The following is a 71884-nucleotide window of genomic DNA, read 5'->3' on the forward strand; positions in this document are numbered from 1 at the left end:
AGCAAAAGGAAATTTTACGAAGGAATGGCACAAGAAGTATATTTCAAGATGATGATTCATCTCAAGACAATCACCCAAGTCCATCACCAAGTCAAGATGGTGGATATCATTATTAAGTTTATGTAGTCTATGAGTTTTCGATTGTATTAAGTTTATATGGTTTATTAGTTGTCTTTTTTATTTTTTAAGTTTATGTGGTTTATTAAATGTCGTTGGTATTAAGTTTATGTGGTTTATCTTGATTTTCATATATTGATTTAGTGATTTTTCAAAATTTATCGGAATTTAAATATTTTTAGGTTAAAATGTTCATAAAATTAATTTAGGATAGTCTACATAATTTTTTTTTTTTTTTTTTTTTTTTGAAAAATAGCCCTAATTCATTATTTGATAATCTGGGGCTAAAATTTTAGGCTAGAAGATTGGAGTAGAAAAGCTGTTTCTGGGCTAAAACCTAAATTTTCTAGGCTAAATATTTTTAGGTTCTAGGTTACTATTAGAGATGGTCTTATAAATACGAGGTAGAGCAGAAGAATTTGGAAAGGAAAAAGAGAGAGAGAGTCAAGAGAAAAATAGTGGCTGAAGTGTTCATCTGTTCAAAAGGTTAAAGTTTGATTTGTTTGATTTTTCCATTTTCATACAATTTCATATTTGATGTTTTTTAGTTGAATTTTTACTTTTGCATCAAAATTAAAAATTGTTTGATTTCCATTGAAACTAAGAGATCAAGTGGGAAGTAAGAAACAAACCAATTTTTCAAATCTGAGTTGTTTAATTTTTAGTTTTAATCTGGGCTTTGTAATTCTTAGTCAATGATATGATGTTAAGGTATGATTTTGAGCCTTAACGAAGAGATGGAGATGTCACTTTTCTTTTTCTGGAAACACGTTTTGACAAAATACTACAACTTTGCTTTTTCTGGAAATTTATGTCCATGAGCCTTACTTTGGCTTTTGTTTTCTCTTAATTCATTTCACATTTTTAAGGGTTTTTTATGTCCTTGAAACTAGACACGACAAGGAACAAAACCCATTTGACTCCATCAAATTCGGTCAAGATTTGCTATGAAAAAAAAGGTATTGAAACTGTGAAAAAATTCTGAATGTCTGCAGATTTTCGGCAAAAAACAGTCTATGAACCCAACTTTTGAGCTCGATTATGTTTTCCTCTTAAATCTGTTTTAAGTCATTTTTGTTGGGAACCAGGTACGACAAACTTTAAAATTAAGGTAATTTCATCTATTTTCATGGAGTTTTGAGGGGTGAAAACAAGGTCACAAAATGGGGTCTCGAACTTGGATTATTAAGAGTTGGTGACATAGAAGTTGGTTAAAGTTTGGTAAATTTTCGTTGAGCGGGAATTGAGTTTGTATATGTTCTAGGCTTGGGAATGGATCCAGACAGTTTGGAGGTTTATGTTGATATTTTAGCTAAGCGAACATGAGGTAGGGATCTTAATTCCCGATGATAGGTCTATATCATGTTTAATCTTTGTGATACAGTAGTATTATTCCAAATATAGTAGTAATGAATTCTTTGTGCTGAATGTTGAATCATTCTTCTGATGATGGTTATATTATGGATTGATATATTTCCTCCTAACGTATTACTATAGGTTGCTTGATGTTTAAGTTAAAATTATAGTTGTGGTGCATTGATGAATGATTGATTTTGTGAACATTTAGGCTTAGATATGTTAAGTTTGTGCAGCTGATACCTTGAATTTTCATGTAGCATTAAATATGGTGTGTATAGATTTGAAAAAAGCATATGATAGGGTCCCAAGAGATATTCTTTGGAGGATTTTAGAGAAGGAAAAAGTATGAGTAGCATATATCCAAGCTATAAAGGATATGTATGATGGAGTAAGGACTGTCGTAAAAATTCATGAAAGACAAACCGAAAATTTTCCCATAACTGTAGGGTTACATCAAGGCTCATCTTCAAGTCCTTACCTTTTTGCATTGGTAATAGATGAGTTAACGAGACATATCCAAGATGATATTCCTTGGTGTATACTTTTTGCATACAATATAGTGTTGATAGATGAAACTCATGAGGGAATAAATGCAAAGTTTAACATTTGGCCGGAAGTGTTGGAATCTGTTGATGCACAAAATCGGCGAGGACTTTGGTACAACAGAAAGTGAGAGGTTTATGACCTTCGCTAGGTTGCTCTGGTCATTAGTGTGGATAAGTATGTAAATGAATAGAGATAGGGAAACAAACAACACAAGATGTACGTGGTTCACCCAGATTGGCTACGTCAACGGAGTAGAGAAGTTCTACGTCAACGGAGTAGAGAAGTTCTCATTAGTTGTGAAGGGTTTACACAAATACATAGGTTCAAGCTCTCTTTTAGTGAGTTTTAGTGAATAGTTTAGTACAAATGACATTAGAGATTATTGTGGGAGAATGATCCCCTTTTATAGAAGAGAGTTTCTAGCTTTGTTCTGACATTGACACGTGTCGTGTTGTGATTGGCCTCTGATATCGACACGTGTCGCGCTGTGATTGGCTTCTAATACCGACATGTGTCGTGTTGTGATTGGCCTCCTGGTTGGAGGAAAAGTCTTGTGGGTCCTTGACAGTATGTTGTTGACCGGTGCTTAGTAGTTTTGGAATTGGTCAAGTATGGTACAAACAGAATCTAAAAATTTTCGCCAAAGTAGGTCAAAGACAAAGTATATGGAGTGCAAGTACAATGGGAACAGAGGTTCAAATGAGTTAGGAGTGAGGATTGAGGATCAAGAAGTACCAAAGAACGATCGCTTTCACTATCTTGGATCTATTTTGCAAAAGAACGGAGAATTGGATGGAGACCTCAATCATAGAATACAAACTGGATGGATGAAATGGAAGAGTGCATTGGAAAACTTTTAAGGAAAACTAACAAAAAGTTCAAAAAAACTTTGGTTTTAATGAAAAATGACAAATAAAGGTGTAGTGAATAGTACCAGGAAAAGGTAAAAATGTGGCTTTTCGTTAAAAGTAAATAGTACCGGGAGTGTTTCGTTAAAACTCCCTAAATTTTATAGGACGGCAATAAAGCCAATAATGTTTTATGGTACGAATGTTGGGTGATGAAGTATCAACATGTACACACAATGAGTGTAGCAAAGATGAGAATGTTTCGTTGGATGTGTAGGCACACGAGAAAGGACAAAATTAGGAACGAGGATATTTGAGGTAAATTAAGAGTAGCCGAAATTGAAGATAAAATGAGAGAAAAAGATCTAAAAATGGTTTTGGACAATCGAAAGTGTATTTCATTTCGCACTTCCTTGAGTTTAGCAGCTCTTGTATCGACATCGGTAGCATTCACAGCTGATTCGTTTGAACCAAACCGTAAAAGTGATTATGAGCTGTAGAAGTGCATTATGAACTAGGTAGCTTTTAGGATATGACATTGGGTTACAAGACTAGTCTTCATGAAAGGTAACATAGAAGAGGGCTAATTCAGATGGAGCAAACTTTTCTTTGCTTGGTTCATGGATGGCCCTGTTTCTAATTTTTGTTGGAAGGAAGTTCACTCATCCGATTAAGGTAATTTTCCAATTGATTTAGTTGTATAAAAGTGGGAAAAAAAAAATCCCTTTTCATCTCTGTAATCGTTCGAGAGTAGTGCTCATGGCATTTTGTAATGAATTGTCCTTCAATTTAAAGGATGATTGACGACAAGTTTATGTTCACGTTCAACTCTCTGCCTGAAGATGACCTTGATTTAGAAGCTTGAGCAACAGAAGTTAACTAAAGAAAGAATCTTATGGTAGATAATACTATAAAAACCTCTATAAGTGTTGCAAACCATGCATATAATTTCAATTGAAAGGAACAACCTCTTTGATGAACAATTGTGTGGATTTTTTCAAGGATTTGACGAAGAACGAAGAGAGCTTTCTTAGTCCTTCAGGATTCTTGGGAATTTGGGAGGTTGGATGCTTGAAAGCTTTAAAGTTCATAGCTTCAAGGATTTTGGGCAATTCTCTTTCAATTTGGGAATAGAGAAATGTATATGTGAATTGGTGAAATGAAATGAATGAAATTGGCTTCTACTTATAAAAATTTTAAAGGCCTAATTTTGAATATAATATTAAGATGAAATAAATCATTTCTACCAAGTGTTGACAAGTGTCCTTTTGATGACTCATACGATTTTTTTTCAATTTTTCATTGAGTCACACGCTACGTGTAAAATTTATGTGACACGTGAACGTTGAAATTTTAATGCATTAGTTAATATTTGTTTCATCGAAATTTTGATGTCTACAAATGCCTCCACTTCAATGCGCGTCGTATACATGTGTTTGTCATGTGTAGAAGAAGGGTTTTGAAGTCCCTTAATGTAGATTCTGATCCAAGAATCGTCGAGGCTTGATCTTGAATTGGGCTGAAAGTTTCTTCAAGGGTCGTCGGGGCTTGATCTTGAATTCGGTTGGAAGATTTTTTGGTTTCCTCCAATTGTTGATCTTTCACAGGCTTAATCTTGAACTAGGCTGGAAGGTTTTCTGGTTTCCTCTAAAGGTCTAAACTTACTCCTTTTAACTGGAGTTGAATTTGATTCAAGGGTGGTGGACACTTGATCATGAATTGGACTTATGATTTCTTCAAAGGTTATCAAGGCTTGATCTTGAATTTAAATGGGACCACGAGCGGTTTCACCTGGCAAGTGAGATTCAACTTTGTTGAGGATGAATCAACATATGCAGCTATTGTGTTTGTTGATTATCCACAAACTTGATGTTTCATTGTCACTCGTCTTATCTGTTCTCCAGGTAGATGTGGTATCTTCTCTAGAAGTACATCAGCAGTTGAAGGTGAGTACTCGAGAACGATGCTAGGTAAGCAATCAGGGAAGGGGTTCCAGATGGTCGATTCCTGACTAGAAGCTTGATTCCAAGTGCCAATTGATTGTTCTCCTTCTCATTGTCATGTAGGTAAGAACAAGGACAAAGAAAATGACAGGGAGAAAGCATGATATGAGATACTTTTACTTTTGAAGAAGCAATGGTGATTTGATGGAGTTGCACAGTGAGGCTTTGCTCTTTGGCAACAGTGCCAGCGAAAGGTTGTTGAGGCTTCTCGAGCTCTTTGATTAGAACAACGATGTCGAGCTTGGATTTGACTTAAACTCATATGTCTGGATTATGAGGTTATGCAGGGAAGGGCGTCGTGTTATAGTGACGTATTCCAGCTCATCATTGATCCTTCTACATCAATCTCTTGCATAGTAGAAATGGTGCACAACCTTTGCATTTGAATGGTCCTTCAAAGCATCATTTCTCAGTGACTCATCCATGTTTGGCAGTTAAGAGAAACAGAAGGTAAGCAACCAGGCAAAGGTTTCGGGCAATCAATTCCAGATAGGAAGTTTGATTTCAAGTTATGACTGATTGCTTTCTTTCTCCTTGTCCTGCAGGCAAAAGCAAGGGCAGAGGAAAGGACAAGGAAAAAGCATGATATAAGATACCTTTGCTTGATGATATGAGATACGTTTGCTCTTGAAAAAGTAGCGAATGAATCAGCACATGTATTTGTTACACTTATCTCCATGTGTTTCGATGTATCATTTTCACTTACCTCATCTATTATCCAGATAGATGTGGTATCTTATTTGGAAGTACATCAACAGTTAAAGATGAGTACTTGAGAGCAATGTTGGGTAAACAATCAGGGAAGGGGGTTTTAGGTAGTCAATTCTAAATTGAAAGGTTGATTCCAAGTGTCGGCTGATTACTCTCTTTCTCCTTGTCCTGTAGGGAAGAACAAGAACAAAGAAAATGACAGGGAGAAAGCATGTTATAAGATATTCTTGCTTTCAACCGTGATGATATGAAATACTTTTGCTCTGGTGTGACTTAGTTGAATAGGTGTTTTCAGGGACAAAGAAAACTAAGTATGTTGAGAGGTTTGGTTGCAGATGTATTCTTGGCAAGGAAAAAGAGTCAAGCATTTTGGATGTTTGCCTTGCCATGGAGGATGAAGATCGACCTATATAGGGATTTCTCAATGGCTGGTAGTGGTGCGGATGCAGCCTTGTCACCCACGCTTGTCGGCAAAAGTGTGGTAATTGGAATAGTGAACTTCACAGGTTTTCAACTCTGTTAGAGATCTTTGACAAAGTTGCACGTGATATCCGACAACCTGAGATAGCGTCTGAAAAGTGTTGACGAACTTTATGTAGGAAAATCTGGCTTTTGAAATTCGAAGAATGGTGTCTCTTTAATTTTTTGAACAGGTGAATATGTTTCCTCTCCTTTTAAAGATGTGCCGACCATATTCAAAATGCACACTTTGAAGATTGCCCACTCATGAAAATTGTCTCTGCTATATTTCTGAGATTTTACTCAATCCCACCCTTTTCTTTTATCATTTCTGAAAATGGCTTACCCATCTCACATTAGCTTAGATTTAAGTCTCAGGAGTGATACAGACGAGCCGCGTTAGGATAATATATGGCACCCGTCATTCTTATGGTTGGAGACTCTGTGATGAGGGATGAAATAACGACTTCAGTAGTAGCTAGGAACCTCCTCATTCTTAGAGATAATAGGCTTCTTTCAAGATGGTCTGATGAGTTGGCCGTTCGAGACTCCTTGGCTCTCAGTGTTCAGTGTGCAGGCTCTATGTCCAATATGGGCAAACGCCTACTTACTCGAACTTGCCAAGTTGAATCATTGACGGCTGAGGTGGCAAACCTTAAATGAGAGATCAAATGTCTTAAGTGCGAGAATAGAGAGTTGCACATGCTTGCAAATAATTATTCAACGAGCATGAAAAGAAAGCTTGATCAGATGTAAGAATCTAAAGGTCGGATTCAAAGTGACCATCAGAGGTTTGTGGCTTTCTTCCAGAGGCACCTTTTGCCTTCGCCATCTGGAGTTCGACCAAGTATTGAGACTCCGAATAATCTATCTTCAATGCCTCCCCCTTCTGGGGTTCCGCGCAATAGTTGGAGATATCAATAACATGCTTTATTTCATTTAGTGTATTGTGCTAAATACAAATAAAGCATATGTCTCACTAAGATGTGTTACTTCCCTTTTTTTTTTTTTTTTTTTTTTTGTTTTCTAAATCATATTTTCAAAATGGTGTTGTGCACTATCTCATCACCTTTTTTTTTTTTAGACGGTGCCTGATGCACTATCTTCCCCCTACTTTCTACTCTTCAATTATTCTGTCTCTACCATCCCTTTGTTTTTCCCTTTTGACTTCCTAATAGTAGCATGCATCTGTGAGTAGTGAGTTGAAAATTGCACAGTTGGGTTCCTCAATGGGCTTCCTCGCTGTACTGCATTCTCTGCATGTAGACCATTTTCATTTGCTTCTCTGGAGACCATTATTTGCACAATCACTGCACCAATAATTTTTTTTATGATTTATATATGTGTGTGTGTGTGTGTTGCATGGGATGAAATGTGGCCACCTGCAGCGGGAGAGGAGAAGCTTGCAGAGGGGCATGACAGTTAGGGCAAGGAGGAGTGCCACAGTAGCTTGAGGTAGTGCAGAGCAACAAAGGCAAATAGATGTGACTTAACAAACTTTGGTTTTGTTAATCACATTCGAAGGCAGTAGCCATAGCAGAAGCCGCTGGAACTTAAGGCAAAATGTAAGGCGTGAAGCTTCACGATCAGCTAGTCGTTTAACAAAGGTCACTGAAGCTCTTCATTGATTTTGATCTGGTGGCCAGAATGACGAGCTCGAGGTGCTGCAAGGCGTTGAGCTGCACGACCAGCTAGTCATTTGACAGCGGTCACTAAAGTTCTTCGTTGATTTTGATTATAATGGCCAGAGTGAAGAGCCTGAGGTTATTGACAGCTGTTATTGATAAAGAGCAAGACCTTTTGGATCGAGTGCAGGACCTAAAAAATGTTGTTGTTGCTACCATTTTAGAGGAAAAGATGACGATATGTCGTTGTGCCATGCAGATGAGAAGGCGAAGCAGTTGCAGTTTAAGAATAAGCGGAAGCACGAAGAGTAAACGTCGCTGTCCACTTGCAGAGCCATCAATATCTCAGCCCTCATCGAGTCATCATCCAACCGACGATGGCAAAAGATCAATCTGTACCAGTCCTTGTTGTCTGTATCACAAGACACAGCCAAAAGCTCGAATGAGGGACTCGAAGGGTCTAAGCAAAGTACGGTAAATGTCGTGGACTTTCCGATATGGTGGACGTCTTTGTTAATTGAAATCTGATGAAGGATAACGGATTTGAAATCGTTGAGGAACAGGATTCAAGAACAAGAAGCTTCCGAAGATTTGTGAGTGTGTAAGCAGCCGATGACGGAAACGTTGAATGAGAAATAGATGGTGTGCAGATGGAAGATTTCGATGAGCTTGATCGAGTCGCGTAGGGAGATGAAAGCAGACAAGAGAAAATGAGAACAGATTTACCATTTTCTCTGAAGACTTTGCAGAACACTGACTAAGAGAAGATCCTCAGCAAATCCCTGTCACCCTTGGCTGGCTGTACAGCCTCATTCACATCCATCGCATATGTCACCTCACCCGTTAACTACCTTGGCAACCTCACTGCTCCATTGAGCATCCTTGAAGCCATGTCCACGTTCCTTGTCAGCGGCAATTTCTCGATGATGAGGTGGAGAAGTCGACATCATAACAAGTCTTCTTGAAGGAGATGCGGACGATGAACCTGATTAAATTGTAGGGAAGGAAGAGGTTCTGGGGGAAGAACCTAATCTTAGAGAAGTTTTGATCGAAAAAGAGAGATGGCGACGACTACTCTCAACGACTGCTCGCCTGTCGCTGGCTGCGCAGCCCAAAGGATTGCTGAGAGTAAGTTTCTTTATTCGATGCTATCTGGAAGTCTTCTTTTCGATGAAGATGTTGATGAGGAACGTGGGCTGGAAGAATAGGCTATGACCTATGTTTTAGAGGGCAGGCCCGAAGTGTGTGGTGCGCTGCAAATCCAAGGCGCGAATGGAGGAGAAAACAAGGATTGGGCTTTGAGAGCCGGGCCTAGGCCTGGAGGAGAAGAAGCAGAGCTCCTTACACAACAAGCTCAAAACAATTCTATGTTTGAGAAGGGATGAGCCTGGCATTTGGGCTCCTCTTTTTTAGGATCTCAACTTCTGTTTTCTTTGATTTGGCATGAGTCTTAAGTGTAGAAAGACCCCCTCCAACATGTATACATTTTTTTTTTTTGACAAAGAATATATATATATATACACACACTTTAATGCATAATAACATATGTACTTTTTTTTTTTTTTTTGTAATGAAATTGACATTCATTAGTCGAGCCTTTAATAAAACCTTATTTTTTATTTTGATGTGACTGAACTCGAAGTTGAATGTTCGAGCTGCCTACATACTCTTCCAAAGAAAAGATCAAGTCATAACGTAGTTTAAATGAGTGATGGGTTGCTTTTGACAGTTTTAATGGTGATTTTGATGATGATTTTGCCGTGCACATTTTATGCTCTTGCAGGCCAGGAGCGGGGTGTGTTTGTTTTAGGGGTAGTAGTGTTTCAAGAATATGCCATTGATGGGGCCGATTTTCAAACCGTCTTCCACCGTGATTAAGTAGGCGTCATTGGTGTAGACTTCTTGTATTACGTAAGGTTCATCCCACTTTGATGTGAACTGGCCTTTTGTTTTGTGAGTTGTGATGATAGGCCTACGCAATGCAAAGACGAGATCTCTCACTTGAAAAGAACGAGGGCGAACTTTCTTGTTGAAAGCCTTGGAGAGTCGTGCTTGATAACACTCCAAGTGCTACTGAACTTCAAGCCTTCTCTCATCTAGCGCTTCTAGCTCTTGAAGGCGCAACTTTGCATTCTCTTCATCAGTCAAGCCTTCTTGTATAGCTATCCTTAGGGAGGGGATTTGACCTTTGAGCGGTAGAACAGCTTCCACGCCATATACGAGAGAATAAGGCATAGCTTGGGTGGGAGTCCTATGTGTAGTCCTATATGCCCAAAGTGCTTCACTTATTCTTTCATACCAGTCTCTCTTTGTTTGGCCAATTACCTTTTTTAGGAAGTTGCACAATATTTTGTTGAATGCTTCTGCGAGACCGTTAGCCGGAGCGTGATACATGGAAGACTTGTGCTACTTAGACTTGTATTTCTCACAGAGCCCATCCACGAGTCAGCTGGAGAACTATTTTTCGTTGTCAGTGATAATGTAGCGAGGCATACCATATTGGTGGATGATATGCTCCTTGATGAAACAAACGACAGTTTCCTTCTTGACTTCCCTTAGAGGTATGGCTTTAGCCCACTTGGAAAAGTAATCTGTTGCAGCTAGGATGTAAGCTTCTCATGCTAATGACTTTGGCATAATTGGTCCTATAACGTCCAATCCCCATGTGTTGAACGGCCATGAAGCAGTTGTAAGGTGTAAAGGCTCAAGCGGTTGATGTATGAAGTTGGCGTAGAATTGGCAGGCTTAGCACCTTTTGGCGTGTTCCATGCAGTCTTTTACCATGCTTGGCCAGTAGTAACCCATTCTTTTGAGCTAGAAATGTAACTCTGGTTCAGACTGATGCGCCCCGCACACACTTGAGTGTGCTTCTTCTATGGCTTGATTAACTTCTTCCTCACCTAGGCATCTCAAAAGCACTCCTTAAAAAAAAGCGTCGATAAAGTGTTCCTTTGTAATAAAGGAAGCGAGGTGCTCGTCGACGTATTTCAGAATGGTGTCTAGGATCATCTGGAAGCTTTCCATGCTTCAAGTAGTCGCTCATCAATTGTTTCCACTCTTCAGCGTCGATTGGAAGTAATGAGATGACATTTGTATCATCCAGTAGCATTTCAGTAATGAGCAGGATCACCCATCTTTGGCAAACTGGCACATCTGCATCTTCATCTTTTCCTAGTGTCATACTCGATGCTAGATTGGCGAGAGCGTCTGCCATTTGATTTTCTTTTCTTGCCATATGTTCTAATGTTCTGGGATTTTCCAATTAGCTGGGATTGGGTGATTAGCAAGGAAGTTTGCTAGCGTTTGTCCCTTGACAACTTTAGCTGGGACGTAGATGATCTCATACTGATTAAGAAGCAACATCCATTTAGCGAGTCGCCATGTCAAGACTGGTTTGGACATGACGTATTTGACTGGGTCAGCTTTAGCAACCATGTGGATGGTGTAAGCATGCATATAATGTTTGAGTTTCTGAATGGCGAACACCAAGGCAAGGCACATCTTTTCTATTAGGGAGTAGTTCAACTCAGCGCCGGTAAGAGTTCGACTAAGGTAGTAAAACGCTCATTCTTTCTGGGATTCATTTTCTTGTGCCATGAGTGCTCTAACCGAACCTTCATAAGCGGCGATGTACAATATGAGCGACTTCTCGGGCACAGGCGCCCCCAGGACAGGTGGACTTGATAAATACTTTTTTATGCTTTCAAAAGCATTGTGGCATGCTTCGTCCCATACGAACGAAACATCCTTCTTTTTAAGTCGATTGAACGATTAACAACGCCCTGCAAGGTTAGAGATGAAAGGTTAAATGAAGGCTAGTTGTCCTTGGAGACCTTTTAGCTCGTGCAGGTTTTTTGGCTTAAGCATGCTTTAAATGGCCTTGATCTTTGATTGGTCCACTTCAATGACACGATGCTTGACAATGAAGCCGAGGAGCTTTCCAGAGGTGACACCAAATGCACACTTTAACAGGTTCATCTTGAGGTTGTATTTTCGCAACCTTTCAAACACTATTCGTAAATCCTTCAAGTGATCTGATCTTTTCTTTTGTCTTGACCACCACATCGTCTACATAACACTCTACGTTTTTGTGTAGCATGTCATTGAAGATTTTCTGCATTGCGCGTTGATATGTAGCTCCAGCGTTCTTCAGACCAAAGGGTATCACCTTGTAGTAGTAGATACCTTTTGGCGTGTAGAAGGCTGTTAGTTCATCGTCTTTGAAAGCCATGCGAATTTGATTGTATCCAAAAGAGGCGTCCATGAATGACAGTGCATCATGGCTAGTGGTTGCGTCCACTCTGATTTCAATGATTGGCAAGGGGAAGTCCTCCTTCAAGCAAGCATTGTTGAGGTTCCGAAAGGCTACGCAAACACGTATTTGTCTCGATTTCTCAAGGACAATGACGATGTTGGAGATCCACTTGGGGTATTACACCTCTCGAATGAAGCTTGCTTCGATTAACTTGTCAATCTTAGCCTTAATTTGTGGGATGAGCTCAGATCGACAGAGCCTTTAAGTTTGCTTTATCGGTCGTATTCCAGGCTTGACTGCAAGATGATGCACAGTGATGACAGGATCAAGGCTGGGCATTTCCTTGTAGGTACAAGCAAAAGTCTTTGTACTCTAATAACAGTTAGTAATACTCTTCTACCTCGTTCGCACTTAGCAGCACACTTACTAAGATAGGTTTTGGCTCATCTTTTGTGCCTAAGTTGAGCTCCTTGAGATCATCAACCGTGTTTTGCCCCTCATCCTCAAGTTGTGGTGCGGCAGTGACATCTTCTTTGGGGATTTCATCTTCTTTGCCTTCTTGGATCGTGATGTGGAAGACGTCTTGGACCTCCTCTTCAATGTCGTCCTTTAGGGCTTTCTGGAGTGAAGATTGATCAGTGTGGATGATGGTACGCCTTCTCACTTTTAGTGATCCAATTGTGTCAACCTCCAAGATTGCTTGGCGCTTCATCCTTGAAGGAATAGAGCTTCAGACATCATCTTTTCTTGCCAGACCATCGAGCTTTTCTTCCTTTAGCGTTGTCTCCATCTTTCTAGAAGGCTTCTTGTTGTCTTCAAATCTTTCTAAAACTGACCATCGCGGAGGAAAGCTAGTTGTGTTGCTTTGTTTCTTGGGTTTTGACAACCTTTCGAAAATTGAGCTTTGGGATGTTAGTATGTTAAGCCTCTTAAAAACAGAGGTTTGGTCTTAACCACCAATGCGATCAAGTGCTGAAATTCTGGCCTTTGAACGATTCATCCTATCGAAAACTAATGTCCGAGGGGCGAACTTAGGCTTTTCTTGATCTTGTTCAGCGCTCATGCTGATGTGTTGATTGTTAACGTTTTTCGCTTTGCTTGAAATCTTCATGAATGCATTTAGTGTGAAGTTGAGTCCAGCTTTGTTGTTGTCAACTTCGTAACCATACTCCTTCAACTTCTTTTGAGTCTTGGTGAGGTTACACTCTTTATCGTTGGTGATGTTTGAAACCTTCTTTCTAGGATTCGAAGAAAAAGCAAAGTCATTCCCAGCCTTCGACATGAGTTTGTAGGCGTTTGGATCAAAACCTTCTTCGGTCTTCTTGGTTGGAAGAAAGCTTGGTTCCACCCCCTTTGGCAAAGCTTTTATGAAGCCTTACTGTAGCCTTGCAACCTTAGCGCCGTCTAGCTGTGTTAGAGGTAAAACTACATTCGTCTTGAGCAACTTCACATTATCCTTGTGCCATTGTGTGTTGGTTTTGCTTGCAGTTTCGAACGGGGATTGACCATTCTTTCTTCTTGACATCGGGATGTATCAGAATATGGGTATGTTCGGTCCTTTTGAAGGCGTCCTACTCCCTTTGGTTGTTGCAGGTTTAGCAGACTTGTCATCGTTTTTGTTTAAAGATGGCACGGCTTGCCATTCTTGCTTCTTGGGCATAGCTTGCCATTCCTGCTTTTTAGGTGTTGCTTTGCCCATGGATTTGATCTCTTCTGGAAGAACTTCAGGCACCATGTCTTCATCCATGTAGAACTTGGCGTCTGCAAAGTGTGATTTGGCTTCGGATAAATATCAACTACTTCATTGAATTAAGCGGGCAGACTCTTTCTTAGCGAGGACAGTAGGAGGCCAGTTCGAGATTGAATGGTGGTATCACCTTGGATCACATTTACTCTTTCTCAATAGAATTTTAAGCATTGGTGGAGGGTGGATAACACTACTCCATTTCGTGGATCCAAGGCCTTCCTAGAAGCAAGTTGTAGAAAGTTCTTGCATCAATCACTTGGAATATCGTGCTTGATTTGAGTTCACCAATGGTCATCTCCACTTAGATCATGCCTATTGCCATTTGTCCTCTTTACTTAAAACCTTGGATCAGCAGACGGCTTAGGGATAGTTTATTCACCTTGATGCCGATTGTGGTGATTGTTGACTTTGGCATGATGTTTATGGCTGACCCACCATCTACAAGCATGCGGTTGACTTTGTGCTCCCTTACGTACCCCAAGACAAAGAGAGGATGGTTGTGAGGCTTTGATACCACCAATAAGTCTTTGTCAGTGAAACTGATTGTGTCACGGGCAGCACAACATATGGAACATTCATGTGGCCGAAGCTTCAAGCCTTCGTCCTTGCTTTTTTGCACTTCGTGGTCGCCGAGACTTGCCAAGACCGCTGCTAGTGCTCTTTGCATCTTTTTTGGCAATCGTAGTGTTTCTTCGATGCTAAAGTGTGTTGGTAGACCTTCTTTGGGCGTAAGGGTCTTTTCTCCCTCAGTGGCGATAGCTTTGCCTTTTGAGGGCTCTTCCATCTCTACTTCAACCATGTGACAGGCGACAGTAGTGCACTGTTGGAAAAAGTCCTTCAAAAAATATTCATGCAAGGAGACGGGAATGCTGGCTCTTGCTCCATAGGTTCCTCAGCATATGTTGGCTTATCAGCTCTTATGTTTCTTTTAGGCTTCCTATTGTTGTGGTGGTGGTGATTTCCTCCTTGTTTCACCTTTGGTTGTGTGACTCGTGGTTTTGGCTTCCTTGTATTTTTGTAGGTCACCACTGTTAATCCTTCTTCATAATCGGTATGTGCATCTTGGTCGCTTGCCCCCAATGATGGTTGTGCAGAAGGTGTCATGCAGCTTGAGCATTGATGGGAATGGTTAGGTGTAACTTGGAGAGGCATGGGATCGAATGATCCAAACGCAATTATAGTAGTATGTGTTGTGGCCGTGTTTTCAAGGTCGAGCTCGATTTTCCCTTGTTGTACTAGCTTCATGATGAGTTCTTTAAGGATGAAGCAATTGCCAACAAGATAGCTCACGATACGATAGTACTTGCAGTACTGAGGATCATTTACACGATTCATCTCTTCGAGACGCTTGCATTTGGGTAGCTCGATCACCTTCTTTTCCAGCAAGTCGTCTAACATTGCAGCTATATCTAAGTCAGGAAAATGGTACGTCCTTTGCTCCAACTCCCTCAAGGTATTTTTATACTTGTCTTAGGTGCGATAAGGCTCATCTTTCTTTATCTCATTGGCTTTGTTCTTGGAAGAGATCTTGATGACCGCAGATGAGGTTTTAATGAAGGTAATGTTAATACTAAAAGCTTCATTGGTGGGCTTCTTCCCATGATTGTTCACCTTTGGAGCAAATACCTTATCCTTCTTGAAATTGGAGATTGGTTCCTTTTTTCCATGATAGGCGATGCTCAACTCCATGTCGTGGGCATGGGTGGTTAACTCTTCGAAGGTTTGTGGTTTAATGCCTTGAAGGATGTAGTGTAACCCCTATTGCATGCCTTGGACGCACATCTCGATCGAGGAGATCTCTGAGAGCCTGTTTTTGCAGTCAAGGCTTAGAGTGCGCCATCGGTTGATGTAGTCCACGACTGGCTCGTCCTTCCATTGCTTCATGCTTGTCAGCTCCAACATGCTTATAATGTGGCGAGTGCTGTAGAAACGGTTGAGGAATTCCCACTCTAAATGTTCCCAATTGTTGATGGATTTAGGCACTAGGTCCGTGTACCAATCAAATGCATTCCCTTTCAGAGAGCGAATAAACTACTTCGCGAGGTAGTCTCCTTCCATCCCCGCATTGTTACAAGTTTCAACGAAATGGGTGACGTGCTGTTTTGGGTTTCTCTTTCCATCAAACTGCATGAACTTTGGTGGTTGATAACCCCTCGGCATCTTTAGGGGGTTAATCTTCTTGGAGAATGGCTTTGAGTATAACACGGAGGTATGTAAGCTCTCTTCGTACTGCGCCTTGATGGTGCTGGCGATCATCTCCTGTAGTTGCTTGATAGAAAGAGATTCATGAGCGTCGCTGCTTGGTCCAGCTCTGGCTTCTCTTCGACTTTCTCCACTGGAGGCTCATCATCCTTGTCGTTTTCCTTCTTTAGTGGATCAACCTTTGGGTCGACTTTCATGTCAGGCTGCGCATCCAGTTGGTTGATGAGTGCGACGATTTGCAAGTCTTTTTTCTCCAAAGTCCGTGTGAGTTTTGCGATTGCTTCATTCATTTGAGCCAGCTGCTCCTCAATTGAAGTTGCTCTGGTGGTCATAACTTGCATGGCTGTGCTGCCGCTTGAGTCGGCATCGAAGAATAGGGACTTGGAGTACTTCTTTGGGCTTTTCTCCCTTGGTGCTCTTAGCGAGGCCAAGGTGGTCACGGGCTTGTGCCTCGGGTGCTCTTGTTCATTCGGCAAAGTTGCTGTAGGGGTGAAAGATATGGCAGAAAGAGCTCTTGCCTTACTTCGAGTTATGATGAATGAAGTGTCACCACTTGTGGCGAGGATGTTCTTATCCTTCACCTTGGTTGCGGGAACGGCTTGAACCTTCCTTGATACCATTTATGGCTTTTTGCGGATTTGAATATAGAGATAAGAGGTAGAGATAGTCCCACCGGGTGTGCCAAATTTGTAAACACGAATATTCCTGCGATGAATGAAACAAGAACACGTGTACAAAATAATATTTGTATTAATTTTGGGGTTACAATCTCTTTTACAATTTGATCCTCTGATTCTATCTTCGTAAAGTGTAGATTTGTGGATGGGTTGTTGATCCAAAAAGCCGTCGAGGGCTTGATCTAGGGATGAACGGATCTTCAAGGGCCTTTAGGGCTTGATCTTGATGAACAATTATATGGATTTCTTCAAGGACCGTTGGGCTTAATCTTGATGAACAAGGATGAACGGATCTTCAAGGGCCTTCGGGGCTTGATCTTAATGAACGAGGATGAACAGATCTTCAAGGGTCTTTGGGGCTTGATTTTGATGAACAGTTGAGTCGATTTCTTCAAGGACTTGACAAAGAACAAAGAAAGCTTTCTTCGTCCTTCAGGATTCTTGGGAATTTGGGAGGTTGGATGCTTGAAAGCTTTATAGTTTCATAGCTTCAAGGATTTTGGGCAATTTTCTTCCAATTTGGGAGTAGAGAAATGTATATATGAATTAAATTGGCTTCTTTATAGAATTTTTTAAGGTCTAATTTTGAATATAATATTCAGATGAAATAAGTCATTTCTACTAAGTGTTGACACGTGTCTTATTTGATGACTCATACGATTTTTTTCGATTTTTCATTGATTCCCACACTATGTGTAAAATTTATGTGACACGTGAACGTTGAAATTTTAATGCCTTGGTTAATATTTATTTCACCAAAATTTCGATGTCTACATTTCCATAAGAACTTCCATTGACTAGTTCAAATAGTTCTAGACCACGGAACACTCCCTATAAGATTGAGGAGATCACTCTAGGGATTGAAATGATCCGAGCAGATGTGGTATAACCATTTGAGTGAATATTTGGCAAGTCAGGGTTATGTGAACAATGAATTATGCCCATACGTATTCATAAAGAAGTCACATTTCGGATTTGCGATCGTTGCAGTTTATGTCGACAACATGAACCTCATCAGAACTCCCATAGAGCTTGAGGAAATTACCACTCACTTGAAATCAAAATTTGTCATGAAAGACCTTGGAAAAACTCGATACTGTCTCGACCTAAAGATCAAGTATTGTTCGGATGGAATCCTAGTACATAAATCGTACTACACCCAAAAGGTGTTGCGACATTTTAATAAGGATAAAACGAAGTCGTCAAGTACACCTATGGTCATGCAGACTCTAGATGCTAAACAAGATCCATTCTGTCCAAAGGAGGATGAGAAAGAGATTTTGGAATATGAAGTTCTATACCTAAGTGCAATTGGAGCTTCATTGTACTTGGATCAATGCACTAGACCTAACATCTCATTCGTTGTTAATGTTTTGGCTAGATACAGCAATGCGCCCATACGTTAACACTGGAATGGTGTTTAAAACATTTTCTGCTACATCAAGGGTACGACGAATTTGGGCTTATTCTATACCCGTGAATCTTCAAGAGTTGCCGCCCCCCCTCAGTCCTCGGATTGATTCCTGCCTTGTTGGTTACGTAAATGCTGAATATCTATCTGACCCACATAAGGCATGTTCTTAAACGAGTTATGTCTTTACAGTCGGAGGTCTACCAAGCAAATGCTGGTTGCAACTTCTTCGAACCATGCTGAGATTCTCCCCTTGCATGAAGCATCACGTGAGTGCTTTTGGTTGGGAGTAGTCATGGAACATATTCGAAACATTGGTGCTCTTACTTTCGTCGTTGACCTTCCTACGATGATCTTTGAAGACAATGCAGCATGTATCGAGCAGTTAAAGAAGGGATACATCAAGGGAGACAACACCAAGCACATAGCACCAATGTTCTTTTATTCTTACTAAGAACAACAGCATTAGAACATTGAAGTCAAGCAAATCCGTTCCCAGGACAACCTGGCCAATCTCTTTACCAAGTCATTGCCCAAGTCTACTTTTTAGAAGCTCGTCCAAGGAATCGGTATGTGTAAATTATCTGAATTAAATTGCTTGTAGTTCTCTTATTTGGAAGTTATGTCTAACTTAGGGGGAGTATCCTGAAGCATACTCACTTGATCTTAATGTACTCTTTTTTCTACGATTAGGAGCATTTTTCCTATTGGGTTTTTGCTACCTAACAAGGTTTTGATGAGGCACCCATCCTGGGATGATCATACTCCGTTGAGTTCACTACTTTCATCTTATTTGACGTTTATTTCAGATATTATGCATACTTCCCCATGCCTTGGGTTTTATCATAGCGAGGTTTTGTGAGTTTTACTACCAATGCATACTTTCTTTAAGAATTGTAATCCTAAAAGGGTAAGGATTTAACATATCCTATTACTATAAATAAAGACACAATAGGGTGATACAACACACATCTCACAATTAAATCTCTCTCTCTTTTCTCTCTTATTGCTGCTAGCCTTCCCTCTCTATTTCCTTAGAATAACTTAATTAAATAGGCCTACAACATATATAATATTTAAAATATTTAATGTCACGTAACATTGAGTAACACAAAACTAAATAACTGATGATGAATATAAAAATTCTAGATAATTGTGAAAATGAAATCTCTAACCAGCAAAATATTTGTAACATTAAATAATACATAAAAGTCACACATAATAATATATAATACAACAAAACCGGTCATAGGAAGCTGCACAAAAGCCCCGTGTATCCACAAGCCCGTCCACCGTAGGAAACGACACACCACATTCCCACGCACACTTGGCATCATCCCAATTTTACCTTAACAGTCATCCATGTCATTTACTGATTCCACGTGTACCAAGTTTACTTTCTCTTTAATTACCAGTGCATTTTTCTAACTACTATAAACTATGGAGTGAGGATTCTCGTCGAATTCTCTTTGTGAAGATTTTGAGAATCCTCTAATCACATTTGTTCATCGTATATCATGCGGTCAATTTTTATCAAGTATTGTTTATATTCAATTTTAAATAAAAAAAAATTTACAGTAATTTCTGAACGCATGACGTACGATGAACAGATGTGATTGGAAAATCTCCAGGATTCTCACAAAGAAGATCCGGCAAGGATACTTCTGGTAAACTATGTATACTCATCATACATCTTATTGACATGTATCTTTTCAATTAATTATAATTATTATTTTTTAAATTAGAAAATGAATATTTAATATTAAAGTCAACTAGAATTGATTAAAAGAATACGTGTCAGATGATAATCGATATGGTGAATATATACTATAGTTATGATGATGAACAAAAACCAATTACGGATAAACTGTGGATAACATTGGCCACATCACTATTTTGTGGGGTCCACTGAGGGTTTGCTTGTGGAATAATGCTGGTGCAATTGAGGTGTATTGAAGTGGATGTATGATGTATCACGGAATTTAGAGACAACGCTTTGATTTGATGATTAGGTGCAATTATGCCTCCGTCTTATAATCTTTTCGGTCATCATTTACATCGACAATTTGACTTGTTAAACTGTGATTCAATATTATAATTTACTTAATTATGATATGTAAGTAATAATATTTTTTTTATTAAAATATATAAGATGCACTCATTAACACCAAGATTTAGCGTGCCAATCCCTTTAATATATAATTTTGTTATATATATATATTTTTTTTTTTCTTTTTTCTTTTTTTTTTTTTTTGTTCTACAAACAATTTGTACCCTTCTCATTTAGGTCAACCAAGAAACTTAGGGAAATATAAAATTTGTTTTTGTTTTTTTAAACACTTTTGTTGTAACTAATACTATAGTAATATTTAAGAGAAACCTTACATACTTTTAATCCAATAAAAAAACACGAAATTATTTAGGGTGACAGTCCCTATTTTTTCCATTCCTAAACCCTAGATAGAGTTGTTCAGTGAAATTCAACGGTTAATGTTTATTTATTTAATAAATATGTAAATAAATCCTTCACGTAAACCGAATACCAAGGGGTTCGGTTTATATCGAGTTTGATTTTTATCGGGCCGTGCTCAGTTTGGTTCAAGTCGAGTTTGGTATGATTCGAGTTCGGTTAGATTTTATCGGATATTTTTCACAGCCCTAGTCACAAAAAGCAAATGAAACTTTTACGATGTGGAGAGATGGCGTGTGCCATCTTAGGGTGGGCAGACCGTCTACAAATCCACGTGGAGCAATATCGTTCGTAGAAAACTATATTTGAAATACCTAACCCGTTCAATTGGACAAAACATTTATAAATTAAAAGTCTCAGAGAAAAAAAAATACAAACAAAAAAGTGAAAGGCAAAAGAAATAAATAGTGAGGAGGAAGGAGAGGACCGGCAGTTTTCAGAGAGCTTCGTTTCCAAGCTGAAGAGAAGAGCAGAGCAGCACAAAAAAACACGCAAGCGACCTTCCCGCGAGCGCACGGCGACACTCCGTACAACCGCCCGCAGGGAATTCATACACCACACGGCGCGATGGTTTCGACTCACGACCACTCGCAGCCACTGTTACTCGCCTCGGACCAGGACCATCCCGAGGCGGCCTACGACGAGGCCGATAAGGTCCACGTCGTGGGGATCGACGAGGTCGGAGACGACGACTGCAGAACGCCGCCGTTTTCATGGAAGAAGCTGTGGCTGTTTACCGGACCCGGGTTCCTGATGAGCATCGCGTTTCTGGACCCGGGAAATTTGGAGGGCGATCTTCAGGCGGGGGCGATAGCTGGGAACTCACTGCTGTGGCTGCTGATGTGGGCGACGGCGATGGGGCTGTTGGTTCAGCTGCTGTCGGCTCGGCTCGGGGTGGCGACTGGGCGGCACTTGGCGGAGCTGTGTAGGGAGGAGTACCCGACGTGGGCGAGGATGGTGCTGTGGGTGATGGCGGAGCTGGCGCTGATTGGGGCGGATATACAGGAGGTGATTGGGAGTGCGATTGCTATTAAAATTTTGAGTAATGGGGCTTTGCCGCTGTGGTCTGGAGTCCTCATAACTGCTTTGGATTGGTATTTTTCGAATATTTTGGAATTTACTCTTTTGTGTTTTTTGATCGTTTTCTTTGAATTTTTCTGGGTTTTTGAAATTGAGTTTTCTGTTCTGAATTTGATTTTCTGGGTTTCAGTGATCAAGTGTTTTTTTTCTTTCGAGAATTAAAATTTTTTGGTTGAGGATTGGTTTGATTATTTACCAATTTTGAGAAATTAGTAAAGAATTACTGTGCTAATTTTTTGAAGCTCTTAGACAATCTATTGACTCTGTTTGGTTGCCTGGAAAGTCTGTGATTTCTATATTTTTTTCTGCAAATTTCTATATTTGTTACTGAGATTTTTTTTTTTTTTTTTTTTTTTTGAGGTATGAAAAAAAAAAAAAAACAAAATTTCTTCTGTTCCTGCATTGTGTTTGAATTGAACCGAAACTTTGCGGTTTGAAGAACCTGCAACTATATTGGCATTGTTAACTTTAAACTAATTCTTATGTTGCCATGTTACAGTTTCATCTTCCTGTTTCTTGAGAACTATGGAGTGAGGAAGCTGGAAGCTGTTTTTGCGGTTCTAATTGCAACAATGGCGCTCTCATTTGCATGGATGTTCGGTGAAGCCAAGCCTAGCGGCACTGAACTTCTGATTGGTAATTGATTTACTCCTCTATTTATGATTTTTGACTGCGTTTTTATGTTTTAAATGGTTGTTTCAGGCCACAAAGTTTCGAACTAACATACTGCAATGTTCCTCTGCATCTAATTAACTGTCATGTGTCTTCCTTTTTGTAGGTATAATTGTCCCGAAACTTAGCTCCAGAACAATAAAGCAGGCTGTTGGAGTTGTGGGTTGCATAATTATGCCTCACAATGTATTTTTGCACTCAGCTCTAGTACAGTCAAGGGAGGTTGACCACAGCAAGAAGGGACGAGTTCAAGAAGCTCTCAATTACTACTCCATAGAGTCAACCGTCGCCCTTGTCATCTCCTTCGTTATCAACCTTTTTGTTACCACTGTGTTTGCTAAGGGGTTTTATGGTACGCAGATAGCAGATAGTATAGGACTTGTAAATGCAGGGCAGTATCTTCAAGAGAAGTATGGGGGCGGGTTGTTCCCAATTATGTACATTTGGGGTATCGGGTTATTAGCAGCTGGCCAGAGTAGTACTATTACGGGTACCTATGCTGGGCAGTTCATCATGGGAGGTTTCTTAGACTTGAGATTGAAAAAATGGATGAGGGCATTGATTACACGAAGCTGTGCAATTATCCCAACTATAATAGTTGCTCTTATATTTGACTCCTCGGAGGACACACTGGATGTTTTAAATGAGTGGCTTAATGTGTTACAGTCAGTTCAGATCCCTTTTGCGCTTATTCCCCTGCTTTTCTTGGTGTCAAGGGAGCAACTCATGGGATCTTTTAAAATTGGCCCTGTTCTCAAGGTATGTTGTTATTTCGTTTCTACTTCATTTAGGCCGTAAGGTCAATGATGGCATTTGCATTTCAAGTGTCTGTAGATTTGAAAATAATGCCTAGTGATTTTTTTGGCTATGCAAATGAATCAAGTTAGGTTTGGCTTTTTTGGACCCATTGGTCTTTGGTATCTCTAAGGATGGTGCCGCTAGACTCTTTCTGCTTCCTATTTGTGTATGATAGGTTACTGCTCGTTTCTTTCTACGGACTTGATAATATATCATATACTCATGCACAAATGGGATACTATGGTGACTGTCAATCATATACTCGTGCACATATAGGATACTATGGTGTAGTCTAATTGTAAGATAAATGATGACTATTTGCTGCAGATTTGACGATAGAACAGCATTTAAGACGACTAATTTGGCAGTTGCCCCAGCACTCAAGCTTTTCATTTAGTGATTTGTAATGCCGCTTTTCGCTTAGTGTTTTGAGAAAAGCTGTCTCCCTGCATTGAATTTCATATAGTCTAATTGAAAATGGAATCTAGATTACTCTTTCTTCCCCTAGTGTTAGATAAACTTTATTAGTGAGTGGATCTATTTGATCAAGAATCAAAAGGAATATTCCTTTTGAGGTGAATAGGTTGCTTGATGTATCGGTTTCCTATTGTGCTGAGGCAGTTCTCAGTTCCTGTATTAAATGAAAACACCGTAAATTATGTGTTCAAGCTGTTCTTCCCTTTTCTTTGACTTTTCATTTTGTTTTTATATTGTTGATGAGCTAGAATGCTCACATATTTTTCTTTCTTTTATATGAAGATGGTTGCATGGCTTGTGGCTGCTCTGGTGATGGTAATCAACGGATACCTTCTATTCGACTTCATTGCCTCTGAGGTGACTGGGTGGTTGTTTAGTGTCGGAGTGTTTGCTTTTACAAGTGGGTATGTCGCATTTATAGTTTACCTTGTGTTGCGGGACATCAACGTTTCAAGTTTGTGTGGATCAAAGAGATCGCAAATACAGTGAACTGAGTGATCACCAATGCTGACCTCAGATGCGAGAGAATTGCGCTGTATTATAAATTGACGCACCTCAAAGGTTGTCGGACTGCATATACTCAGTACGTTGCTGATTTAGAAGCATGAGCGCTATGTTTCTTTTGTACTAAAGAACAAAATGGTTATATTTTTCAAGCAGATGTTTCATAAAGGGTAAAGTACAAAAAATTACCTCAACTATTGGTGTCATGACACTTCATACCTCATCTTTTAAAATTTGGTCCAATGTTATACCTTGGCATTTTACTTTTCAGTTAAATACTAATGTGGTTTCATTCGGAGCTCATTTTCTATTAAAAAATTAATAAAAACTAAAAAAAAAAAAATTATTTAATATTTTTAAAATATTAATAGAAAAGTAAATAAAATTTCAAAAAAAAAAAAAAAAAAACCCTCAGTAACCTAATATTTTTAAAATATTAGGTGTTTTTTTTTTTTGCAAATTTAGGTTCTTCCTACCAGAGTCATACCTAAAGTGTTAATTTTGAGATAATCTTTTTTTTTTTTTCTTCTTCTTCCTCCTTCCTCCTAAAGTCATACCTAAATTGTTAATTTTGGGGCAGTCTCATACATCTGATAGTCAAACTGTTAGTTCTCCTATTAAATGATGATGTGGTGCTCATGTGGACAATGACTAAGCATCACGTGTCATTAAAAAAATATTTAAATAATTAATTAAATTAAAAAAAAATCTCATCCCTTCTTCCCCCCGTGCCCCCAACCCAAAAGAACAAGAACAAGAACCCAGAAGAAGAAGAATAAGAAGGAAAAAAAAACCTAATTCATGGTCTGGGTTCGCGTTCGCGATCGCAAGCGCGGGGGGGCAGGGGGGGGCGGGTGGGGTGGGGTGGAAGGCAGGTGGGTCGTGGGGGGGGAGGATGAACTAGGTTTGGGTTGGTTTTCTTCTTCTTCTTCTTCTGCTGGGTTGCTGATTCGGTTTTTTTTTTTTTTTTTTTTTTTTTTTTTAATTTGTTCTTCTTCTTTTGGGTTGCAGATTCAGAACGCGGGGCGAGTGGGGGGGGGGGGGGGGGAAAGGCAGGTAGGTCGTGGGGGCGGGACAAACTGGGTTTAGGCTACTTTTTTTTTCTTCTTCTTCTTACTTCTTCTTCTGGGTTGCAGATTCGGTTTTTCTGTTTTTCATTTTTTTTTTTTTGTTCTTCTTCTTCTTCTTCTTCCCTCTTCTTTTTCTGGGTTGCAAATTCGGTTTATCTGTGTTTTTTTTTTTTTTTTTTTTTTTTGTTGTTCTTCCTCTTTCTTCTTCTGGGTTGCAGATTCGGTTTTTTTTTTTTTTTCCCTTCTTTTTCTTCTTTTGGGTTGGGGCCGAGGGGGGGAGATGGGATGGTTTTTTTTTTTTAATTTAATTAATTATTTTAATATTTTTTTAATGACACGTGGCGCCCAATCATTGTCCACATGGGTGCCACATCATCACTTAACGGGAGAACTAACAGTTTGACTAACAGATGTATGAGACTATCCCAAAATTTACACTTTAGGTATGATTCTGAGATGAAAAAGACTTGATGTACTAAATGTTGAAAACCATGAAACATGAGGGTAGTAAATAGACTTTAATCCTAGGATGTACTATTATGCTTGTTTGATTGAAATGTAGAAATTTAGAAACAAGCTATTGCAAATTTGCAATGCATGTTAAAGATTAAACCACCCCCAAACTAACATCGACGATGAAATTAGATGAAATAACAATCTACAAGTTTAAACAACTTATTTTCGGCGGGTAAATCAGAACTGAATCGACAGGAACAACATCGCTCCTTCTCCAATAACAATCAGACATGAAACGGATTAACCACCTACCCGATGAACAACACTGCTCCAGTCGTTTCCTCTCTGATAAAAAAACAAGAATGGGTGATCTACCACAAAGTCTATCGGCTTTGGACGATGACAAGGGCGGCATGACCCAACCACCTTTGAGGAGAAAGTAACAGCGGCAGCTTCCGTTCCATTTTCATTAACTTCGATGAAAGGTTTATGAAATATACTTGAAACAAAAGGGACCTCACCGGGAGGCGAGTCCACTATCTCTGTCAAATTACCTCCATTATATGGATCAACTTCGAAAGGCAACACTAGCCCTAATTCCTTGAGAACGTCGGAAGCTTTAAAACTGGAAGTAATCTTAAACTTTGGAATTCTGAAGTCACCCACTCTAACTCTTGTGTTTGGAAGATGGTGATCCAAGAAGCCGGGCTCAGTACAAACCTTCTTAACCAAAGCTGGCAGCCCATCTTTTTCATCCGGAAGAAACAAGTACATGGAGAAACACCACTTCTCAGCTTCTCCCTTTTGGTGTAGGAGTTTTAAGACTTTGAAGCCGTCAAAGGCTTTGACATATTGGTAATGATAGTTGGTCATGAAAGGTGCCTTAACCAATGGTTTGCCATTGAGACAGTACAAGTCGTACTTCTTTGTTTTTGATGCATTAAACTGGTCATCCCAAACTCCTTTGAAGTACAATGCATTCCCAAAGTTAAGCCTCGTTATGTTGTTAACTGATCTAAAAGGAAGAACCTCTGTGATCAGTCCCCTAGTTTCCTTTTTGGCCCACAAATTCACTTTGATTCTCACTTCTTCGACATTGGTCTGGAAATTGACTTCTCTTCGAGCCGCCTTGTAAAAACTGTCCACCACTTCTTTGAAACAAGGCTTTAGAGGGGTTGACTTGTCCACCCAGAGGCCATTGACAAAGAACAAACAAGGCCCGCCTCCGAGAGATTGGTCATCAAAGACCAGAGGGACGATATCAGAGGCAAGGGAGTTGAGGTCGGCGGTGGACTTGGACTTAAGGAAAGAGAGCAACTCTTTCTCCGTGGGACCCTTTGTACCAGCTGCTATCAGACTCGGCACGACGTGGATTGACAGCGGCGAGTACAGCATGTTCCTCTCTTTGGCCCCTTGAGTGAGAAACAACTGCTTTGTCATTCTTAATCTGACGTCGGTTTGGATGCTTATGGATTTTTGGAGCTCCGTTTTTGTTGCCGGATGAGCCATAGAGGTGGTAAGACTTTGTATGTTGCTGTTGTGAATAGAGGAGGGTAAAAGAGGAGGAGAAAGAGGTCGCGTGTTGAAGAAGGAAGACAGTTTCACGCTCCGTCAGATTGCCATGAGATACAACGCCATTGCTATCTAGATTTTGTACCCCTGAAACAACTCTCCTACTCTCCTATTGTTATATTTGAGGGTGGAGTTTAAACCCTAGAATATGTACTTCTTTTTCAGCTAGAATCTGGCGTAACCTGGGCGTTTAATTACTTGACCCACAAGAATTATTTGCTGCCAAATTTTAATATATGAAAGGGGTGTTTTGATTTAAATACTTTGTTGTTCTATTTGTTAGAGTAAACATCTTGTTGTGACATATGCTCTTATCAACATTGTGATTGTGTAAATTCTAAATAGAGATAGAATAGGAATCCTTTGGGATCTAGAAGATCTTTCCTAATATACTTTGTATTACTTAGAGAGCAAGTTTCTCTCCTTATTATAAATAAAGGCAAAAGGACTGGGGAATTAACACACAATTCCTCAAGTCTATTCTCCAATCTCTTTCTCTTCCTTTGCCACACCTCTCTATTAAATATAGGCCACAACACGTTATCAGGACGCTCTTCATGCTATGCTAAGAAGAATCTAAAGAGAATTTCTCCGTCTTTATTCAAGGGAGTATTACGTTTTAATTATTTTAATTGATTAAATTTTGATTTTATTGAATTCATATACTTCTATTGATTCAATTTTTTTATTTTTCTTATGTTGAACGTTGTACAAGCTTTGGAGATGGAAAGCCAAAATTGAAGAGATAATTTTCTGCATCAAACCAGTTCATCAATATCATCACACAATCAAGTTCTTCCAAAACAACGGTTTTTATCTCGATATTTTTACAGCCCTGATATCATGAACATTCACCATAATGCATGACCCAACTTTATGTTTTTTGAATTTTAGATTCTACATAAATTATGTATGCATTATAATCGTAATCCTACTGAATTATGTGAACTGATATTGCTATGAATTATAATTGAATATGCATTAATTTAATTATATATTGTTATATATGTATATAATTGAAATGAAAAAAAAAATTAGGGTTTCGAGACCCTAACCAACGAGCTGCAGGCTTTGAGCAGCGCCGCTTTGCAAGACATGGAGTTACGATGCACTGGAGCACAGCTCTGTTGTGCTAAGAACCCAAGAAACAATGTCGTTTGTAACACCAATCACATTCTTGTTTCCGCCATTCAATGTATTGTCAAACTGTACCAAGATCGATTTCACTGGTTTGGAAGTTTCGAATAAGAAACTACTTTATGTGGATACAAGACGTGACACCCCACTTGACTATTACTAGTAGCGAAATCATTGTAGCCAGTTATGGTGTGGAAGAGCTGAATAAGCCTCCTCATGATCTTTATTTGAAGACTTATACCTGACGCATATCAAATGGAAGTACCTTACTGCCGAGGACTCCATGGCTCTTTGACTCGTTATGGACCGTTTCAAATCATGCAAAGATGAATTCTTACCTGAAGCAAAACATGATTAAAACCTTTACGTCCATGAATAGGTACAATTCTGAAGTTTATATCCAATCGAATTTTGATTGGAAGAAAATTTTTCTCGTCTTTCTATATCTAAATTACTCCTGAAGTAGCAGTATAGAGAGTAGAAGTCACCAAAATCTCGAATCTGATTATTACCACACTTGTGAGAGAAAGGTACCCAAACAATTCGGCTGGGAATTATTGAACGATATAAACCCAGTTTCGGCTGAAGTCTACCAAATGGTGGTGTCTTGCTTCGATAGAGATGCACCAAAAAGGCATGCTCTGCTTCGGCAGAGGTGCACCGAACGGTAATGTTATGCTTCGGCAGAGGCCTACTGAACAGACCCCTCCAGCTTCGGCTGGAGCCTAACGAACCTAAGTCTAGGTTTGTCTCTCTCCCATACAATCTAATTTCAAGTTTGTTTTACAATATATGGTAAAATCAGGCCTGCCAAGAGGTGGTATCACACCTGAAGCATGATCTTTGGCACCTAAAACTTCAAGAATAAGGGATAGTATTCCCGAACCTTAAACCTGAAAAATCTCATGCCTTTTTGACAGAATAAATCATTGGTTATGCACTTTTCGTGCTTTTACCAATGTTGTTGAGGAGTACAATTCCAGTAGCCAATCGATGAAACTAATTTTGTTCCACCCAACACATTTGGAAGAGCAAAATTTGACATGGAAAGCCTATTGGCTGAACCCCCTTGTATATTTAGTTTAATTTATGAATAATTTATTTTGTTCTAGGATTTAAAATTGGTGTTTGGATATTGCTATGATTCTCGAATAAAGAGTTAATTAATGAAAAATTAACTCATGCTTAGGTATGTTTTGTAGGGAAGTTAGCAGTATGGTGTTATGCTAACCTTATATCTAAATATCCCTTGACTACCTTTCAGGCTTATCCAACCTGATTGTAGGGTATGGCACTGCCCTAAATTGTCCAATGGTACTAATTTTATCATAAAGGGAAGCCTTATACTCAATCGTTTTGGAAGAACGCCCTTTTGAGCTTTAAAGATACTCGAGAGCACTATTACCATATTGTAACCAATGTAGAAAATGGAGTAAATTTCATTGGCATATTACCATATTGCACTTCTTACGAATATAGCCAGAAGCATATTCTAGAGAAGATGGAACACTTAACGAGTGGATTATACCCATTCAAGCCCTTATGTGGCCGGCCAGAAGCCTGCGATTCCAAAGGAATTTTCATTATGGATGTACCTTTGGGATATCTAGGATGATCCGTGATGCACCGTTTTGGGCATCCTTTTACCAGAAGTAAGGACATCATACCTAGACGCATATAATATCTTAGCACACTCCATCTTTCTACAAAGGATTCCAAAAGGGACATTTGTGGACTGATTCAACCACACTACGGACCATTTAGATACTTTATAGTATTGGTTGATGCTTCTACACATTGGTCACACTGTAGCTATTGTCCACAAGCTACATTCTCCACATTGGTGGCTCAGATTAACAAGCTCAGGGCTTACCACCCTGATTATCTGGTCAAACCTATTTAATTGGATAAGTTGGGCAATTTACATCGAAAATTTTCGATGGATATTGCATATCGGTTGGGTTTTGAAGTTGAACATTCAATCCTATGTTCATACCCAAAACGACCCAGCAGAAGCATTCATTAAACGCCTTCAAATGAATATGCGATCGATTGGTCTTACGCACCAAAGTTCTCAATATCTGCATGGGGCTATGCAATATTGCAAGCAACCTTATTGGTCTGCCTAAGGCCCATCACAACCCAACCTTATAAAGTGTGTGTTAATTGGTTACCAGATAAGAACCTGACATATCGCATATGCGCATCTTTGGTTGTGCGGTCTATGTGCCATTTTGTGCCGCCCTTACGTACAAAAGAAAAAATGGGTCCGTAGGGACAGATGGAAATCTATGTTGGTTATGATTCTTCTTCTAATATTCTTTACTTAGAATCTTTAATAGGTGATCTCTTTACTGTTCACATCATATCCCGGCCGGGGCCCCCACTACATCCCGGGCTTGATTCCACCATAGCACGTTATTGTCCGCTTTGGGCCCCTACCATGCCCTCACGGTTTTGTTTCTGGGAACTCACACGATAACTTCCCAATGGGTCATCCATCCTTGGATTGCTCCCGCGCGAACTCGCTTAACTTCGGAGTTTATACGGAACCCGAAGCCAATGAGCTCCCAAAAGGCCTCGTGCTAGGTAGAGATAGGAATATACATATAAGGCTTACAGGATCCACTCCCTTGGGCAATGTGAGATCTTACAATCCACCCCCCTTAGGGGCCCGACATCCTCGTAGGCACACTTCCGGCCAAGGATTGGCTCTAATACCAAATTGTCACATCCCGACCCGGGCCCCTACCACATCTCGGGCTGGATTCCACCGTAGCACGATATTGTCCGCTTTGGGCCCCTACCACGCCCTCACGGTTTTGTTTCTGGAACTCACACGAGAACTTCCCAGTGGGTCACCTATCCTGGGATTGCTCCCGCGTGAACTTGCTTAACTTCGGAGTTTCTACGGAACCCAAAGCCAGTGAGCTCCCAAAAGGCCTCGTGTTAGGTAGAGATGGGAATATACATATAAGGCTTACATGATCCACTCCCCTGGGCGATGTAGGATCTTACAGTTCATTTGCGGATTGTCACTTTTATGAGACAGTATTCTCATCGTTAAGGGGAGATAAGAACGTTAACGTTCCTAAAGAACGACACAAATTATCATGGACGTCCCAACTATGTCTCATTTCGATCCCAATCTAGATTGTCAGAGTATAACCAGACCTTTCCTCTGATTTAGCAAAAGTGACAAAATCACATATACCAACTGCAAATGTGCCAGCAAATATGTGTACCAAATGTACGACGGACCTTCGTCCCAAAAGCAGGAACGCCACTACTGTGGCTGACCCTCGTACATTGGCGGCTAGCCAATCAATCTATCCTACGCTAGAAGCATGGCAGATTACTCGGTTCGAGGATTCACTTCCCCAAAAGTGGAGAAACGTGGCATGAACAAATCCACCCCTCCGGATTACTCCTGAGACCTGAAGTTCTTGGTCTAGTATACTAGTTTGGATGAGATATGGAAATGGAATGAGATTATTATAGATGATGTTTCATTTATATGGTTACTATTGACATAAATGAAAAACGACGATAACAAACTGTATTCCGTTAATTAATGTCAACGTAGAACTAATTGGTCAACTAGAAGAATCAATCTATGACGAATGAGATGAATGAAATAGTGCGATATGACACTTTGTGGCGTAAGGTTTCTCTCATATGCCATATGATTAATTGCAGCATTACAAACATGGTTGTAGTATCTCTGGGATCGTGATGCGAACCTACATAGAGTTTCCAAATGACTTACATGTACTGATTCAAATAGTTCTAAGACCACAAGAACACCCTCTCGGTCCTCAAGAAACCTTCAATTTGCAGATGCAGAACTATCCGAGCAGATGTGGTATACCCGTCTAAGTGAATATATGATCAGTTAAGGATATATACCCCTACATGTACAAAATCCGAAATTGCTAGAGTTGAGAAAACTGACTCACACCTAAAGTTGGACTTAAGATGATTGATCTTGGGAGAACTCGACATTACCTCGACCTGAAGTTTCGAGCGAGTTCTCATGGTATTCTGGTCAACCACTCGAACTAGAACTAGAAGGTGTTACGTCTGCGTATACCCTGATCGTCTGTATGCTAGATGCAAATAAGACCTTTACGGAGGGTATGGAGCATAAGGTTCCATATTGGAACGTGAGGTAGCCATATCTAAGTACCATGGGCGTTTGTTGTACTTACCTCAAATGCACTAGATCAGACATCTTATGTCCTGATAATCTTTTGGCATAAAGCAACACTGCGCCTACATGCCACCACCGAATTTGGAGTTAAAGACATTTTTCCGTTACTACGGATTTGGGTTTATCTATCCCTATGCATCTCAGAATAGATCACACCCCCTTGATCTTCAGAATGATGCCTTCCTTGTGGGATTCGCTGAATTAGGCCATCTTTCTGACCACACAAGGTACGTTCTCGAATGGTTATGTCTTTACCATTAAGGAACACCGCAATATCTTGAAGGTTAACCAGATAAACGTTTTGTTGTGAAACCCTTTGAATTGTTCCAAGACTTACTATATCTCATCACATGAGGGATATCGTCGAGAATTCTTGTTGAACATATTCAAAATCCCTGCGATTTTCATCTATCGCTGAGTCCTAACGACGATCCATGAAGACAACGCCGTATGTATCGACCAGATCATGATACATCTAACAAGTCAACACCAAGCATATTGTGTCTATATCAGCATGAGCATCATAAGATTGAAGTCAAGTAGTCTGATCCCTTACAACCTTACCGACCTCTACACGGAGTCACTACCGAAGTCTACCTTCCAGAAGCTTGTCCAAGGAATTGGTATGCATAACTTTCTCACTTACAATGCTTGTAGTTTCATTTGGAAGTTTTGTCAAACTCAAGGGGAGTATCCAGAAGTATACTCACTTGACCTTAATGTACTTTTTTTTCCCTACAATTAGGAGCATTTTTCCCACCGAGTTTTAGCTATCTAACTAGGTTTTGACAAGGCACCCATCTTGGGCTGGTCATATCCTTGTGAGCTCTTCTACTTGCGTCCAGAAGAAGTATAGTTTTGACTTAATGCAACGTCTCACTTTTCTCCTTAGCCTATGGGTCTTTCTCCCACCTTAGGTTTTGCCATAGCGAGGTTTTGTGAGTTTTACCACCTATGCAATCTTCCGCTTGTTTTGAGACTCACATTCGCTACTTGTGCCAATTAAACGGGACGACTTCATCAACTGCTTCTACATTTGCCTGAAGATCTGATGTGCCATCTACTTGAGTATTTGCACACTCAAGGGGGAGTGTTGTGACATATGTTCTTATCAACATGTGATTGTGTAAATCCTAAGTAGAGATAGAATAGGAATCCTTTAGGATCTAAAAGATCTTTCCTAATATACTTTGTATTACTTGGAAAGCAAGTTTCTCTCCTCCTTACTACTATAAATAAAGGCACACAAACTGGGGAATTAACACACAATTCCTTAAGTCTATTCTCCAATCTCTTTCTCTTCCTTTGCCACACCTCTCTATTAAATATAGGCCACAACACATCTATACCTTTTAGAATTTTTATTAAACTTTTCCTACATTTTAGGTGCCACATATATTATACGTAGCATTTTAAAAAAAAAATTACACAATTTGCCATATATAATGTACCAATTAGTTAATAATTATCCAAATCTCCTAGAATCTAGTAGATGTATGTTTTGCTGTCAATCAATACTTTTTTGTCCTCCTTTGTGAGTCATGTTCATTCCCTTTCTATTTTCATTTTATGCAAACCTCTTGATTTGAGTATTCGTACTATGGTACATTTGGAAAATAGATTCTACTGGTATATGGTATTGGGTATGTTTCCATCTAGTATTGGTATGTTTCTAGCCGATATGTTGGTATGTTTTGAGTTGGCATGGATACATTTCAAATAAACATCGATATGTTTCAATTTGGCATAAGTACATTTCTAGATGATATGTTTGTACATTTCAAGTTGGCATGGGTACATATCATATCAGCATTGGTACATTTCAATTTGGCATCGGTATAATTGTATCTTTAAAGGAGATTCAGTCATCACCATCGCTGTCATGAATGGCCAAGGAGAATATACATCTCCTCTAGGTCCTATAATTAATGATATTCGGTCTTTCTTCAAAGAATTGTCTCATGCGAAGCCATGCCATATTAGAGGGGAGGTAAATCAAGTTGCTCACATACTTGCACATGCTGGAATAGGGTGTGCTCAGGAGATTGTGTGGCGTGATGAACCTCCGGGGTGAATTTTGGATACGCTATTTGAAGATTTTTTTCAAATTAAAATGTATTATTTGGTTTGGTTTGTGAGGATAGTTAACTTTAGTTTGTTTATGCGAGACGCTCTTTTTCCCTTCGATCAGGTTGAAAGCCCGACAAGGTTTTTATCGAGGCCCATGTATGCACTTTATCCTCACTTTGTACGGTTTTTCGTATCGTAATGAATATTGTACCTTTCGTTCAAAAAAAATAAAATAAAATAAAAACTATAAAGATTAAGTGGGAAATCAACATTTAACATTTTTCATTTACAAAAAAATAAAAATAAAAACACTAATTAAAATAAATTTAAAAATGCTTAGGTGGCCACTAATCAAAGCATCTTAATTAAATCTTTAAAAGACACAAATGTTTAATAAAAAAAAATTGTAGAAAAAGAGTGGGGCATTCTAAAAGGGTCCAATTATATCAAAGTAATTTTTTTAATAATACGGCAAACAAAAAGGAAGAAGACAAATTAGGGACACTTTGGTTTTGTTCACGGTTGATCAATTTCTAGACTGAAATTTCATGTGTTTTTAGCCCTTTTTTTTTGTCCAATGATAGATTTATTAGGTTAGATGTTAAATTGGGAAACTGACGGGGTTCAATCCCACGGTCACGCCACACTGTTGTGCAAAGGCAACATTGCTTTTCACCATTGTAGTAAAGAATCACTTGCTGTGTTTTTAGCTTTTGATTCAATGCCAAAATTTAATACATGCTCACACTTGTCTTTTTTCATTTCAAAATTAACTTTGATAATATTTTATGAGGTAATGCTAGAAATACTAAATTTGCAAATTAAATGAAGTGTCCCCAATAAGAATGAGCACGTTTATCAATGCTTAAGTAATAAACTAATTATCAACTTTCATGTCCTTTAATTTTTAAAATCAATAATGTTATTCATACCATGTTTTTGTACCACATTTTCATACCACCTTAATCCTTAGGTGGCATTTGATGTGGACAACCACATCATTTGAATTAATCAGATTTTTAAATTTAGTTCATTATTTATTAAACTAATAATTAAGAAAAACTAGTTAATTAAATGATACTTGTAGTATATGAGGAGTCTTTCTCCTTACTTTCCTTGGGTTTTGTAAATTTTTTAAATGTTGTGGCTGTCCACATCAGATGCCACCTAAGATGATGTAGAAATGTGGTGTAAAAAGATAGTATGAATATCATTACTCTTTTAAAATTTTGTCTAGAAATTTAATCTCCTTAGCATTACCTATTTAATGAGATTAACATCCAACTTTTTGTGGGATTTTAAAAATCCCTACTTTTTTTAATTCAAAATTTTAATACATGTTGCCATGTGTCTTTTTCTTTTCTAAATTCACCTTTCCTGTGTACATGTTTTCTTTTGTAAGTTCAAACTTTCTTTGTTGGTTGGTTGTTTTGATCACCGTGGTTCACTAATAACAAAGATTTTGAGGGTTTTTTTTTTTTTTTTTTTTTTTTTTTTTTTTAATCAACTAAAGGCAGGAACCTTTATTAAACAAACAACAAAAGTTTACAAACTAGTGGCCCATAGACAAAATATACAAACCAAAAAGGACCAGCCCAAAAACAGAAAAAGCCCAATCAAAGGTTGAGCCCAAACCAGAAAAAAAAAAAATCAAGAACAACTTAGATCTCTGCAGCAGCCATTTCCACACCAAAAAATCCCATCCAGCAGTTCGCTTCCACGCTTCCGACGAAGCATCCCCACTTCAATCATCTTCAATAGCTGAGAACAGCTCTTCAATCGCAACCACAAGATGGAAAAAAACCAGCCATGATGCCTGTGGAGATCCACATGCAACGCTGCCAAAGGCAGAAAGAGAGAAGGTACTGGTGTAGATAACACCTGAACTAGTGAGAACGCCGGAATTCAAAACACCGACTCGATAAATTGTGACGAATCACGATAAAAATTGGCTAAAGATCGAAATTGAAAATGACCCAGAAAAAGGGATGCCGAAGAATTGTGGAGAACATAATAGAAAAGGATCGGTAGGAAAGGGAAAACGCAGCAGAAAAACCCAAAGGGAAAAACAAAACAAACAGAAAAGAAACTACCACCAACCCCAGCTGAAGCTAGGATCGGTGACAGTGAAAAGTGACGAAATTGCAAACACTCACACAAGACGTTGAGAAAGGCTCTCAAGCAGAGAGAATGAAATAAGAGCTTCTACCTAAGGCTTGTTAGATTTTGAGGTGTTTATGTAACAAGAGAGTGCTAGATTTTGAGGTGGATCTTGAGTCAACGCAAAGGTTAGTAAAGTGACCTTCGGGTGTTTTGGTCGCTAAGTGATGGTGATATATAAAAATGTAAGAGTAAAGAAGTACACATAAGATGTACGTGATTCATCCAATTTAGAGTTGCGTCCACAAGGGTAAATGAGTTCTTGTTAATAATATAGTGTTTACATGTTACAATGATTTAAGTATAAATACAGGACTAACCTTGGATTAGGGGTCCTAAGATTCAAGAGAGCTTGATTGTGATAAAGAGTCTCCTCTTATACGTGAGAAGAGTTGCCATTCTTGTCCATGGTTGATGTGAGACACTACGAACGTTGTTGTAGTGTTGACCCATGTCCTTGAGCAAGTGGGCTCCAAGCTGGAGAAATGGAGAGCTCTCATTGATTATAGTTAATCGCTACTCAGTGATTTGGGGAGTATCTAATACATATTGTAGTCAATCCTTCAAATTCGTTAATGTGATTTGAACTATATTACAATATCGCTCCAATATAAAATAGGATAATTTCGATCATCAGTATCTTTTGATATATATATATATATATATTTTTTTTTTTTTTTTATTTTCCAGAAAAAAAGTCGTTGATCAATACCCAAGCAAGCAACCCAAACACCAACTTCGGTTGTAGCGTCCAACTCAAACAAACATAAACTAAAAATTACTAACAAAAAAATAAAAATAAAAAATAAAAAAGTTTTAACGAAACGGTACTGTTTATTTTAACAAAAAAAATACAATTTTACTCTAAAAAATCATTCATATTACTATTCACTTACACCACATTTTTATCATTCGAATTAAAACTCAAAATTTCAAACCCTTTTCTTTAATTTCTTTAAAAAAAAAAAAAATTCTCGGTTTTTTTTTGGTGTTGTGCACGGCCACGCTGCTTCCCTCTTCCCTCCCTTCTCAAAAAGCTCCCTTCTTTTCACTCGATTTCTGATCTGGCATCTCCGCCACCACTCCTCATTTTCCAGCTGCACCAATGGTAGCAAAACCGCTCCACCTCCCTACCTCCGCCGTCCTCCTCCTATTCTTCTTAGAGATGGAGCTTTTGTGTCTGGTCTCGCCCAATCCCAGTATCCCTGCCTCCCTTCTCCACTCACTCCCAGCCATGGTCTTACCTCTCTACCACTTCACTCCCAATTCGTCGTCCCGGACCTCATCGTCATCCAATCCTCGACGCCTCCTCGGGAGATCGGAGTCCCTCAGCCGGCCCAATGCCCGCATGAGCCTCTACGACGATCTCCTCCGCAACGGGTACGGTACATTTCTCCTTTTAATTTTCGGTTTGAGTTTATGATCGGTAATTTTTGGATTGGGATTGAAATTTGTGTGGTGGTGGCGGCGGAGACAGGTACTATACAACGCGGCTCTGGATCGGAACGCCTCCGCAGAAGTTTGCTCTAATTGTGGATACCGGGAGCACTGTGACCTATGTGCCTTGCTCTTCTTGCAAACAGTGCGGCAGACACCAGGTAATTTCTTCATCCACTACTGAATTTTCTCTACTCTGGAAACGTTCATGTAGTGATGCGAAATAGGAATGTTGATGTAGGGTCTTCTGTTGATTTCAAAACCGTTAGTTGCAGCTAGCTACATTGTGAGTCTCGGATCAGATCTTAGTCTTACACCGAGTAATGAGGCTAATGTAAATGATGCTCACCTTGTTAAGGCTAAGAAACATAACCCAAGATATTATATAATCATGCGGAAAAACTAGAACGAAGACTCAGCGGACTATTTTTGGGTGAAGGCAGTCGATCATGATCACTCTATAACCAAATACAATAGTCAGATTAACAACCTTGAAGTTGCTTCTTTCTGTTTGGTAAAAGTTTCCTGAATACTTAGTACCTTTTGTATGCGGGGGAAACTCGGTGGATTTCAGGTTTTAAACTATGTTAATGTTCTGTTTTTAATTTTCTATCAGGACCCCAAATTTGATCCAGAAGCCTCGAACACTTACCAAGCTGTCAAATGCAACATAGATTGCAATTGTGATAATCAGAGGGTGAATTGTATTTACGAGAGGCAATATGCCGAAATGAGTAGTAGCAGTGGGGTTCTTGGTGAGGATCTTATATCATTTGGCAATCAAAGTGAATTACCACCTCAACGTGCAGTTTTCGGTTGTGAAAATTTTGAAACTGGTGACCTTTACAGCCAGCCTGCTGATGGCATAATGGGATTGGGCCGTGGTGATCTTAGTGTGGTTGACCAACTAGTTGATAAAAGTGTAATAAGTGATTCTTTCTCATTATGTTATGGTGGAATGGACATTGGTGGAGGTGCAATGGTTCTTGGTGGTTTTTCAGCCCCATCAGACATGGTCTTCACTCATTCAAACCCAGTACGAAGGTGTGTGGTTTTGAAAAATTTATCTTACATAGATTGCAAAATGTCCAATTTCCTAAAAACTACAATCTATACATCTCACACATTTACTCTAGTTTCGGGATGGCGACAGTCCATACTACAATATTGATTTGAAGGAGATGCATGTCGCGGGAAAGCGATTGCCTTTGAATCCAAACGTCTTTGATGGAAAACATGGAACAGTCTTGGACAGTGGTACAACATATGCATACCTACCAGAAGCAGCATTTCTTGCATTTAAGGATGCTGTAAGATTTTTCTGCCCTTTAGATTAAATTTTGACTTAATCTTCATACAAGACCATATAATACTATATTTTTACTTATACTCAATCTTTTAGATGATACCTTGCAATTATTTCTAATCGATAATGATTGAAAATTCACTTTTTGAATTTTAAGTTAATGAGCATTTGGTCAACTAGAACTGACAGAAAGGACGATCTGGTCTGAGTTAATGGAAATAATTAAATCAACTAGAAATTGCATTATACATTTAATTGTAGTTAGGGTGGAATACTTGCACTTCCTCATTTGAAATGAATCATAACATTTGAAACACTTTGGTTTATCTGAAAATTCCTTCCTGTTTATTTTTGGCTGGCTGCAGGTTTAGTTATCATTTATTTCATCGTATTATTCAATTACTTTTTTTCATTGAGTGCACAATCAGAGTATTATCAGGGTCTCAAAATTTATTGTTTTTACTTCTTTTTCTCCCTGGTATGCATGTGTGCAGATCATGAAAGAGCTTAATTCGCTCGAGCAAATCCGTGGCCCTGATCCAAATTATAACGATATATGTTTTTCAACTGCTGGAAGGTATACAAGTTTAAATGGTTCAGATAATTTAAATTCCTTTTCTAGTGAAAACCAAATTATAAGAAACTGTATTGAGGCCACAAATGCAAAATCAACATTTTCAAATTTTTATTTGCTTAAATATGCAAATAAATTGTGTGAAAGGTCCAACCATTAAATGCTCAAGTTTCTTTCTAATGATTTCCCAATGTTGGTTCAGTGATGTCTCCCACCCATCAGACACCTTTCCAACAGTTGACATGGTATTTGGCAATGGGCAGAAGCTGACACTATCTCCTGAAAATTATTTATTCAGGGTAAGTGATTGAAGTTTAAGCTCTGTACCTTTCTGAATATAGTTGTTTTTTGGAAATGTAAACACGATTTGTAATTTTTATTATAGAACTTTGTACTTTTTCCATTGGTTTTGTCACTAATTATTTGTTTTTGTGCTGTGTTGTATTATTATCAATTATGAAGCATTCAAAGGTGCCGGGTGCATACTGCCTGGGGATTTTTCAAAACGGAAAGGATCCAACTACTCTTTTAGGAGGTATATGCTTTAGAAAGGTCCATAGTTCTCCATCCCACTTGTATGTGTGTGTGTGTGTGCATGTGTTGCCTGTTTCATGTAATAGTATCAAATTTGTCTCGTTTAGGTTTTTACGGTACTTTTAATTAATTTTTTCATGCAAAAATCATTTTCTTGATAGGAATTGTTGTCCGCAATACTCTTGTAACGTATGACCGTGAGCATTCCAAGATTGGTTTCTGGAAAACTAATTGTTCAGAGTTGTGGGAAAGACTTAACGAATCTGTTTCGCCTCGGCCAATGCCTCCTGCTTCAGATCAAAAGAATTCAACTACAGAAGGAATGCCTACATTAGCCCCAAATGGAGCACCACCTTATGCACTTTCAGGTAGTGTAAACTTGCGACCTTTTGAGTAGCTTTTATGCTACATTGGTTCTAAACCATTCTGAGTCTCTTTTCGCTGATGTGGATGATTCATCTGTCACTTGACCTTAAAGTAAACTTTTTATTTATAACATACTGTAGTTGTTATAGCAGTTTAATCAAAGTTATTAGGTGTCTTTTCCATTTACCCAAATCAAATTGCGAAAATGGAGATACATTATACAACGAGATTAAAGTGAAGATTATATTTTTGTGGACACTCTTCTCTACTTCAGTTCTACTTTGCACCTGTCTGTTAATTATTTCTCATTATCTTTATATTTTTTTTGTGATTTTGTGCTGCACTGTTTTCATAAAAGAAAGTACGTCTGTTTGCAACCTCGTTTTTGTTTTGTGTTAAGACAGAATTATAATACTTATTAACCTTGATGAACAGGGGAACAGAAAATTGGAAAAATAACATTTTATATGTCATTGAACATCAGCTACTCTGATCTGAAGCCCCACATCACAGAACTAGCTGAATTTATAGCTCAAGAATTAGAAGTTAATACATCACAGGTCTGGCAAAAAACCATATGTGAACATTCAATTGATATTTGCTTTATAATTTCTTACCAGCAGTTCAAATTCATATCTGTATATAATGAAGTTTTATGATGTTTAAGTCCACCTTAACCTTAAGTTGTCAATTTCGAATTGATGGTTTCAGGTCCATTTGTTGAAATTTACTACCAGTGGAAATGACTCCCTCGTTAGATGGGCCATATTTCCTGCGGGTTCTACTGACAGTATTTCTAATACAACTGCGGTGGTAAGTTTGCCCTGATGAATTGCAGCTAGTGACTGTGCAACTGCCGAGGTTTATAACTGTTTGCAAACTTGATGATCTGTTCTGCCTGCAGGATATAATTTCCAAGCTTTCCGAACATCATTTGAAGTTTCCTGTTATGTTTGGAACTTATGAGTTGCTTGGATGGAATGTTGAGCCTAAGGACAAACGGTAAAGTTATATTATTTTACTTTCTAAGGTCCTTTTTGTCTGAGATCACATTATTTCTTTTGTGATTCTTTCCCATTCTATACAAGAATCTAAACAGAATCTCCCACATGAGTGTTGGCATATATACAACGAATTAGCTATCTATATACAGATCACAGTATCATAAGTAGCCTCTTTTGTAATGTCGTGTTCTTCCCAAAATTCAACAGGTCATGGTGGCAGCGGAGTTATCTGGTGATTCTATCAATGTTAGGAATTCTAGTTATTGCACTAGCAGTTGTTGGATTTTGGTTTATGTGGAAACGTCGCCAACAAACAATCAATCCCTACAAGCCTGTCAATGTTGCCGTACCAGAGCAAGAACTCCAGCCCCTATGAAAATTCGGGAGTTGTCTTTGCTCGTAGGTGGCACGTCTGCCATTTGCATTTTGATTCACATGATAACCAAAACCAAAATTCTGGAATTACAATTTGCTCGATCGGTCAAGATTCATGTGCCATATGATGAATCATTCTTTGCAATACCCATAAAACCCAGATAGTAGAAAGAGAGGTATACGTAGAACTACTCACACTTTGGTTCTGTAAACACATTGAATTTGTATCTGAATGTTGTAACATACAAGTGAATCAATAGTTTTCCCCAATAAGGTCCCTTTTTTTGAGCCGACGTTTAAATTGTTGTTCATATTCATTTCATTTCTACCGGGTACCTTCTAACGATACATGTAGCTATTGTCACATTCCGTCATGCATCAAAGAAATTTTTTTCCTCTTTGGGTCCGTATATCGAGAACTCAAAAGAGTAACGAATGAATTATATTTTCTAACCATATTTACCTGATCACATTTTCGGTCCAACAACGGGTTTATTTGAAAGTGTTTTTAAAATGATTGGCATAACTTTTAGAGAAAATGATTTTAGGTTCCAAAAGTACTTGAAGTATGTGTTTCTTCTAGGATTCACTTACATTTTATTAATGATTAATTCTAAAAGCATTTTTAGTAAAAACGCTTTCAGTCATTTTAAAAAGAACTTTCAAACTAGTACTAGAATTTTGCTTTTTGCTATGCCGTTACATGTGACAGTGACTAGCTTTAGGTTTGTATATGTAGTCTTGAATTTATGTTTGTAGATGTCTTGAATTCCCCTTTAGATGCATAGTTGTTGATGTTGATGATCTATGTGCTTTTTACTGGATTTGGATCCCATCCAGATCCTCTTTGTGAGGATCCTCACATCCTATCCGTTCATCGTACGTTGTGCAGTCAAAAATCATTTTGAATTTTTTTTATTCAAAATTAAACACAAACAGTACCCAAAGAAAGTTGGCCACATGATGTACAATGAACGGATAGGATGTGAGGATCCTTGGATCCTCACAAAAAGGATCTGGAAAGGATCCTCATCGTTTGTTTCGGTCAATTGAGTGAGAAAAATTCAAGTGTAGCAGGTGCATTCTCTTGACAAGACAACTCATATAAGGATGGTATTCCTCCCCTGTCCTTAAAAAAATTCTGGGGTATCGTCTACCCAGATATTTTCTCAATTGTTCTTTCATTTCTGGGCTTGGGTAGAATGCTAAAATCCCTAAGCAAAAAAAACCAACCGAGATGGCTCACCTCCATCCCATCAGTTTGTGCAACATAGTTTATGAGATCGCATCCAAGGTTTTGACCAACCGTTTGAAACTAATCATTCTCGCCTCGTTTTTTATCAACATAGCGCTTCGTCCCTGGAAGGCTCATTTATGATAACACAACCTTGGCTTTTGAGGTTGCTCAGTTCCTCTTCAAGAGAAAACGGGGAAAAAAGGCTTTATGGCTATCAAATTGGACATGAGTAAGGCCTATGACTGTGGAATGGGGTTCCTTAAAGGGAGTTTTGGAAACTTTAGGTTTTCCCCATAGATGGGTTGATCTACTCATGGTGTGTGTCTCAACCATATCATATTCTATCATGATCAATGGTTCGCCACAAGGCTACATCCATCCAAAATAGGGGCTTCGTTAGGGCGACCCAATCTCCCCTATCTCTTCTTGCTTTGTGCCAAGGTTTATTGGCCATGTTGTCTAAGTGTGTCGCTGATGGGTGTTTACACATGGTCAATATTTGCCAAGGTGCTCCAACCATCAGCCACCTTTTTTTGCCGATGATAGCCTTCTTTTGGCCAAGGCTTTTACCGAGGATTGCAAACAAATCATGGATGTACTGCATTGCTATGAAAGAGCTTATATTTGGCTTTTGGCCAAGGCTTTTGGCTAGCTGGTTAATTACCAAAAGAATGTTTTGTGTTTTAGTCGGAACGTCAAGTCACTTGATCAGTTCCTTTTGAACAATGTTTTGGGTGTGCAACAAATTGATAGGCACGAACAATATTTGGGTTTTCCTACTTTGGTCCGTCGTAACAAAGGGGCTTGCTTTAGTCATATACATGAGCATATTTGGAAACGTCTCCAAGGCTGGAAGGGTAAACTAATAAGTGTAGTTGGTCATGAAATTTATGGATGCAAATTTCTGTCATCTTCTCCTTTGACGAAAATGCACCTGCAAAATAATAACACCTAATATTAAGGCCAAAAGTCTCACACGCCCACGATGAATAGGGGCTTTGGCCGAAGAATCTCCGATGCCAAAATTGGAATTTTGATAAGAATGTGTTTAAGAGTTTGTAGGTAGCAAATGGCTTCCTTTTTTAGTGGGATAATAAGGCTATTTATAGGAGAATGGTCGGCCCTATATGGTGTAATTAGAGAATAATTGCAAGATATTATGTGAAATAATATTTTGCAATTAATTAGTTTTTGAATAAGGATTTGATGAAGAGTGATGAGAGGGGTTTGAATAAATATCATTTTGATCACCTTTGACTCTTCCTTGATTGAGCCGTTATTGTCCATTAAATGTGTGTGGGAATCTCGGTGTGTCTCGAAGGTAATTTTATCATTTTAACCCAAAAGCCCATGTGTCACCTCCATAATTTTCTTGATTATTTTTTGCTCCACAAATGCCCCCACACCTGCTGGGCTGCTCGCAGGAAAGGGCAGCAGGTGTAGAGATCTCCAACTTTGATGCAGATCCCTACTTGGACTTGGAATTAGATTCTTCTAGGAAAGGGAAATAAATCGCCTACAAAGCCTATTTAAGCCTACCTTAAGTAAGGGATTAAATCAACTTTGAAGGGCAATTATTTACCCCTACAAGAAAAAGAGAACGCTAGAGAATATTTGTTCCCCCTCCCCTAGCATTCTTCTTCGCTTGCTCGTGCAAAGAATCTTCTTCCATTGATTTATTTGTCTTCTATGCGCTGCGCCAAGGTAAGAAAAATTTAATTTTCTTTTTCTTCTTGGGTGGTACTGCTGCGAGGCAACCGTAAGGGTGGTGTAGCACATCAGCTGGCAGGGGCCTGGAGTCGGCTCAGCATGGGCCAGGAGTCAGCTCAGCATAGGCCGATGAGGTGGTGGGTCAAGGGCCATGACTTAGGCTGCTCGGTATAGTTGGAGCCAAAGGCTGGCTTGGCATGGCAGAGGCCACGATTTGGGCTGCCACATTTGTGCTACTTGTCAAGAAGGAAGAAACTGCTTAAGTATGATTTCTCAGTTATCGTAGATAGAGTAATCGAAGATGGTGCTACCAAGATCGGAGCTGCTAAAGATGTAATGTCGGGTTAGCAAACTACTGAGTACAAAGTGGCTGCTGAAGGCAGGACGGCTGCTGGAGAGCCCAAGGTCATCCAAGCTGCTAAATGAGTAGTTTGCTTTGTTTAACTTGTGTCAGATTTTGGCGACCTTCGTATAAGTTTATCAATTTGCTATAAATTTAATAAACTGCTTTGTCTTTACTCCATCTTTGTTTTTCTTGAAACTTTGCTTTCTTGAAGCGTCTTGTTAAACTTTTAGCCATAAAACTATCGGTTGAGCATGCTGCTTCGAAAAAGGCTGAGATCCGACGGAGTCACTATGGTCATGAGTTTTGGCTTCTTGAGGCATCGAGCTGTTAAGTTCATCGTCAGTTGATGCCCCTTGACCATTTGCTGCTTAACTGGTATTCAAATATTCAATCATTTGAGCTGTGTGGCCCAAATGGGTGTTGAGGAATTGATTTTCCCTCTCGCACTAGAAAGCTTACACAAATGGGTGTCAGGGAATTAGTACCCTTTTGCACTATAGAGCAATTAGCTTACCATCTCGCACTAGAGAGCAATTAGTTTATCCTCTCGCCCTAGAGAGTAGACCCAGATAGGTGTCCTCTTTCACTGGAAAACTAACTCAAATGGGTGTCAAGGAATTAATTTCTCCTCTCGCACTGGAGAGCATGCCCAAATGGATGTCTGAGAATTTGTTTACCCTCTCGCACTGGAGAGCAAACCCATATGGGTGTCGAGGCATTGGTTTACCCTTTCGTATTGGAGAACAATTAGTTTACCCTCTTGCACTGGAGAGCATGGAAGTCGTTGTTGCGAACGCAGCTGAGGAAAGCTGGACAACTGAAATAATCGGCGATCTGCTTGAGACTTCAAACTACTTGTGGAACTCGCGTAAGGGTGTAAATGGAAAACACAATAAGCTGTTCTTTCTTGGACCTTCTCTAAGTATTGCACCATTCTTAAATGTTTCATTGTGTATTCTTCTAAGGCTTAGTTGGTGGTCAGCTGAGAATCTGAATGGATTGCAAACTTCTCCATCACTAAGTTTTTCGCTAACAGATGCTGCTAGTAAGGCCTCTTATTCTACTCCGTTGTGGATTCTTTGAAGTTTGAAGTGTCATGGGCTTGGTTAGCGTAGATAAAAGCCGCAATGTGGCACGACTGGGAGTCGTGGTGCAAGATTAGCACAACTGGGAGCCATGGTGATAGATCAAGGGCTGCCGAGGGCCGTGGAGCAGGTAAGCACGACTTTGAGCGCGAAGTTATGATGAAAACAAGACATGTTCGTGGTTTTTGGTGGTTGGGCCGGTGTGTCCTTTTGGTACTTATCTACCCTCGGCGCGCAATTAGGCTAGGTTACTGCGTTTATCAGAACAAAAGTAATCATTGTATCCTCCAGTGTATCTAGGATGGTTCCGTCTACTCGATATTGTCAGTGAAAGGTGACCTATTTATGTTGGTCATATCTCGTCGTAATGCCTCATCAGTAACCTCGTTGCGTTGAAAATCGTGCAATCGTTCAGTTATAAGGCTTTTTACTTCTTCTTGGGGGTAGCGGAGCTCTCAGCTGCCCCCGGTTATGACCTACTAGTCTAGGTTGCTCTTCCATGTGCTTGACTTGTCTATGTCGTGGCTACGGTGCATGTGGTACATTTCTAACAGGCGAACAAATTATTCGCAGGCTACTAGTTGAACTTGAGCTGGATTGAGTGACTGCTTCTTTCCATCCGTCGTGTTACCTACTCCGATGTGAGGTGGATGATACTCTTTGCGGGCCTAGCCATGAATGAACACTTCGTCTGGAAAGTTGCTCATGTTGATCATTGAAATGTGGCCTCAAGCATGAATGTATGTTCGTTCGTAGGCCTAACAAAGAGTGCACGTTCATTCGCATGTTAAGACGAGAATATACGCTATCTGGAGGGCCCAGTTGAGAGTGTACACTGCCAGAACGCTCGGTTTATGACTAGTCGAGTGGCTGCTTGTTGGGACAATGCTAGAGAGGTTCGTCATTTGCCCTTGTCCTACTTCGGGACACCTCGTATGAAGCAAGCTATATCTCGATACGCTGCAAGAGTTGATTCACCAAGGTTGTCTGCTGCACAAGGACATTTATCAACTTTATGACTTGTTGAGACAAGTGTTGTTCGCCATTTGGGTTTGGAAGAGCTTGGACGGTATGCGTTTCCTTAAGTAGTGGAAGTGTAATGGATTACAGGTTCAATCATCGGTCTAAAGATCAGAAGAGAAATGTTAAATATGAGTTGGGATATGTCAAATCTGCAGAGACATGAGGTGAAAATACCCCTGGTTCAATCATCGGTTTAGAGATCTGAAGCCGGGATAGTTGAACTAGTCTTAGACTAGTTTGGACTGCTAGGAGGGCCACATGTGTGGGCTACCCCATGTGCAACGCACGTGGGCGCAGTGCGGCCTGATCTGCTTAGCGATGGGGCGAGGGTGAATTAGGCTTGCTCTAGGCTTGGAGTGCATTGGGCTCGCACTAAGTCGCGGCTCTGGCTACTTCTTGTGTAGCTCGGTCAGGCTCGCCTTAGGCATGGGCCCATGTAGGCTGGAGTGGCATTGGGTGCTGCTGCCTTGCGCCTGCAACCTCTTGGTTTTAGGCCTACATCTCATGGGCTCACTGAGGCGTAACATTTTAGGCTTCTTTACATTAGGCTTTCGGCCTTGTGGCGCGGGCCTGGGTCTGTTACTGCGAGGTGGCACAAGCCTGGGCTTGCTGCTACATGGTTACTGCTCACCATAGGCAAAAGGCTCGTTAAGGGATGCCACAATGGTTGCTGCTGTGGTGGCTACCATGGTGGTGCCCTATAGGGGTGGTGCTGATCCACTAGCCGTTATGCTAAGCCTCGTGGATCGTCGTAGTAGGGCTATGCCTTTATCACCATCGCTTTGTTCAAATCCTTGAATGTAGGAAGTTTCGTTCGTTATGGTTTCTAAATTTCTAGTCATTGTACTTTTCTTTTATGTTTATTCAAAGAACTTTATAAAAACAATCTAGGAATAAGAATGTACGAAAATCTACAAATGAACGAGAAATGAGAAACTTTGAATGCGAGAGTCTTCTTCGAGCGTGTGAATCAAACTCTCATTGAAAACACCAATTTGTGGATGCAAATTTCCGCCATCTTCTCCTTTGACGAAAATGCACATGCAAAGTAATAACACTTAAGATTAAGGCCAAAAGCTTCACACGCCCACGATGAATAGAGGGGCCTTTGGCCGAAGAATCTCTGACGCCAAAGTTATAATTCTGAAAATAATGTGTTTAGGAGTTTGTGGGTAGCAAACGGTTTCCCTTTTTAGTGGGATAATAGGGCTATTTATAAGGGAGTGGCCGACCTTATTTGGAGAATAATGGCTGGTCATATATGGTGTAATTGGAGAATAATTGCAAGATATTATGTGAAATAAGATCTTACAATTAACATGGTAATTAATCCCAAATTAAATAGGAAGTTTTGGGAGTTGCCTTTTGAATAAGGATTTGATGAGGAGTGATAAGAGGAATTTGTATAAATATCATTTTGATCACCTTTGCCTCTTCCTTGATTGAGACGCTATTGTACGTTGCATGCGCGTGAGAATCCTAATGTGCCTTGAGGGTAATTTTGTCCTTTTAACCCAAAAATCCACGTGTCACCTCCATAATTTTCTTGATTATTTTTTGCTCCACAAAATCCCCGTTAAGGTGGTGGTGCAAACTATTCCCCTTTACACTATGCACTCGTTTCTTCTGCCTAGGTATTTATGAGATGATTTAAACAGACTTGTGGTGGCTTTTTGGTGGAATGACTCGGATACTTTTAGGAAAATACATTGGCTCTTGGAATAAACTGTGCTCCATAAAAACTGAGGGTGGCTTGGGTTTCAGGAATATGCATGCCTTAAATCTCGGACTATTTGCTAAATAGAGTTGGAAGTTAATTCAGGAGCCCGATTCGTTGGTAGCTAAAACGTTAAAAGCGAAGCATTTATTTAATACTTCATTCCTTGATGCAGTTGTGAAGCTAATGCTTTCCATGGATGGAGGAGCCTTTGTGCTACTAGGCCAATTATTAAGAGGGGTTCTCAATGGCAAATTGGATCTGGAGAATCTACTAGAATTTAGGATGACCGTTGGATCCCATATCCCTCTCAGTTTAAGTTTTTCTCCCTTAGACCATTGGGCTATGAATTGGAAAATGTCAGCCAATTAATCTGCCCTTTGTCAGTTCAATGGAAACATGCTCTCATTAGAGAGATCTTCTTTGAAATGGAATTTGATGCAATTATTTCAATGCCCTTGAACTTGAGAATACCTGTGGATCTATTTATTTGGCATTTTGACAAAGGTGGGCGCTTCTCGGTCAAAAGCGTTTATCATGTGGCCTATAATTGGATCAGGGAAAATGAACCAGCAGTTAGTTCTTCCTTTGAGTCTCGGAGCATTGCTTGCATGTGGAACCGGATTTGGGCAGCTCGTGTTCACCCAAAAGTAAAACTTGGGGCCTATAGATTATGTAAAAACATTATCCCAACAAGGTAAATCTTCATAGGCATATCGGGATTGATGCATCTTGCATTCTCTGTCATGTTGAATTAGAATCTTCCCTCCACCTGATTCGGGATTGTTACTTTGCTCAATGTGCTTGGTTGGCCTCCCCGATTGGCAAAACACCTGATGGCCCAAATATCTCTATTATGCAAGATTGGGCTTTCTTTCTCAAGATTGGCCTTTCTTTCTTGCCTCTAATCTTAATCGGAATAATTTCAATAGAGTCTTATGGTTTGGTGGTCGATTTGGAGTGCCCGCAATGGAAGGCTATGGAACGGCATTTCTAAAAAGTTGGATATTACGACTGCCCTTGCTCTCGATTGGTGGTTGGACTATCAACGGGCTTCCTTTGCACCTTTGAAGTCCTTGGTCAGTCAACCAACCACCATATGGCAGAAACCTCCAGTTGGTGTCCCTAAAGTCAATATGGATGGTGCCTGAAAAGATGCCTCGAAGACTGGTGCTGTTGGGGTGGTGATCTGTGAGAAAATTAGGGCTTTTGTTGCTACATGTTCTAAGGTCTTTGATTTCGTTCGCTTCTCGCTCCATATCGAAACCCCGGCCGCTGGTGAAGGGTTTTTATTGGCATCGCATAGGGGTTTACAAAACTTTATCATTAAGTGTGATTCACTCCAAATCATGACAGATTTGAATAAGAGTGTCTCTGATTTGTCCCACATCGACATATTGTGGAAGACTCTAAAGCAATGCTACTCAGGGGCACTAAAGCTACTACTTCTCATACGTGTCGCCAAGCTAATGTGGTTGCCCATCGTCTTGTGCGCCTCGGCCTTGCCTCTTCATGCCCCCATTCCTGGTTAAAGAACCCCCAGATATTATCTTGGATACTTTCTTATTGACTGTAGCTCTTGATTTGATGGCTACCCCCAGATATTATCTTGGATACTTTCTTATTAACTGCAGCTCATGATTTGATGGCCACTTTCTAGCCAGCTTATTTTGTACTATGATTTTCCGCTCCCTTTATGCTAATGAATGATGTCGTAGCTTTAAAAAAAATAAAATAAAATAAAAACTCATATGAGGAGAAAGATAGAGACAAGGATGGTATGCACCCGCGAAGTTTCTTGTACAATTGAGCCTCGTGTTCCTTTCTTTCCGTTTGTAAATGTTAAATTCAAATGCTAATTAATCATACTGGTATTCTCGTGAGAATTAATGAAAAAGTTTTAGCTAGTTGGCTCCATACAGCAACTTATTCACGGAGGCAAAACCTCACGCATGTGGATCTCACTCGATCCCACCTGTTTTTTAGAGAGTTACCGAGGTGCAGCCTTACTAGGGGTGGTTTAGATTGGGATTCTGGACCGAAAAGCATTAACCGAATCTCGAACCAATTTTTACGAGATGGGATTCCGAAAACCGAAACCGAATTGAAATTTTGGTGTTTTGATATAGTTCGGGACTGGCAATTTGGAACGAAAGCCTCTGATCAAACGATTCAAACCTACATCATTGGACATATATCAGTCTTAAGTTTTCAACCTGCAATCTGGAATCAATTTATTAAACATATTTTACATATAAATCTTAACCTGCAATCTCAAAACCCAATATGCTCGTAATTGGCCAATTTAATCAGAACCCAGATAAAAAGTCCAAGATCAAAATCAAACAGATTTAGAATCCCTAATTTGCAAACCATGTTCCTTACCTTGTGCAGTAGACCTAATATTCGTGTCGTTTTTATGACATACCCGATATCTTAATGTGTTGTGTCATATAACACCCATTAAAAGAACGAGTAATATAAATCGACTCGAACTCGACTCGTTAATATTAACTGGTAAAATGATCCAACATGTTGCTTGTTAAAGAAAATATATTTTAAATCAATAAATAATCAAATGAAAAATGTAATACTAAATTAGTATCTACATACCACATCAGTGAGATCAAAGAATCCAACAATAAGGATTTAATCTCACATAAATTAGATCAAATCTTATGATTATTGTTGTAGTAGAGTTTTTAATAGTTTTTTTTAATTAATGTACAAGTGTGAAAATATTTATAAAAATAAAAAAATAAAAACACTCGTAATGGCACGTTCTAAAACTTTTTGTGAATAGGTCAACTTCGAATTCGCCACCATAATCCGATAAACCAAAGATTTAATTTAACCGTTGATTTTCGTTTACGTTTACGCTCCATCTTCCCACCGAATTTCGTGTTTTTAGATTTTCTTTTTTTTTAAAATATGATCCTTTGGCGGGTGCAAAAAGATGAACGGCTTTGATCTTTTGATATCACGTTCAGATTTTAACAGTTAGTGCAAATATTGCTCAGAGTACATAAAATCTCTAGAAACTATATAACATCAACTCATATTTCAGTTAACTGTAAACATCGGAATGTGACATCAACAATCCAAGCCGTTTGTTTTTTTGCATCCGCTAAAAGATTATGTTTTAAAAAAAGAAAATCTAAAAAATGAAATCCAATGAGAAGGATAGAGCGTAAACGACAATCAACAATTAAATATAAATTTAGGGTTTATAGATTATGGTGTTGAATTTAGGAGTTGGCCGTTTCACGAAAGTTGTAATGTGACAGCCCGTTCCGAAAATTTTTAAAACATGCGTGTGAAAAGACGATTTTGCCCCTCGTGTGATTTTTGCGTTGTGTGGTTGTTTTGAGCTTGGTATGGCTGGTTTTGCACCACACACTTTCCCCCACACATTTCCTTCACCATTTCCCTGTCCCTGCACCTGTCCCGTGCCATTTCCCTTCCCCATTTCACTTCCATTTGTACGGACATACCCCAAAACCCTTGTAATCTTCACAGATCGAAGAAACAAAGTATATATTCATGCTCGTGAGGTCCGTGGAAGTTCAACCATACCCATTTCAGGTAAGGATACCTTCGTTTTCACGTCGAACTCGGGATACCCGATTTTTGTCACTGTTCATGCACACGTAAATTCTTATGTTTTTGGGAATTTCAAGTTTGTAGGAAGCTTGGTGAGGTCCTTAGGAGGCTCGGGGTGGTTCGTTTGAAGGTTTTGGACGTCGGGATCGTGAGTTTCGAGGTTGGCCAGAGTTGGTGGTGTTTTCCTGGTGAGATTCCGTGGATTTTAGCACTTGAAAGTGGTATGGATTTGTTCCTCTCGTTGTAAGCTTCATTTTGGTACCAATTTTGTGAAATTTGGTTGAAAAACGAAGAAGATATCACGATTTGAAGTTTTCCCGATTTTCCGGCGCCGGCGACGGCGCCGGAGCCTCGCCGGAGAAGACGACGGAATATTCGTAACGGTGTTAACGGAATCAGTTAAAGTTAACGGAATATTCCTGACGGCGGCGTGCCAGGCACGTGCCTGCGCGTGACCGGCGCGTGCGACGGTGGAAAATTTTTCTAAAAATATGAGGATGTTCCTGAGGTTGAGTAGATCACGTTGGTGTATTGATACACCCCATTTGAGCATTGTATGAGAAGTTATTTCTTAAGGTTGGTTATGTGCTTTAAAATTAACATTTTTATAGTTGTTTCGCATATAGGTGATACCTATCCCGAGGACGAGCGTGGTCACCGAGGCAAGGGGGTTACGACCCTTCCACATACCAGTGAGTGGACTTTTGGTTTTCCGTATATACCTATATACTTATACTTTTCCCAGAAAGTGAAATGAAATGTGTATTCGTTTATATGCCATGTTTATAGTTTGTCATTGAATTAGGCATTATGAATCGCATATGTTTATATATCTTTGGTGCTGCGGACGCACAGGTAAGTGCCAGGTGAGTTATGATTTAGGATTACTTTCAGTAGTGATTTGAGACGCATAGAGAGCTCATAACCTGCACCCCCGGTGTTAGTGCTCCCGCCCAGAGTTAGGCACAGTCCTTCACGTGATGTTCACCTCCCGCACCATACGCTTATCTTGGATCCAAGTTAGGTGCACAGTCCTATCGTACAGACCACTTTAGGTGGTTCCGACTCGTAGGTGACCTGCGATTATTCGCCCAGCCTTCACGTGATCGTAGCACTTGAGCGTACTTATATTACACCCAGGCTTGTCGTACATACCACTTTAGGTGGTTCCGACTCGTGTGCAGGTATAATTAGTGAGATGGAGATTTAAGCTCTAGATTCAGCCGTACAGGTCACGTTAGGTGACTCCGGCTGACAGATTATATGGCATTGATGTGATGTTACCTGAGCACTTGCATTTTACTTCGAGGTTCTGGCATGGCATATTTCTGAGCATGATTTATATATATGTATATTATATTTTCTGGGAAGTATACAGGTTTTACGGCGAGGGGTTAGAATCTTGTTTATGAAATGGTTTTTGAAAAGCTTTATTTTTGCCCACTCACACCTTTTGTTTTGCGCCCTTCCAGGTTCTAGTTGGCTAGCACGTTGGGTGGTTTCCCTGGGGATTTTCCCGGCATATCTGACAGACGATCACCAGTGTAGGACCACATTCGGGTGTACTTTGGTTGTGTCGTTTTCTCTCGGACTGCATTAGGTCGTCAGGCTCTGAACTTTGTGTTCACACTTACACTTACACATATTTGTTAGCACTTTGTGTAAAGCTGGTTTTATTTATTCGTACTATTTATATTATTATTTTATTAGCTTCCGCACTGTGCACATGGTTACGTCACTTCCACGTGACGGCCAGCATGCCTTGATCTTAATCGGGGTGTGTCATGTAAAGCCATTTTTCACACTTCTACATTAATTATTAAGAATTTTTATTAATTTTGCACTCAATTAAAAATAAATAAATAAACTATTCGTAAGGGTTCAAAGAGTTTTAAAAATCTAAATAACGGTGTAACCATCACCTAAGACTAGAGGATTAAATCACGAGCATTTGTACATTCTTTTCACATTTATAGATTAATTATTATGACTTTTTATTAATTTTGAACTCCTGTTAAAAATATTGTTCACGAGGGTTTGTAGGGTTTTAAAAATCCAAACAAAGATATAACCATCATCAAAGTGTAGATCACGAGTGTTTGCATATTTTTTCACACTTGTAAATTAATTATTATGATATATTTTTTTTTTTATTGTGATTTGGTATTCTTAAATTGCTTAGTATTTTTAATGTGTTGTAGAGTTTTTTAATTTCACTTATGTGAGATTAAATACTATGGCACAACAAGGTTTTTTTTTTAGTTTAAATTTATTATACTAATTTTTTTTTCTTAGCAGTTTGAAATTGGTTACCCGTGTGATATCCCACATCGCCCAGGGGAGTGATCCTTATATGTATATTCTCATCTCTACCTAACACGAGACCTTTTGGGAGCTCACTGGCTTCGGATTTCGTAGGAACTCCGAAGTTAAGCGAGAAATGGGCGAGATCATTCCCAGGATGGATAACCTATTGGAAAGTTCTTGTGTGAGTTCCCAGAAACAAAACCGTGAAGGCGTGATTGGGGCCTAAAGCGGACAATATCATGCTACGGTGGTGGAGCGGGCCGGGAAGTGGTTTCACCCTGGGCAGGGATGTGACAATTTGGTATCAGAGCCTAACCCTGGTCGCATGTGTGCCAACATGGACGTCGAACCCTTAAGGGGGGTGGATTGTGACATCCCACATCGCCCAAGGGAGTGATCCTTATATGTATATTCTCATCTCTACCTAGCACGAGGCCTTTTGGAAGCTTACTGGCTTCGGATTCCGTAGGAACTTCGAAGTTAAGTGAGAAATGGGCGAGATCATTCCCAGGATGGGTGATCCATTGGGAAGTTCTTGTGTGAGTTCCCAGAAACGAAACCGTGATGGCGTGGTCGAGGCCCAAAGCGGACAATATCGTGCTACAATAGTGGAGCGAGCCGGGAAGTGGTCCCCCCCCGGGCCGAGATGTGACAACCCGTGGTTAAATCTGTTAAGAACCCATTATTGATGGGTCCTTAACGTGTTACCCGATAATGACCTAATTAGTTAACGTGTTGACCCAAAACTTGTTATTTTCGTATAGTTTTGGATTGGGTTAACAAATCGTGTAAGAAATTGCTAGGTTTGACGATCGAGGAATTTTGAGTGACAGAGAAACGGACCAAGACCAAGACGGACCAAGACCTTTATACTGAGAGAAGTTTCGATTTCAGGTGGGGCAATCAGAGATAGGTGTATGGATGACTGGATGTTGTGTGAAGGTGAGGTTGAGAGAAAGACTGAGAGAGCTAAGAAGCTTCAAAACAAAATGAGAGACTGAGGAAGAGCCCTATGTTAGATTAGACGAATCTCAACCAATCCAACAGTCCAAATAATTATTAAACCCTAATTTTAAATTAAATATATATGAAATATATTTCGATTAAATTCGAGATTGCCGAACCTTTCCAAATGTAGATTGCATACCTAATTGTTGGGGATCGGTTCGGTCTCGAGAACCGATAGTTTCGGGACCTTTGGTTCGGACTTTTTTCGTGTCGGTTTCGGTACGAAATCGATACGATTCGGGATTTCTAGTATTTTTTTCACCCCTAAGCCTGACTCAATACTCTCTCCATGAGAAGCCCATAGCAATCACAATAAAATATCGATTAACACTTTTGTTTATTTTTAGTCTTCCGGTTAAATTCAATAAAAAAAAAAATCATTTTGTTTGTAATTAAGAATCTGAAATATTATATATTGTGAAATACAATAGAAATTCCGTTTAGTGTATTAGGTAAGTCTAGTTAATGATCTCTAAACAGTTCTTGGAAAGAGTCAACAGAAAAGTTGTTGGAAGCATCTTCGGAGAAATAAAATAGGAAGAAACCTCAATACAAATTTGACATTTCATAGGGAGGTGTCTAGGCAACGTTTCTCTATATTGTCTTGCATGGAATGAAGATTCTTCTGTCTTCTTCTTTTTCTGGTCAAATTAACTTTTCAAAGGCATAGAGTCCAAATGGCCGTTAAAAATATGAACCTTCGGTGCCAATTCAAAAATGTTGGAGATCATTACTACTACTTTTTAGGCAGGAATTTTTAAGGATAAATTACATTTTATCACTTCAGATTTGAGATCTATTACAACCTCATACAACATCTTTAAAAAAATTCACTTTCATATCTTACGTACTATTTTATTTCAATACAATACATCCATTACATTTTTCATCCATTGGTCCGTTAAGAGTTGACGTAACTGCCATATTTGTGCTGACGTGGCTGCCAAATTTGTGCCACGTGGAAAAAAAAAAAATTTATGCATATAAAATATTATAATAATTTATCATATTTAAAAATTTAAAAAAAAAAAAAAAAAAAAAGAACTGAAACGTAGAAACCCATTCCCCCGACCCACATCCCTCTCCTCCACTCTCTTCACCTCCCCTCCCAATTACCAAATGGGTCTTTGCACCTCCAAACTCTCGTACTTAGTCGTCGCAATCCGATTCCCCAATAACCAAGGAGAGCTCTGTTTCGCTGCCTAACGTTGCCGAAACTAGGGAAAACCATAGAGGTCAAAAGGCTGAGGAGGAGAACGTCAAGAAGTCTTTGTTTTTCCCGTTCTATAGCCCCAGTCCGGCGCACTACTTCTTCTCCAAGAAGTCTCCGGCGAGATCTTCGGCGAATGTGAGCTCGAACTCGATGCCGAAGCGGTTCTTCAAGCTGCCGTCAAAGTCATCCCCAAAGCCAAGGTTTGCAATTTCTTAGTTTGAATGGATTTACTGACCAATTAAGCTGTGTGGGAGGGTGGGGGAGGTTGTGGGGGAGATGCGGGTGGGGTGGGATGGGGTGGGTTTTTGGATGAGAAAGAAGGTGAAGAGAATGGAGGAAAGGGAAGGGGCGGAGGGAATGGGTTTCTAGGTTTCATTTTTTTTTTTTTTAATAGGATAAATTATTATAATATTTTAAATGCCTAAAAAAAATTTTTTTTTTGCCACGTGGCACAAATTTGGTAGCCACATCAGCACAAATGTGGCAGCCACGTCAGTTCTTAACGGACCAATTGATGGAAAATGTAACAGATGTATTATATTGAAATAAAATAGTACATGAGGTATGAAAGTGAAATTTTTTGAAGATGTTGTATGAGGTTGCAATAGACCTCAAACTTGATGTGGTAAAGTGTAATTTATCCAATTTTTAATGTCATTATATTCTTTACAGTGTTGTGTAACATATTTTGCTTGAAATTATAATAGAGTCGATAAAATAAGAAGAGAATCAAATGAAATGTAAAAGGTTGGTTTTGAAAACAAAAGTAAAGATAAAACCTAATACGTCAACTTAAAATTTTCGGACATGAGATCAATGGAGTTATAGAAATCATTACAAGAATTCAAAATACAATAATTTGGTAAATTTTCAAGAAAAAATTAGCGATGAGGGTAGAGAGGGACGACAAGAGAGAGAGAGAAAGCTCACAAGTTGTGAATTGCACTTCCTCCTTTGTGGCCTTATGCCTTTATTTATATTAATTGGGTAGGCTCTACTTACCTTATAAGTAATACAAGTCACAAAGGGATTAGATATCCAAAATCCTATTAGAATCATACTTCTAGATTTAAACAATCACACTTCTAAATAATAATAAAGCCTAATAATAACTACAATACTCCCCCTAAGTGTGCAAAGCTTAAGAAGTAGGCACTTCAGGTCTTCATGCATGATTGTTGAAGTCTTCAATCGGAATAGGTAGTTATACACGCAAATCTAAATTAAGGTTGCATTAAGGAAACATAAACTCATAAAAATCTAACAATAGTAAATCCAAAGCTGGACAAACCCAAAGTCTTAGAGAAAAATGTGAGACGTGCAAAGTTGAGGCTTAAAGAAACAAGCAGTGATGCACGCTCTACCAGCCCAAAATAGGTGCCTCATTAAAACCTTGTCAATTAGTAAAACCTAATGGGACAAATGCTATTGAATTAAGGGAAAAATAGTACATTAAGGTCAACTTCATATCTCCCAACTACTCCCCCTGAGTTCGACAAAACTCTTTAATTAGACTTTTAGCAGTGAAAATTAGACAATTTACTCATTCCAATTCCTTGAACAAGCTTTTGAAAACTAGACTTAGGCAATAAGTCACTGAAGTGATAGGCGAGACTGTCTGGGGAATGAATTCGCTTAATTTAGATCTTGTAATGCTCTTGCTACTGATGAGAAAATAAGAACTTCGGTGCAATGTACTTGGTATAGTCTCATTTGATATATCATTTACGAATCTAGTCTATACATGCAGATATCCTCAAATATCATTTTTGGGACATCAACGACATACGACAATCCACAAGTGTTTTGAATATGCTCGATAACATCTCTAAGCCATGTACACAATCATACAGTGTCAGTATCTCAGCATGGTTTGAAGATGTAGCAACTAAAGTCTGCTTAGTAAACCCAGCATCAACATAACCAACTACGCAAGAATTAACTCGAGGACCAAGGGGGTGGTAACAATATTCGTAGCTGAGCAATAAAACAACCCAAATCCACAGTATGAAACGTCTGGTTCCAAAACTACTTCATCATATATCTTTGGATGGTATGGGTCTTGTTGTGCGTCAAGAGTGAGGACGGTCATAAGAGTACTTGAAAGTAACATTTTTTCTTCAATAAAGTAGTGCAATACCTTCTTGGTGTAGTTCGACTAGTGAACCAAGATATTGTCAGAACAATGCTCGATCTGAGGACCAAGACGACAACAAGTTTTTCCAAGATCTTTTATCTCAAATTCTGACTTAAGGAGCTGACAGTTTTTCAAACTCCACAAGAGTCCCAATGAGGTTTATGTCATCAACATAGACTGTAGCAATCACAAATCCGGAACAAGACTTTTTAATAGAAAACAAGTGCGTTTATGAAATCTTGTTCCTGGATTTCACTGTTATAATCTACGTATTTGTATTATTGAGATTTTATATTATTTTTAGGGAATTTATATTAATTTATTTCAATTTAGATTTTAATTAAACTAGTTACGAAGAGTGAAGTTTGGAAATTAATTATTTAAAATCTATAAACCTTTTGTAGTCACAATTTATATTTTTGAATAGAGCCCGATCTCACGAACGTGTAGGCACAAGTCGTTTGTGAAACGGAGTTATAACGAGAGAGTTATTAACTTTTAAAGTTAGGGACATTTTTGTAATTTGGCCTTCATTTAAAAGGTTCCAGATTTTCTGGAGCAAAGGAATGTGCCACGTGTGTAGCTGGGATAAAAGGAAAGAAATAAATGAGAGAGATGGATGGTTGTGATAGAAAGAAAAGAAGAGAAATGAGAGAAATGAAGGAAATGATGGGAGAGGAGGACCAATTAGAAATAGGGAAAGGAGGGGAAACGAGAGAGGAAAGGAAAAGGGGAGACGAGCTCACCCACCGACCCGTGTACCCGGCGGTGACCCGGTTTGATTCCGACCAATTTCCACAATTTTTCAATCTAAATTCACCCTTCCATCACCTACAACCTATTCCACAACCCCCTATTTACCATCTTAGCTCAAATTTGTGGGCTTTTGGGTTCAATTTCATGAAAGAAGAAGCATGATGTCGACGACATCATTGACGGTGATCCGTCATTTTTGAATGAAATCCCCTCGATATTTACCACCATTAGACTCTCCTTAAACCCAGGAACAAAGCCCAAACAACCTTGGAAGCGGCGGAACACCAGAGATGACAGATCGAAGCTCACCCATTTTAGGGTTTCCGGCGGGTTTGAGTGACATTGGGGCCTTTCCCGACCAAATTGGCCTTGGCCACAGGCATGAAACTTTCTCTACTCATTAAGATATACATTTCTATAAAATTTGGTAATTTTTTAAAATAATTGAATTTTCTGGCAAGTCGGGGCGGCCAATCGCCACCCGCGGCGATGCATAGCCATTGGGCCAACGATGTCTTTTGAACAACGGTTTGATTCTCATTAAATGTTGTTGTGGGGGACATGTGGGAGTTTTTGAGTATATGAACTATTGAAGGAATTCTAAAGGCAGGCTTGTACTTTGTTTTAGGCGGTGATAGAGTGTGACACCTTGATTCTCATGCTAAGGTGCATTAACGCAGACTCCAAGTGAGTGACTTTAATATATGTGATATTGGTGATTACCCTGTTTTTGTAATTGTTATCCTGTGTGGATATGACTTGGTTTTATAAATATGTTTTCTATTGAATTGTTATTTTTATGTTTATGAAATGAGATTTGACGTATATATTTGAAATATGGGTTGATTTGTATGATTGGCATGTTGTGATGAAATGTGAAGGCTAGTAGTGGACCGTTAACCCATTGTGATGGGGATTTGTTGCTTCGATATTGTTTCATTTCCTGCTTCGTTGATTCCTTCTAAATTTAGTATTTATGCCTTGTTTCACTTTGTTAAGCTTTTGTAAATTGAGTAACTTGTACCTTGCCTCGTTTCTTTGAGCTGTTCTACATTATGGTTGTTGGCCTTCGACCCAGTTCCGTTGAGTGGTCCAGAATCCCTCGTACTCCGCGATTCCATTGTGTGGTCCGGAATTGTATCCAGCTTGGATTTCCTTGAGTGGTCTGATATCCATCATACTCCACAATTCCATTAAGAGGTCTGAAATCGCATCCACTTGGATTCCGTTGAGAGGTCCGGAATCCCTTCTACTCCGCAATTCCGTTGAGTGGTCCAGAATCATATCTTGGTTGGATTTCGTTGAGTGGTCCGGAATCCCTTTTGGTATTATAGTTCCGTTGAGAGGTCCGAAACCCGATTAATTGCTTTGTTGATTCTTCGGATTAAGTTTGGATTGAGATAGCTTCAGAGATGTAAGTTTCGACTGAACTGTGTCGCTCTAGCCCTACCTTTCATTATGTTGCATGAGTTTGTGGTTGTAAGCTTTTGTGACTTGTTTTAGACGAGTCGTTGGATGTTTGGGTGACTCCTTTGGGATTTTCAATGACTTGATTATAATTTCATAAAATATGATTGGTTTTTAAATCAAATCGATGATTGGTTTTTAAATCGAATCGATGATTGGTTTTTAAATCGAATCGATGATTGGTTTTTAATATTATCACATACATCGAATTATTGTCACTCACACAAGTTTTGCGGCATATCCGGGTTGTTTTTTGCCCAGTGCACCATTCTCATGGTGAAGGGGCAATTGTGCAGGTTTTAGTAGATATGAGGAGCTTTGGGGTAGCGTAGCAGACAGAGTTTCAGAGAGCTTGGAGTGTTAGGTTACCCCTATACTTTCCTTAAAAGATGTGATTATTGTTATTTTCAGTTTAGTATTTCAGTTTGTATTTCCTGGCATCCCCTTACAGTCTACCGTCATGTGTCGATTTCGAGTGTATCTCGAGATCGGGGCGTGACATCGTTAATCAACACTTAAGTAATAATTCAATCATCGACAACTACATATGGTTTACAAAATTTGGTTTAAAAATTTGGTCTCCCTAGCATTAGCGTTTAATAAATTAATATATGTACATCTTTACCAATACTAGCCTATTACGTTTAATTTGGTGTTTATTCATTGCTTATACATAGCAATTAAAGACTCGAAATTTTTTTTCTCTCCCATGTTGACAAGGTTAGTAAATAAAATAAAAACTTCATGATTTATACAAAAATTATTTAAAAGTTCAAATAAAGGGGAGACAAAACCCATCATCTACTTACTTGTACACCTGAGGTTTTTTCTTGTTCCTTTTTGTCAATACAAAATAAATTGGTTTTTTAACGTTCCTGAATTAATGAGTTTGAGGTGCTTTGTTAAGTATAATTTTATCTTAGTCTTACATGTGAAAATAAATAATTTTTCCTATATGAAATTAGAGCTTTTTTTTTTCCTTAGCCCTAGCCTAAAAAATCTCATGACCGGCCCTGCACAAAGGCATAGCTCATTATTCACATATCCCTGACTAGTCAAATATACGCTTAAATAGTAATATCACATATGTCCGGATTGTTTCAATTCATAAAGAGAACGCCTCAATTGAATAAAGAAGGTGTTCCGTGGCCTAGAGCTATTTTAACCAATCAACTTAAGTCCATTAGAAGCTTTCATGTAGGATTTCCGTATCAAGATCTCCATATAGATACACAATTACCACATACATAAGATGCATGTCAAGTCTTTCGGAAACTATCAGACTAAAAATGTAGCAGAACGTTATTACATCCATAACGAGTGAATACGTCTCCTCCTAGTCAATCCTAGGGCATTAAGAGAAATCATGTGCCATAAGGCATGCTTTATATCGCACATTATTATTAGCTCATTGTGAGACGTAGTTCATCCCCTTTCCTTTATTGTAAATAATATCATTTGTTCAAGAAAATTAAAATTTAAAAAAAAAAAAAAAAAACACTATTCCATTTCCTTTTTTTTATCAACAAAATGGTCTGTTTGTAAAAATAAGGGTAAATTACACAAAACTACCTCAACTATGGGTCGGATCACAATTTCATACCTCATGTTTTAAAAATTACAATGGCATACCTAATCTTACAAATTTGTTGCAATATCATACCTTCGTCAATTTGTCTGTTAATTTTTATGATAAATGCTGACGTGGTTTGGAGTGGGACCCACTCCCTAACCCAGGTGGATAAAATATTGATAAATTGAAGATAAAATGATTTAAATATTTTTGAAAAAACATATGGAACTCACCCCTTCTCTCTCCCCTCTTTCACATCTATTTTCTCTCCTTCCCTTCTTTCTCCCCTCTCTCACATCCAATCTCTCTCCTCTCTCTCTTCTATCTCTCTTCTATCTCTCTCTCACATCCAATCTCTCTCCTATCTCTCTCTCACATCCAATCTCTCTCCTATCTCTCTCTCATATCCGATTTCATGAGATTCTTTCTTCCTCCATTCTTAACCTTCATCCTCCAGATTTCATAACCCATTTCATTTGTTTCCTAGAAATTCAAATCGGTAGCGAGGAAAAAAAATCACCACTCTCCTCCTTTTTCTCCAAAAAAAAAATCACCTTCATTCTCCAAATTCCACCACTCATTCTTTCTCCCCAGAAAAAAAAAAAAAAAAAAAAAAAAAAAAAAAAAAAAAAAAGAGGACCAAAAGAACCCATAATTTTTTTTTTTTTTTTTTTTTTTTACAAGCTGGTCTGTCAGGCCTGGGGACAATGTTGAATTTGGGGACCTAGAAGAGAAGAGGTAGAAGATGTTGTCGGCGAGGCGACGAGGCTGACGATGATGAGGGGATAAAAATTGAGGTTGTTCTTGATTCCGAAAATGAAGAGGAACCCATCATCGTAAATGGGCGACTGGAAGTTATCTTGAGGTTGTTGAGCGAAATTGGGACGCCGATGGGCGGCATGGTGATAGAGAGGGAGTGTCTGGAAAGTAAAGTCGAGATCTTGTGCTAGCGGGGAAGGATTTGAGGTTTTGGATTGGGAAAGATGGATGAGGGTGATCGGTTTATAAGGGTGGATTTAGCGACAGGGATTTGGCAAAGGAAGAGGAGGGGGAGGAGCTCTATAGGAAGGAGGTGGAGATGGCTGAGGAGAATGACCCATTGGAACAGGTCAAGAGAAAGGGGAGAAAAAGAGAGAATTATAGGTGATGGGTCCCACATATTTTTTAAGAAAAATATGAAAATAATTTATCTTTAATTTATTAATATATAATTAATATTTTTATCTAGTTGGGCTATATAGTAGGTCCCACTTCAAGCCACGTCAGCATTTAACAGAAAAATTAACAGACAAACTGACAGAGGTCTGACATTGCAACAAATTCGTAAGATGAAGTATAACATTGTAATTTTTAAAATATAAGGTATGAGATTATGATTCGATTAATAATTAAGATAATTTCGTGTAATTTATCCTAAAAACAATTTCCAAACAAAAAAAAAAAAAAATTGTAAACGGTAACGACCGCCCGCCAGCGTAAAAGGTAAACCGGCCCTTTTGGCGGCTACCGAATTTCGGTCAAAGAAAAATCGTCATTGACTTATTGCATAAAATAATCATAAATTTCATTTATATTTTATTACAAATAATATATGTAATGACGATAATGTCCCACTCTCCAACTACGGCAAACGAACCCCAGCAGCTCCAGCAGGCAGGAGACTTGGGGAAATTCCAGTAGCTGGTCCCTGCAGATTTGGGGTATTGGAAAGGAAAAGGAGGAAGAAGGATTGCCCAAAACGACGTTTCCCTGGTCGTGTGCTTCTGCGTTTTGGCCGACTCTAGGTATATATTATCTGTTCATCTCTTCAGCTTGATCCAGCTAGGGTTTTTGAATTAAAATTTTACTCTTTGCCCCTATTTTCGTTGATTGAGTTGTTGTGTTTGCATTTGAGGTTCAAATTTTGATCATTCTGCTTTAGTTGAACTGTGCTGAAGTTGAGGCGTTCAAATCCCTTTCTGGGTTTAATACTTGTGTGCAAATTTTGAATTTTGCACGTACGAAATGATTTTTTTCCCTAATTTGTAAATGAGTAATTGTATGCGTGCTTTGGTTTGATAATCCGAATGGTTGCGGTTTTTCGATATGATGAAGAGCAACATATGAGAAAGAGAGAGAAGAAATGGGTATTTGGGATGTGTATTTGAGGTGGATAAGTGGTGTAATTGAATTGGATAGGGTGGGTTTATGATTGTTGAGGTCTTTGACTTCCGGATCATAGTTATTAATTTGGGCAAGACGTTATCAAAGGCAGGAAGCAAACTGTAACAAACTAATAAGTTTGGAATCAGAATTTGATTCTACGCCCTAATGGTGAACATTTGTCAAAATGTGTTGGCACTGAGAAATCTAAAGGCCGTTATAGAACTAGTCAATTTCCTTAACAGCATGTTTGGATTGAGAAAAAAATCCTGAAATTTGAGTCAATTGACAAAACTTAGGATTTGTGAATGGCATATCCTAAATTCCTTCTCTGGATTCATAGGCAATGAAATTTGTAAAGTTCTATGTGGGAAACAAAGAACTTGGTGCTTTGAGAAGGAAAAAAGGAGAGAGAGAGCCGCAGGGTGGGGGTGGTTGTTGGTGGATGGTGAGGGGGGTGTGGGGTGTTTGGTCATATATCTCAACTTCAAAGTCCAACTTAGTGGGTGTCATTTCCAAAAAGACAAAAGGCTGCCACCATCACAACGTCCACCAGCTTGCCGCCACCACCACCACTCTTCCTCCACAGTTGTCATTGTCACCACCCTTACCGTTACTTTTACCAGCACTAAAACCACCTCATGCATTACCTTCTGGGGAGAAATTATTTATCGTCAATCACCTTTTGTTTAAGTCCCTAAGCAATTAATAAATATTTAAAATTTCAACAATAGCTTTTAATTGCCCTTTTTTTAATAGATATGGGCCTCATACTGGGAAGTTTTGTTTTGTTTTTCCTTGTTTTGCAGGGTTCAATAGCTGGGGTTTGATTTTCAAGATTTGAGTTTTATCACTTGATAGTGAGTGTTCTTAAGTTTTGATTGGGTTTTGAGAAGTCTTTTCTTCATTTTTGTGGATTGGTTTGGGTTTTGAAGGATCAGAAACGAGAAGGATTGCTTTGGTGTATATTTGTGGTGAATAAAGGTGCATCCATTCTTTCCTTTTTATTTGAAATCTGTTCATAGGAATACAATTGAAGGTATACTTAGTAGCATTTTCTTCACTAATATGATGATTTCACTTGTTAAGGATCTACTTGTTTCATAGCCTTTAACAAAAACTTGGGGATTTACTACAAATATGACCAGTTTCATAATGGTCCTTCTTAATTATATGCATTAGTTTAATATCATGGACGGCACATGTATTGCATGTCAAATCATAAACCAATCGAAAAATAAAAATTTTGGTGATTTTAAATGAATATTAAAGAACAATGGGTGGGTGTTGGAGTAAGAAATCTTAAAACAAGATGGATAGGTGATTTTGAAGGGGTATGAATTTTCTAAATCAAGTCAACATGCTGCAAGAAACACATTAAAATGATTTGTTGATAAGGATACATACATGAACATTATATGGAGGGCACATGCTGCAATGGTGCAGAACGCTGACTTCAGGATAAGACTTTAGAGCAGTTAGAGAAAGAAAAGAAATATTGTTGTATATATGCATCTTTATCTTCCTCAGTATTTTAATAATGAAAGACAGCTTCATTAGATGTCTTGATGACCATACTCGCTTCATCTTCTCTACCCCTTGTGTTATTTCATATTCATTATGCTTTAGCAGATTAGGTTACCTAAATTGACGAATTAATGATTGAGATTAAGCATATGTTTGACATCAACGATGTACAAATACAGTGATCAAGAGAATCAGACTCTTCATTAAGGACTTTTTTGGTATTCAATCTAGTATATTAATTGATTGCAATTTTAGAAAGGCGACTCTTTTGAATGTAATTCCTCAGTGACATGGTCGTTATTATTTTTGAAATGTATTATATGTTTGCTCTTCTATTACTTTTCAAGACTTGGTTTCTATTCCTTTCTTCTGCAGAGAGACCATTATACTTATTATATGTATTCCTTTCTTCTGCTGAGAGACTATTATACTTATTATATGTTGATGCAGGTGTGATGGAGATATCATTGTTCAAAGCACTTCTTAATAACATCTCCTCTTTTTTCCATTTATCATCTCATAACAACATAAACTTTGACCCGGTTCTGAAGTACTACAAAAGCGCCGAAGAGATATTAAAACTGTTGAAGACTCTACTTGATGCCATTGCTGATTCTGAAATAGCTTCTTATGAAATACTTGATAAGCCATTTGAGGAACTGGGTCAGTATGTTGATGAGTTGAGGGTGCAAATTGAAGACTGGCAGCCATTCTCTAGTAAAGTCAATCTTGTAAGTTACTAGTCTATGCGGTTGCGCTTTTTTTAATAGGATGGATGATGTATCTTATGAAAATTTAAGGTGGATTTGACTTGTCATATTCATAATCCTCACTATAAGTTTGATCAATACTCTTTTTTTGAGGTAAGGTGATCAATACAAATTTGGTTATTCTCTTAGTCAGAACTAATGTTAGTATGATACGCTTCTCTCTCTCTCTCTCTCATTCATTAATACAAATTTGGTTATTCTTAGTCAGAACTAATGTTAGTATGATACGCTTCTCTCTCTCTCTCTCTCATTCATTAATACAAATTTGGTTATTCTTAGTCAGAACTAATGTTAGTATGATACGCTTCTCTCTCTCTCTCTCTCTCTCTTTCATCAATAAAAATTTGGTTATTCTCTTAGTCAAAACTAATGTTAGTATGATACGCTTCTCTCTCTCTCTCTCTCTCTCTCTCTCTCTCTCTCTCTCTGAGTTAATAACGCACTATTTTTTATGTTTTTCAATACATGAATTTGAAACCGCATGTGCTGGGAGGATTGTTAGTCTATATTTCTAGAGAGAAGGCATGAAAGAAAATGGCTGATGAACAGGTCATTGTGACATTTACAGTAGTAATGGCGGCCTCTTTATACCTTATTTACCCTCTCATATTTAAATCCTTGTCATCAGATAGCTAATTAGTCTTTTCTTTTGAAAGGATGTATGTTTTTGCTTTAGAGAGTCTAAGGTTGCTTTATAACTGTAAGAATTGGAAGCATGTGCAGTCCCAATTGTTACATGCAGCTCCATTGCTGGTTCTTTTAAATAGTGACATTTAATGAATCTTCCATTGCTTCTTTTTTTTTTTTTTTTTTCCTGATGCCACTTGGCTTTTGTCAAGTTTCATAGTGTGGCATGGACATAAGCAATAGTATTTTATCTAATCATCTTATCCTTTGACGTGTAGGTTCTTCAAGTTGAATCGTTGATAACAAAGATTTGGGCTTCTGGCCTGGATATCTTTCAACTGTTGAAAACTTCCCCCCAGCATCTTCCTGATGAAATGGGTTCAGCATCTCTTGAGGTAGCAAATGTGTGCAAATGTTTTCTTTAGTTTTTTACCTGTTTCATTGTGTTTCTGGTAGAGCATAACACTCGGTTTCCTATTCATTACTCACTAAAGTACATTGGTTAATGAAAAGTGAGATGATTAAATACTTAATAAAAAAAACTTTGGAATGAGGAAGTAATTTCTGGCCTTTCTGGTGGACTTCTAATTCTAGAAGAGTTTTCGCTATGTCCTTTATGATGTCTAATATTCACCGTGGTGTTTTGGCAGCAATGCATACAAAAACTTGAGCACATGGGCTATGAACAAATGTCAACTGTCATTAAAGATGCTATAAGCGATCAAGTGGAGGGTGTTGGACCAAGCTCAGAGATCCTAGTGAAAATTGCAGAGGGCCTTAGCTTGAAGTCAAACCAGGAGATTCTTATTGAGGCTGTAGCACTTGAAAAGTTGAAGGAAAATGCTGAACAATCTGAAAAGATTGAGGAAGCGGAGTATATTGAGCAAATGATATCCCTTGTTACCCGTATGCACGAGCGCCTTATTACCATAAAGCAAGCCAGGAGCTGCAGCCCTGTTCCAATACCTGCTGATTTCTGTTGCCCCCTCTCTCTGGAGCTGATGACGGATCCAGTGATTGTGGCATCAGGACAAACCTATGAGAGAACTTTCATCAAGAACTGGATCGGTCTTGGCCTCACTGTTTGTCCAAAGACGCGGCAGACTTTGGCTCACGCCAATTTGATACCTAATTACACTGTAAAGGCACTAATTGCAAATTGGTGTGAGTCAAACAATGTGAAACTGCCTGATCCGGTAAAGTCTGTTGGCTTAAATAAGTCAGCACACCTTCTTGGGCATGCAGAGCCTGATACACCAAAGGATTCTCCTATTTTTTCTCATTCCAGTGTCAATCAATCAATGTCACCTGAGTCTACTCGGTCTACTGGTTTGCCCTCTAAGAGCATGTTTTCATCTGGTCCACTGCATCGGGAGAGAATTTCTCCTTTGCATCCTCGTTCAACATCAGAAGGTTCCTTGCCTGGTATAGTTGGAAATGGGCAGGCTTTGGATATTGAAAGAATATCACTAGCAAATTCTGAAGACAGGTCTGCCAACTTAGAAGAAAGGAGTACAGATCTAGATAGCCAGCACTCTATGTCGCCATCTCGAGATGAACTTCCTAATTCTATTGAAGATGAGCAGCCATCTCAAAGCCATAATAGAACTGCGTCAGCTTCTAGCGTACTTTTTAATGCCAATGGTACTCAAGGAACTTCTGTCAATGTCAATGGGGTCTTACAGGTACCGACGAATCTGTCAGGCTACAGCAGTGACGCTTCTGGGGAGTTGAAATCACAAGCACAAACTGTTGCTCCCTTGGCCCCCCAACAGAGAGAAACTGAATCACCAACCAGAATGGCAGAGTCAAGACCTCGAAACCAAATGTGGCGCCGACCATCTAGCTTCCCGAGGATAGTTTCTTCTCCACCTATTGAAACGCGGCCTGATCTTTCTGAACTTGAAGCCCAAGTTCGTAACCTAGTTGATGATTTGAAAAGCACTTCACTTGATACACAAAGAGAGGCAACATTTCAACTCCGGCTACTTGCCAAACATAATATGGATAATCGGATTGTTATTGCAAATTGTGGGGCCATTGGCTTGTTGGTGGATTTGCTCCGCTCTACAGATACAAGAGTTCAAGAGAATGCTGTCACAGCACTTCTTAACTTATCGATTAATGATAACAACAAAACTGCAATTGCCACTGCCAATGCAATTGAACCTCTGATTCATGTCCTTGAGACAGGGAGTGCTGAGGCCAAGGAGAACTCAGCTGCCACTCTATTTAGCCTTTCGGTGATCGAGGACAACAAGGTTCGTATTGGAAGGTCAGGGGCTATTGGGCCTCTGGTTGATTTATTGGGGAATGGGAGTCCCAGAGGGAGGAAAGATGCAGCCACAGCTTTGTTTAATTTGTCAATTTTTCATGAGAACAAGGATCGAATTGTTCAAGCTGGTGCTGTAAAGTACCTAGTGGAGTTGATGGACCCTGCGGCGGGAATGGTTGACAAGGCAGTTGCTGTTTTGGCTAATCTTTCGACAATTCCCGAGGGAAGGACAGCAATTGGTCAGGAGGGTGGGATCCCTGTTCTTGTCGAGGTTGTTGAGTTGGGTTCTGCAAGAGGGAAGGAGAACGCAGCTGCTGCTCTTTTACAGCTCTGCACAAACAGTAATAGATTTTGCAGTCAGGTCCTCCAAGAAGGAGCTGTCCCACCATTAGTGGTATTGTCACAATCCGGCACCCCTAGGGCAAAAGAAAAGGTACTTGTGCTTTTTGTGATGTTTGATTCTGTCTCCGATGGTTTTGTTATTATCATGAATGATGTATTGAACGTAGCATAATTGGTTTTCTTGCAGGCACAGACACTCCTTAGCTACTTCAGAAACCATAGACAAGGTAATGCTGGTAGAGGATAATCAAAATTGTTTGCTGTCAGCTGAGGTTTTGAGTCAGCTTCTATAGATAATGTGTAAATTGGTTGGCGCAAATAATGCGGTTGAAGATTTTATTGTGTGGATTTTAATGTGATTTGTAGAGAAGACGTAAAAACAAACGATTGATAGAAGATTTGTACGTCTGATTTGTAAAATACTTACGTGAATGTGGGAAGAAAAAGTTCATAGCATACCTGTAAGTCCGGCTAGGCAAGATGATGACAAATTTGTATTTGGAATTGTTGATGTTATGCCCCCATTGTCTTGGTAGTATAGACATTTATATATTTCCATGTTAGGTTTTACTCTTTTAGTGATAGTTTCTGGGTGCTTTGCAGGGTATTTTGTGCAGCGGTTTTATTTATTTATTTATATATTTCATCAATGCAAGTGCTGAGATTCGAACTTGTGATCTCTTTCAATATTACAATTTACAAGACAAGGAAACTTGGGCACAATACTGTTGGTTCTTGCTTGTGTTCAAGAGGAAATGTGAAAATAAAGGTTGTCGGGAGAAAT

At 39.1% G+C, this 71884-nt stretch overlaps 3 protein-coding genes and 1 pseudogene across 6 annotated transcripts; 3 read left to right on the forward strand and 1 right to left on the reverse strand.

The window, feature by feature from the left end:
- Positions 1-20803: 20803 nt before the first annotated feature.
- On the forward strand, positions 20804-24056 carry LOC137736267 (metal transporter Nramp3.2-like). The gene is made up of 4 exons (XM_068475568.1): positions 20804-21524; positions 22010-22146; positions 22289-22941; positions 23740-24056. Exons 1-4 carry the CDS (start codon positions 20998-21000, stop codon positions 23944-23946), a joined length of 1524 nt encoding a protein of 507 aa, XP_068331669.1. The 5' UTR covers positions 20804-20997; the 3' UTR covers positions 23947-24056.
- Positions 24057-25771: 1715 nt separating this feature from the next.
- Positions 25772-26996, reverse strand: LOC137721533 (serpin-ZX-like; annotated as a pseudogene).
- Positions 26997-37656: 10660 nt separating this feature from the next.
- Positions 37657-42523, forward strand: LOC137707594 (aspartic proteinase 36-like). Its single transcript, XM_068446501.1, has 12 exons — positions 37657-38019; positions 38117-38237; positions 38693-39120; positions 39230-39386; positions 39877-39959; positions 40159-40255; positions 40419-40491; positions 40652-40858; positions 41292-41416; positions 41568-41669; positions 41761-41858; positions 42068-42523. Exons 1-12 carry the CDS (start codon positions 37745-37747, stop codon positions 42234-42236), a joined length of 1935 nt encoding a protein of 644 aa, XP_068302602.1. The 5' UTR covers positions 37657-37744; the 3' UTR covers positions 42237-42523.
- Positions 42524-65023: 22500 nt separating this feature from the next.
- On the forward strand, positions 65024-71703 carry LOC137739513 (U-box domain-containing protein 4-like). 4 transcript variants are annotated; one of them, XM_068479111.1, is made up of 6 exons: positions 65024-65201; positions 66369-66520; positions 67537-67817; positions 68762-68878; positions 69134-71191; positions 71288-71703. In XM_068479111.1, exons 3-6 carry the CDS (start codon positions 67542-67544, stop codon positions 71345-71347), a joined length of 2511 nt encoding a protein of 836 aa, XP_068335212.1. In that variant the 5' UTR covers positions 65024-65201; positions 66369-66520; positions 67537-67541; the 3' UTR covers positions 71348-71703. The 4 variants fall into 4 exon arrangements, with proteins under 4 accessions (XP_068335212.1, XP_068335226.1, XP_068335218.1 ...); XM_068479125.1 differs by having other exon boundaries at positions 66369-66419; XM_068479117.1 differs by lacking the exon at positions 66369-66520.
- The last annotated feature ends 181 nt before the right edge of the window (positions 71704-71884 follow it).

Source organism: Pyrus communis, chromosome 1, assembly GCF_963583255.1.
Source record: "Pyrus communis chromosome 1, drPyrComm1.1, whole genome shotgun sequence".
NCBI lineage: Eukaryota > Viridiplantae > Streptophyta > Magnoliopsida > Rosales > Rosaceae > Pyrus > Pyrus communis.

Excerpts from the sequence above, each read along its gene's own strand:
- LOC137736267 (XM_068475568.1), top strand. The coding sequence starts at position 20,998 with ATGGTTTCGACTCACGACCACTCGCAGCCACTGTTACTCGCCTCGGAC. Across the intron at positions 21,525-22,009 it reads CTCATAACTGCTTTGGATTG|TTTCATCTTCCTGTTTCTTG; the intron begins GTATTTTTCGAA and ends GCCATGTTACAG. Across the intron at positions 22,147-22,288 it reads CGGCACTGAACTTCTGATTG|GTATAATTGTCCCGAAACTT; the intron begins GTAATTGATTTA and ends TCCTTTTTGTAG.
- LOC137707594 (XM_068446501.1), top strand. The coding sequence starts at position 37,745 with ATGGTAGCAAAACCGCTCCACCTCCCTACCTCCGCCGTCCTCCTCCTA. Across the intron at positions 38,238-38,692 it reads AACAGTGCGGCAGACACCAG|GACCCCAAATTTGATCCAGA; the intron begins GTAATTTCTTCA and ends ATTTTCTATCAG. Across the intron at positions 40,492-40,651 it reads TCCAACTACTCTTTTAGGAG|GAATTGTTGTCCGCAATACT; the intron begins GTATATGCTTTA and ends TTTTCTTGATAG.
- LOC137739513 (XM_068479111.1), top strand. The coding sequence starts at position 67,542 with ATGGAGATATCATTGTTCAAAGCACTTCTTAATAACATCTCCTCTTTT. Across the intron at positions 68,879-69,133 it reads TGGGTTCAGCATCTCTTGAG|CAATGCATACAAAAACTTGA; the intron begins GTAGCAAATGTG and ends GTGTTTTGGCAG. Across the intron at positions 71,192-71,287 it reads CCCCTAGGGCAAAAGAAAAG|GCACAGACACTCCTTAGCTA; the intron begins GTACTTGTGCTT and ends GTTTTCTTGCAG.